A 71,301-nucleotide genomic window follows, 5' to 3' on the forward strand; every position below is an offset into this window, starting at 1 on the left:
AGATGACAACAACAACTCCCAGTCTCCTCCAGCCAACAAGGGAATTGCAATTTTTTTTTAAAAAAAGGAACCTTTCCAGACATTGTGACTTATAGAATAATGCCACTGAAAAATATCATTTACTAAATGAGCTAGAATTTGTCAGATAAGATATTAACAAATCACCAATGCCTATAAAATCAACAGTAATGCCAAAAGCTGGCCATTTTCTTTCTGTTTTTTAAATAAGGGAATGCTGTTTGAATGCATGACACAACTCAGATTTTGCTTCTTTCCCTTCCTGCAAGGGAAAGCAGAAACGTCCTTAAATATCTGAGCATTTCTGTTTAGACGACGAATCCTTCAGCAACCAACCAGGTTTTAAGGCACGAAAGGCCTCGGGTCATGCAAACAACCTGTCACTCCATAGGTGTCTGTTATGTTCAATTAGTGTTTAACAAGTCCCAGTAGACACCTGCCTTCCAGGTGTGTCAAAACCTTGAATGCACCCAATTGATCGCCTGATTCTGAAAGCAGCCAAGCCCAGGTCCCCAGAAGGATAAAAGCTTCAGGTCCAGGTGCTCTCCTGCCAGAGCCCGTTCTGTTGGCTTCCTCCTCTCTGGTCTTTCCTCCCAGAGCCCATCCACCGACATGAACCGGCAGTCCTACAGCATCAGGGGTGTGGGTGGAGGAGGTGGCGGTTTTGGCAGTGGCAAAGGCTTCAGCACTGCCTCGGCCATTCTCCCGAGCAGCCAAAGATCTGGGTTCAGTTCACTTTCTGTTGCCCGCGCCGCTGGCGGTGGACTCGGCAGCAGTGGCTTTGGAAGGATCAGTTTGGGTGCGGGAGGTGGTGGAGGTGGCTTTGGCAGCAAGAGTCTTTACGGTCTTGGGGGCAATAAACGAATTTCTGCCACCCGAGCTGGTAACCTACGCAGTGCGCTAGGTGGTGGTGGTGGTGGTGGAGGTGGCGGTGGAGGAGGAGGATTTGGCTTCAGTAGTGCATCCATTGGTGGATTTGGTTTTGGTGGAGGAGCTGGAGGTGGTGGCTTAGGTTTGGGCAGTGGTGGTGCTGGATATGGCTTCCCTGGGGGATTTGGGCCAGCCCGAAGTTCCCTAGGCTATGGTGGCAATGTTCCTGGGGTGGGCACCATTCAAGAAGTGACTGTTAACCAAAGCCTGTTGGCACCACTCAACTTGGAAATCGACCCTGCCCTCCAAGAGGTGCGGAAAGAAGAGAAAGAGCAAATTAAGACCCTCAACAATAAATTTGCCTCTTTCATTGACAAGGTAAGATTTTACTGAATCATTATAAGAGAACACGGGAGGAGAAACCGACATTGTGCTTTATAAATGCATGAATGGATAAAGTCACAGTCAAAGAAAAATCTTTAGGTCCACTGCGACATGTACTGAAGATATCCTGAGACAAATGGAAGTTGATTGAATAGGAAAAACATTTTTAATAGTTACAGAATCTCTGCAAAGCATCTGCAGCTTCCTTTTGTTTCTTCTCACTGACTGGCTTTGTACGATGATTTTGTAAACCATTTGACTTTGGAGGGCTAATGTGTTAAAATCTCTGGATTGTGAAGCTGCCTCTATCGCCTCTTTTAGCCTTTATTATTTCTTATTCCTGCTCCTTTCTTCACAATATTTCTTCCAAAAGGTCTTTGCTGCTTACAGGAAGGACAACAGCTTGGTACATGGTACTTGTTCAGCCTTCTAGAATTCTCTCTTTCAATCTCTGGCATCTCCAGCTAGAAGATCATAGAAAATAAATCTCATTTAAATCATAGAATCATGGAATAATTGAGTTGGAAGGCCATCAAATCCAGCCTCCTGCTCAATGCAGGAATCCAAATCAAAGCAGATCTGACAGATGGCTGTCCTGTTTGTTCTTGAATGCCTCCTGTCTTCAAGCACTCTCCACATCCCAAGATAACCAGTCAGTACCGACAATCTGTAATGATATAAGGACCTGTACCAGCTTCTGTTCATGAAGTGGGCAACTGATAATTTGAGAGCTGTGAATCTAAACCACTGTACATCAGCTGCCCTTGTTCTTACAACGGTCTGATTTAGCCACAGGAACACCCTCTTTGGCTTGATCCAGTTTGGATTACTTTAACTTACTCTACATCAGGACACCTTTGAAGATTATTTGGAGCTTCATCTGGTCCAGAATGTTGTAGCCAACTTGATCGGGGCCAGTTCTTGAGAGTGAATAGAAGTTCTCTACTAAAACATTTTCTAACCTAACCTTGAAACAATTCAAAGCACGGATTATGACCTACAAAACCTTCTGCAGCTTGAGTCTAGACTAGTGGTTCCCATCCTTGAGTAACCCAGGTGTTCTTGGACTACACTTCCCAGAAGCCTTGACCACCAGCTATGCTGCCTAGGTTTCTGGGAGATGCAGTCCAAGAGCACCTGAGCTACCCAAGATTGGGAATGACTGGTCTAGATTATCTGAAAGATGTTCTTCTACCATTCAAGCCTCTCTAGGCTTTGAGATTCATGGGAGTGGCACTTTCTCAATCCCACAAGGTTCAGAAGCACATTTGGTGAAGACACCAGAAAGCAGCTGATCACTAACTGCTCCCAAACTATGGAACTCTCAGTTGAGGGAGGCTGATGCTGGCCAGCCACCTGTTATCCTGCCATCAATGCACAGCGACCTTCCTGTGAAAGCAGGCGGATTGACAATTACACTACACTTTTCTAGAGTTTTTTTTTCGTGGCAACTTCTGTCTTTTTTGTGGGAATCTTTTAATTCATACTTTTTAATTTGATCATCACTTAGCTGAATTCTAGTATTTATAATGTATTGTTTTTCATTGTATTGTCTACATTGTAGACCAGGCTTGTCCAACCTGCGGCCCGTGGGCCGCATGCGGCCCAGGTCGGCTCGTAATGCGGCCCAGTGCAATTTTTTATTTTAAAAGAAATTCCAAAGTTTCAAGTTACACTGCTGGTGCTTGTGGCCAGAATGCGGCCGGGGCACATCACAACTGTGGGGGGCAGAGACAGAAGGAAGGAAGGAGTGGGAGGGGAGGGGAAAGGGGGGATGTGTGACTGCATTGCACCGTCCCCGTCAATAGGTGGACCCCCTCCCGGCCCCATAAAGCCGCTGGAGTCGAAGCTGGCAGCCTCTGATGTCTGAGATCGCAGCTGCTGGTAAGCGCGCTTGGAGCGGGGCTGTGGAGGACTGCTAGGGCTGCCCCACCATGCGGCCCAAACCAAATTTATGTGTGGCTCAAACCAAATTTTCATCTTCTAATGTGGCCCAGGGAAGGTGAAAGGTTGGACACCCCTGCTGTAGACAATAGCCATGGGTATTAAGCTGGGAGGAAGGCAGGGTCTCTCTGAATCAATTAATCAAACGAATAAGCAAATCTTTGTAAGATTTTTCTGGAACCTGACATGAACTGCAATTTTGTAGGCGTGGTGAAAGAATCACACTGTCAGTTTAGGTCTGGGCAAGCTTTGGGTTTCTGAGCATGACTTTATTTTTTACTAGCTGAGGCAGCAAACCTTTGGTACCCCAAATGTTTTGGAGCATGACTTCCCCCCCACACACACACACACAATCTTTTATCATTGTCAGTACAGCCTGGTGATCCTGAGAATTATAGTCCAAAACTTCTGGAACGGAAAAGGTTCGCCCCACCTGCATCAAAGCTGAAAATAATTTGAAGGCAGGGGAGTAGGGGAGTTAATGATTTTATGCCCCCTGTGATTTACCATGAGCTATTAAAATTTATATATAATTTACTATATGTCTGGATTCCAAAATGAAAATCTCTTAAGTGGTCAGTAGCTGGCTGGAGAGCTCAGTGGTTTAGGTCTCTGGCTGTGGAGCAGAGGTGGGGAGTTTGATTCCCCCGCTGGGCCTCCAGGGAGTAGAGCCAGTCTGTATGGCCTTAGGCAAGCTCTGCAATCCTAGGGCACCCCCAGAACAAGGGATCGGCAAATCACTTCCAAGGACTCTACATGGAAAACCCAGAAAAGGGTCACCCTAAGTCAGAATTGGCTTGATAGCCCATGATGATGATGATGATTAAGTGGCCGGTGCTAGTATGTTAAAACCTGGACAATGGAAGCCAATATAGTGGAAGAATGCTGACAATAAGTTGGAAGTAATCAACATAAGTTTAACCATGACAGAGATATTTACTGTTTTGTGTGTGTGTGTGTTTTACTAACTCTCACTGAAGTATTCACACAAACATTAAAAATTTTAATTCACTATCCATGGCTACTCTGCACAGTCTCTAGTTAAAATTTGCAGAAGAGTATTGATTGTTGCAAGAGCAGCGAAAAGTTTTGTCACCTGTTACAGCCTAAGAAGTTTTAGTTTGTGCATCTAATGAAGTAGGCTCATGTCCACCTAAATTGAAACTGTAGCTAAAGAACACCTGCTCTCAGGGCTGGGGAAAAATCTCTGTGCTTTGCAGATCTTCTTTTGGCCTACAGTTGCCATCAGTCTTAGCCACTGTAGCAAACTGTGAGGGATTATGGGTTGATGTTCAAAAACATCCTGAAGCTACAGTTGCCCACTCCTGGTGTATATAACACAGTGTTGGATGGATAGATGTCTAGCCTGTGTCAGTGACAGGCATTTCCATGTGTTCCTGCATTCAGGTCCGTTTCTTGGAACAACAAAACAAGGTTCTGGAGACCAAATGGACCCTCTTGCAAGATCAAGGCTTGAAATCTGGTGCAAACAAAAGCACCCTTGATCCTCTCTTTGAGGCCTATATCAACAACCTAAGGAAGCAGCTGAGTGGCTTGATCAATGAGAAAGGGCGACTAGATGGAGAGCTGAAAAGCATGCAGGATCTGGTTGAAGACTTTAAGACCAAGTAAGTGAATGTATCACTGGAAGGATCCAGAATACTATCTGGGTCACACTAGATCAGTGTTTCCCAGCCTTCAGTTATCCAGGTGTTCTTGGACTGCAATTCCAAGGAGCCTTCACCACTTGCTGTGCTGGCCAGGATTTCTAGGAGTTACAGTCCAAGAACACTTGGGTTACCCAAGGATTGGAAACACTTTGGACGATACGTTTAGCATGCACTGAGAAGTGGGCCTCTCACAACTGAGGAAAATGCTCATTCATCATAGCATGTGCTTTTCCTTACCTCTGTATCATGTGTTTTATGTACTTTGATCGTATGGGTCCTTGGAAGGCAAATGTAGGCTTAATTGCAAGTTGTGATTGCCAAGACATGCATTTTTGAGGAAACTCCATTGCACCCTCCTACCCCAGAATAAAGAAGCAAGACACAGGTGCTGGAATTAATTAGGGCCACACTTTATTGAACAGGTAACGTTAACTCTTGTTGCTTCCCAACGGGGGGGGGGGGGGGCTGTGGTAGTGTGGAATCTGGTATGAGGAGGACAAATGCAGCTATATACTGTGCTCCCTAGCCCAGCCTCTGGGATGATAGATAGCTGGAGGGATTCATGTCTTGCCTCATCGGGGGGGGGGGGGGGGGGAAGGGGCATAGAAGCTCCGTTCTGTTGATGCTGCACATACCAGCGGAGCAACCATAATCACAGTAAAATATGTTAATGGTAGAGAATACACATTTCTCCTTCATTTCTAGTTTCAGCCTGTGTTATCTCAGGATAAAGGTTAGTAAAGAAAGTAATAGAATGAGTGTGTTAATGCTGATTTTAAAATGTTCCAGCTGGTATAATTGGGACATCTGTTTACCAATGTGGGCGATTGAATGGGCTCATATATTCTATTTGTCAAATACCTGTACACAGTGGAACCCTATATATACAACTATTGTGGCAAAAAAGATGTGAGGGGTTTTTTTGCATCTTTTTTTGCTTACATTGCACAGTTTTTCATACATTGAGGACACCTAGACAACATTTGATTAACTCTCAGTAGAAATTAAATAATTCCTGTTTTTCTATTTGTTGCTGGAGTGATATCTAACTTACAGGAAAAAATAAATAGAATGTTTCTGCTGGTTGGGAGTGCAGAGTTGTTCAAAACAAGTTGTGTTACCAAGACATTTCTTGAGTATCTCTGAGCTATGAAATTAAAATCTTTTCCCAGTCCTGCCCCGCCTGCATGGACGCGATGAGAAACAATAAACCTGAATGCCACATTGACATAATACCCAAGTATGCTGGTAAAATACTTTAAAGACACAATTATTATTAATTTAATATAATACTGGGGAGCAGTGGAAATTGGTTTCTGACTCAATTCTGAATCATTCAACCACTCATTTTTGCTGTGGTGAAATTAAAAAAATAATTGCTTTTCTAGCAATTTTTGACATGTTGAACCAGTTTTGTGAATCCTACAAGAAATGTTCAGGCTGCATCCTTTAAATGTGAGTCAATGGTGACTCACAATCTGGACATGTTGCATCAAAACCTGGTTCAAATGAACTTATTCTCTTAATGACTGTACAGTCAAAAATGATTAGGAAGATTTTAATGCAAAACATCCCTCTGATAATAAAATTAAAAAGTAAACATGGGACTTTGTAAATGACCATCTTTTATCTAAATGGAAATAATTAATGGTATCCATTTTATAAGGCATTTCATCTGCTAAAACAAAGTGCTAGTCCAGTTTGTAGGCCAAGGCCATGCAAATTATTTTACAGGCTGAGGTAAAGGGGAAGATAGCAACGCCTCCCCGGTCCATGTACAGAATTTGATTTAACAGACACTAAATTTTCCTTCAGCTTTGGCAATGCAACAGTCTTCTGTCACACATCTGAGGGTAGCAAGCAGGTTTATGGGATGCAGGAAGATCTGTCTGGCACACATATCTCAGTCCTCAGCAGAAGGGACCACAGCATTTATGTGGTCCCTTCTGCTGAGGACTGAGATATGTGTGCTGAGGACTGAGATATGTGCAGCCAGGAGGCTGCCATTGCTACCTCCTACCATCTGAGGCAGCCACCCCCCCCCCATTCTACCTAATGGTAGGGCCATCCGTAGTGTTTATTTCCTACCATGACAACCTCTCCACTGTGCAGTTCCAATGCAATGGTTTGCAATGAGAACCAGTCAAGTGGTTGTCTAGGTGACACTGCAAAACAGTTCTTGGGAGGAGGTGAGAGAAATCAAAATGGGGAAATCCCAGGATAGTCTCGTTGAGTCACCGGCTTGCCACATAGCCTCCTATTAAAAGGCAGGCTGCCACTTTCAACGGTCCTTCCATGAGCTTTCTCAGATTGTAGCCAGATAGAGTGCATCTACCCACACCTACTGCCACCTTGCTTACATTGCTAAGATTGTCTCTATCTGGGCAGCCATTTTGCTGCACTTTGAGCAGCAGTCCCCTTAAACTTCAGAAGTATTCAAACAGGGGCTGCCAAAAGAGTGATCTGAGCCATGGAGAAATTTAATTTAAAAGCAAATTATATTATATATATACAACCAAGAGTTCAGTTTTCAGCAATACCTTTGTATCTATTACCTGGAACCTTGAATTGGGAAGAGATATAAAGGCCATTGAAAAGACTACTACACCTCATCCCACCAACCATCTGTTTCCCCACAGACAGGCCTAGATTTTTGTTAGAAAAAATGAAAGCTAAACATTTAGGGGGAAAGCTTATAGTAGTTCTAAAAAATCCAAGTCCCCATCACTCCCTTCTCATATGCCACAGCGGCACTGCCTTCCTCTACCTCCCTTGTTGCAACATGGTCTCTCTTTGCAACAACCTCTAGTTTTTTTGGTTGTCCTCCCCACCTTTGAGAGGAGGAAAGGGAGAACCATGACGTTGCCCCCCTCCATGAGTACTGTGAGCCAAGCTAGGCCTCAGAGAAACAGTGAATCCTGCTTCGAAGGATTTTAATGTCTGGTAGACCCAACAACTACACTTTGCCCTCCTACCCCAGAATAATGAGGCGAGACGCAAGGATGGTATGAAAACAGGGCCACACTTTATTATCCATATCCTTTTCAATTCTCAGGCCCTTCCAATAAGCAAATGGGGCCTGTGGCAGTGCGGAATGATCTGGAAGGAAAGGTCTCACAGGACCCCTTCTTGACAATAGGCGAGTGTCCAGCACCGAGGTAGCACAGCCCCTATGACCACACGTCCCCGGCCAGTCATGGTTTGACCACCCCTGGGCCTCTAGCCTCCTATCTCTTGGTGGCTTTTAGTCCAGAGGTGTCCCCAGCACATTGTCCCCCCCCCAGACCATAATCTCAGGGGTGAATGGAGATCTATTGTCTGGAACCCTGGCCCTTTCCTTATTCCATCCCTCAATCATTTTCTTAATACGATAATCTCCTGTGAAGTAAGGGTATCCTTGGACTTTAGCATAATATGCCAAAGCCAACATCTTACTTTGTATTGAGCTAGGCAATAAGCTCTTCCTATGCAGGTAGATTGCAAATTGCTGCAAATGTTCTACTGGGGCTGGCCATGTAGGCTCTAGACCCATACTAGACCTGAAGTCTCAAAACTGAGTACTCATAGCTGTATACCTCTTACGAGTCCTGGGAGCCAATGCCAGCCCTACTGCATGCTCAGCCTCTTATTCAATCCAATATTTCCCTCCCCAAGTTCTCCTCCTCACTCATACACTCTGTGATTTTATTTTATTTCTTTATTTCTTTATTTATTCATAAATTTATTTACATACATTTCTTTTATTTTAATTAATTAACATTATTATTTTTAATCCTTATTATTCCTATAATCTAATTCCTATAAACTGGTACTAAATGGGGGGGGGGAGGTAACCCTTGGCTTACCATGCAGTGTTCTAATCCTACTGCACCAGGTTGACTCCTTCCTTTGCTGCTGCTTCTTTTTTTATATAAGAATTCCCAATCAGACCAGTCCTTATGTGCTTATAATGGTCTATGAAGACATTTTGTGTGTCCCCATATATTTTAGGATAGTTAGTGGTCGTGGTGGCAACATGGGATATCAATATCTCCAATACCACTTTCTTCCAAGGAGAAGACCCTATGCCATTCAGTCTTTACAGTGTCCAGTCTACATTGGTGTACAGTAATTTGGCACATGATAAACCAACAGCCATTCAAGATTTCATCCTGGATGTTGACACCTATCTGACTGTAGCATGAGGACCTGGTTGAGTGGGTCTTGTCCACTCATCTACATATTCATTAGCTGGATGGATCAGTGGTTTAGATATCTGGCTGTGGAGCCAAAGGTTGGGAGGTTGATTCCCCATTGTGCCTCCTGGGAAAAGAGCCAGCCTGTGTGACCTTGAGCAAACTGCAAAGTCCCAGGGAGGTCACAGAAGAAGGGAATGATAAAACACTTGTGAGTATTCTCTATCTAGGAAACTCTGGAAAGGATCAATACAAATGAAAAGTGACTTGACAGCATGTCAAAAGCAAATTGTTGTTTGTTTTTTTTGTTGCCGGAAGAAATATCAACAACCTCAGATATGCAGATGATACCACTCTGATGGCAGAAAGTGAGAAGGAATTAAAGGGTAAAAGAGGAGAGCACAAAAAATGGTCGGAAGCTCAACATAAAAAAAAAAAAAAAACTAAGATCATGGTCACTGGTCCCATCACCTCCTGGCAAATAGAAGGGGAAGATATGGAGGCAGTGACAGATTTTACTTTTTTGGGTTTCATGATCACTGCAGATGGAGACAGCAGCCACGAAATTAAAAGACACCTGCTTCTTGGGAGGAAAGCGATGACAAACATAGACAGCATCTTAAAAAGCAGAGACATCAGCTTGCAGACAAAGGTCCGCATAGTCAAAGCTATGGTTTGTCCAGTAGCAATGTATGGAAGTGAGAGCTGGACCATAAAGAAGGCTGACTGCTGAAGAATTGATGCTTTTGAATTGTGGTGCTGGAGGAGGCTCTTGAGAGTCCCCTGGACTGCAAAGAGATCAAACCTATCCGTTCTGAAGGAAATCAACCCCGAGTGCTCACTGGAAGGACAGATCCTGAAGCTGAGGCTCCAATACTTTGGCCATCTGATGAGAAGAGAAGACTCCCTGGAAATGTACCCTGATGTTGGGAAAGAGTGAAGGCAAGAGGAGAAGGGGACGACAGAGGACGACAAGATGGTTGGACAGTGTCATCAAAGCTACCAACATGAGTTTGACCCAACTCTGGGAGGCAGTGGAAGACAAGAGGGCCTGGCGTGCTCTGGTCCATTGGGGTCATGAAGAGTCAGACATGACTGAACAACTAAACAACAAAGCAGTAGTAGTAGTATGTTCATTATAGTGTTGGTTTCTGCTAACTGAAAACCACTCTGAGGCTAAGCAGGACTGGAAATCAAGATATAGGTGCTTGGATTATCTACGATTGCCCATGGTACCTCAAACTCTACTAGCTGAGGCATGTATAGCAACTTACAATATTAAATGAAAGGGTTAGTCTTAAACATTTCTCATTAATCACGTAATACAATGAAGCAAATACAGTACAGTAGTTGAAATTGAGCAACTAGTTGCCAGGAACGTATATGCAAAGTGAATAATAGTGTGTTAAAACGAATAACATCTGTTATCTTGGACCGCACCACAGTGAGGCAACAAGATCTATCAATAGGAGGTGGAATTAATGTGACAGTTTCCCTCCAGGACAAATTGTCTGACGTGACTTGATTTTATTGACTTCTTCAGGAGCTTGTGTCTTACCCCACTTGTTTTGAGTCATCTGGAGGAGAAATTTGCTTTGTAGGCAAGTTACTGCTTTTTGTGACCTTGCTGCAGCTAATTTATTATTTAACTTATTTTTAATCTGTCTTTCTCCTTAAAAAGGACCCAAGGTGGCTTAAAACAATTAAAAGATAGTATTTAAGCTAGCAGCACAGAGTACACAAATACTAAAAAGGATCAAACAAATACCATATTTAAAAAACGTAACATCAAAATATATTCAATGCAGTAAGATAAGAAGGCCTCTGAGTGTATCCCCTTGAGTCACTGGGGGAGCTGGGAGACCAGGCCACAACCTGTTCTTTGAAATCTAATGTGGTCCCTCAGCTTTCTGTGCTGTTCCAACCCAAATCAGCAAAACTGACAGGAATGTGTGTGTTTACTCAAAAATCTTACTTATTCAAATTTTATTTCTTTTGGATTGCCTAGCCTTACTATTATTAACTTTATTATTATTAAAGAAAATTGGCATGCACTGGTTATAAACAAAAATAAAGAACAATATAGCACCAAAAGAAAAGGCATTCATAAATAACAAAGCTGCAGAAAAAGCATAAAACGGCATGTGCCAGCAAGTCAATTCTGACTTATGATGAGCCATTTCAGGGTTTCCCAGGTAGAGAATACTCAGAAGTGGCTTGAAACTTAACAAATTTAACTGCCTGAAAAACTGCCTGAGAGTGTTCCCGAGCTGGGTATTACCCCAAATGGATTCTTAAAACATGAAAGAGAGGGCAGTGATGGACCATTGAAAAGAGAGCAATGGAGGTCCCAATGACAATGCTACGAATATTTGAAGAATATGGGGATATATTTCTGCCCAGCTACAGGATGAGTGACGTTCAACGCAGCAGGAATGAAGACTGCAATCAGCATTATTGTACCTGCACACCAGGAACACATGATAATGGAAAAATGTTTGATGGGTGTAGATGTGAATTAGGCCTCAAGGTATACTAAAAATATAAGAGTTAAAACTGAAATGAGATGAAAAGTCATTAATGTTTGATTCTTGTTCCAACAGATATGAAGAAGAGATCAACCGACGTACATCAGCTGAGAATGAGTTTGTTATGCTTAAAAAGGTGAGTTGGCAGGTTCCCAACATTGCAAGCCTAGTGTGTTGTGGTGCTGGAGGAGACTCTTGAGAATCCCCTGGACTGCAAAGGGAACAAATCTATCCATTTTGAAGGAAATCAACCCTGAGTGCTCACTGGAAGGATGGATTCTGAAGCTGAGGCTCCAATACTTTGGCCATCTCATGAGAAGACTCCCTGGAAAAGATCCTGATGTTGGGAAAATGTGAGGGCAACAGAAGAAGGGGACGACAGAGGATGAGATGGTTGGACAATGTCATTGAAGCGACTAATATGAATTTGACCCAACTCCGGGAGGCAGTGAAAGACAGGAGGGCCTGGCGTGCTCTGGTCCATGGGGTCATGAAGAGTCGGACATGACTTAACGACTAAACAACAACTACAATATGTTAATTAGGATTGACCCAAGATTGTCTTCTGAAAGATTCTGGGAGATTTTTGAGATCCATATGGATGTCGACTAACTTACTGAGACTTCTTGTGGTGTGTTTCATGCTCCAACAAAGAATGTATCCAGCTGGAGGTCTCCTCACACTCACCTCATGCAAAGATGGCTTGAGACCAGGGTGTGGTCCCTGAAATGTTTGAGTGAAATTACTACAGACCATCCCTTTCTTCTCCTTAGCAATTTTTTTGCAGTTGGGGGGGGGAAGGCAAGTGAAGGTTATCACTAATGGATATTGTGAGGGTAATGATGGAAAAAGTTACATTTATCATGGAAAAATATAAACAAGTTAGTGTTATTAAGGGAGGACAGTGGTATCTGACCCTGCCCTCATTTAGTAAATGAGACAACACAATCATGTGGTAAACTTTTTGTCTGAATTTGCTCTGTAATAACAACCTGCACTCAAAACCTGTGTCCGTTTTGAAGCGCACATTTGCAGTCATATCATTCAGGGAGGTGGAGAGCGTAGTCCTTTCTTCTCCAGTGCCTTCAGACCACATGTGTATAGATTCTTCTGAGTGACCAAGTGGTTAGCAACTAGAACTCAGTTGGTGAAATCTCCCATTTGTTAACCTAAGAGGCATGGAGGAACTGGTGTCAGTAGCAATTGAACTCATTCTCAAGCTATTTTCTTGGGTAATTCTTGAAGCAGTGGTCCACTCGCTTCCTACTTACTGCTCTCGGAAACCTATCTGTGACTAGAGACATCAAGGGTTAAAATGGGCCAGTCACATAGACCTGTCTTTTTTGCTTCCATATATTAGTGCCTGTTCTTCTTTTGCTAATTAAATTGCTCTTTTAAAATTAAAGATGCCCCCAAACAACAACAAATTATGTTAAAAACATTCGTGTTTGTCTTGAATATGTTGCTTGCCTCATGGTGGTCTTCAATGAGTTTCAGAGCAATAGCTTTCACCCAATCAAATCTGTAGGTATCTGTTTCTTTCTTTTGTTTTAGGATGTGGATGCAGCCTACATGAACAAGGTGGAGCTGGAAGCCAAAGTTGATTCCCTGATGGATGAGCTCAACTTCCTGAGGGCTCTCTATGAAGCGGTATTCAGTCTTCTTAACAGTTCGGAGGAAATTAAACACAGTTTCAATCCTGGGCAGGCTTAGAACACAAACCAAGATCTGGAATGCTATGGCAGAATAATTACAGGATTCCAGTTGAGAGCTAAGACACTTGAATTATGGCTTCCATCTTTTTAATCTTATCCCACATTGCAGTATATTTTTGAAGGCCAAATGTTTTCAGGCCTGCCATTCTCATCCCGACATTGCAGGATCTAACCTTTTTTTACTGAGACCAATTCTTAGAAGACCTATAGCAAAGAAACTAGATAGGCACTAGTTCATTTCTCTTTTCCCCCATTGAGACTTGATGTGTAAGTTTGGGGATCATCAGCTTTGGAACGGGATGCTTCACAACATCACCCTAGCAAGACTTAAATGCTAAGTTTTCACCTGACATTTCAAACTCAAAAACAATTGAAGAAAAACCCCAACCCTACTGGTTCTGTGCTAATTCTGAATTTTTAATATGTCAGAATACTCATCCTATGTCATACAGCTCTCTATGAAGCTAAACATTTTACAAACCTTGGCATGGTTATAGACCCTAAAAGTCTGGTCCTGCCCTCACACCACATCCACATCCCCAAACTGAGGGTAAATCTGAAATATTATTCTATCTGGGCTTGTTTTTGTTTGTGTTTGCATCTGTCTCAGGAATTGGCTCAGCTGCAGGCACAAATGTCTGACACGGCTGTCATCCTCTCCATGGATAATAACCGAGACTTGGATCTGAACAGTCTTGTCTCTGAGGTGAAGGCGCAGTATGAGGACATTGCCAACAGGAGCCGAGCTGAAGCCGAGACATGGTACCAAACGAAGGTGAGTCATTTGTTCCACCAGCCACGGTGGCGTGGAAAATAAGAACATAAATCCTTTTTCTTTTCTTTTCTTACCCTTCTGGAGTGGGAGGTACTGTATGCAGTCTCATCATTAGAGGAAAAAAAAGAGGTAATGGGGGGAGAGCCAAGTTCAGAAAAAAATTGACAAATAACATTTTAATACAAAACAGCCTCTCTGAAAGATGCCCCCCAAGCTTTCAGGAGCAACTTGTGCAGGGCTTCAAGGGCTGAGGTGGAAAGGGAGCATCCTTTCCACGAAACACCACATGTAACCTTGTGGATCCTGTCAAAACCTCAGATTTAAGTCTTCTTTAAAATACAAGTCATTGGATTCAACTTTTGAAAGTTTGCCATTTCTTTGTATGTGAGATGGTGGGAAGTAAAAGAGGGACAGCAAGAGAATGAAAGATTTCTTCTCTAAAAACATCCATTACACTTCTCTTAAACAAGGGCTACACTAGATGGGAAGGAAAAATGATTCATGCCTGTGGAGGATTCCCTCCCAGTGCAAATAGCAGCTTCGCTATAGAGCTTTTTATGCAGGAGCTACAGTCAGGGTGGAAAGAGTTGAACTCATTGTCCTCACCAACTGTGATTCTAGTAATGATGACTACAGAGGTACACATGCCAGAGAATTATATAAATACATATGTGTTAAATGCAAAGACCCATTGAACTTTTGAAGATCACAATCTAGCAGAGGCTCCTGGCAAAATGAATCCTTCATCTGTCCTCTCCCTGTTTATTTTTGTAGTTTGAGGAACTCCAAGCTACTGCAGGGAAGCATGGCGACGACTTGCGTAATACTAAAGGAGAGATATCAGAGCTCAATCGGATGATTCAGAGGATACGGTCAGAGATAGAAAATGCCAGGAACCAGGTAAGAAAATCTATTGCTGACACTGTGTTATTTCTTAACATAGTGCAACCACACCTTAATTTAAAGAGTATCCATTAGTTAGGGTTCATCTGGGAAAAAACACCTGCATTTGCCACCAGTGACATGCCTTGATTGATGGGCAGTGGGTGATGAGGACTTGTCGTTCCTGCTTTTGGTTGGCAATCTCAGTTTGGTGTACAATCTTAAATGATAGGGCAGTCCAACAAGCAGTACCAGGAACCTGCAAAAACGGTGTAGGAATGTTTCCCACAGTCTTTGGGGATGAACAAGAATTTAGCAGCCAGCAAACAAGGTGATGGGCAAAAAGGTACCCAGGAAGCAGGAGATTGGCAAACCATTGGATTAGATCAAATGTGTGTGTGGGGGGGGGGGGACAGGGGAAAGGGGAGAAGAAAGAAAAGAAAACAAGCTGTAGGCCAAAATGCGAAATCCTATGCATGCAGGTGTAGAAAATCCCATCGAGCTCAATGCCTCCTAAATATATCTAGTAAAAAAGTAAATAAACACACGGTAGAGACAACAACAGTAATAATGACAGTAGAAATATGAATGACTGATGGAAGGAAGCATGGGATCTAATTGCACTCTCTCTCCTATAGTGTGCCAACCTGCAAACTGCCATTGCGGATTCAGAAGAACGGGGTGAGTTGGCTCTCAAAGATGCCCGGGCCAAGCTCCTGGAGTTGGAGGAGGCTCTACAAAAAGCCAAGGAAGAAATGACCCGCCTCTTACGGGAATACCAGGAGCTGATGAACGTCAAACTGGCCCTGGATATTGAGATTGCCACCTATAGGAAGCTACTGGAAGGAGAAGAGAGCCGGTGAGCATCATAGAGCCAAGCAAGCCATGATTATAAGTTTGACACTCACAAAACCTGGGTGTTAAGGGTGACAAGACACAGGCCACATGTGGTCCACCTGCCCATTTTTGTGGCTCCACAGACATCACGTTTGCTGCCATGCCACTGAATTTCATCTGAAGTTTCATTTGGAAACTCAAATGCATCTGAATTTTCAGTGGTGTGTGGGCAGCCAAATAGGCCACTATCTACCTTAAAGCAAGATGTGAACGGAGCTTTAAAATGTTTTGAAAGTGAATTGCTCCTTTTGGATCATCAACCTTCAGAGCAGGAATTGGCCCCTGGTGGGCTGGGAAGCTTCCCACCACAGGAGGCTGCCCACCACTGCCTATCTGAAGGCTTCATACCATCTGGAGGACGTAAAGCCTATGACTCCACAACTAGACCAACAAATGCCCCCTCAGTAAAACTACATAATCTGATGTTAAATTGATTAGCAAGGAATTGAATGCCTTTTTCAAGAATGACATCTATAGTCATAAGCATATTTGGTCATGCTTACATCCTGTTGAATCTGGTCGTGTATGGCCTTCTGCAACTAAGGGTGCGGCTATATTGGAATCAGTCTGATCATTCAGCTTTGCAGCAATTTGATTTGCAGCTTGTATTACATTTGAAATTGCAATCAGTGCTCAAACAGGGGCTGTGAATCAATTTGAGAGTATATCATTCATACTGCATGTGATGTGAGTTACATTCCAGCCCATAGTCCCTCTTCTTTCCTTCCATCTTCTGGTCCCGCCTCTGCTGATCCTTTTATGGCTTGCTGTGAAGCCGCTTTCTCATGTAAAGGTTCAGACTACATTTCTCAGAAACTTTTCTATAAAAAAATAACATGGAAAGGTACTTCACAGCTAAAGAGTAGAAAACATCAAAAGTCTGAACAGTCATTTTGCAAAATACATCACAATTCACATTCCAGAATGAGTCCATAACAAGGATCAGTGCTTCCCCCTTCCCATGTGTACTTTCAAACTACACATGTAGGAATTATCTCAGATCTGGCCAGATGTGGTTTTACTACTGGCAAGATTAACTGGTCCACTTTCAGCCCTGTCAATTAAGTAATTAATAGCACTAAGCTTTTGCTCCACAACCAAAGGGCCTTCCCACATGATCTGAAGTTTACTATGTTTGATAGGATTGACACTGAATATCCCATCTTATAATCATGGCACCCAAGCTCTGGCTCTGTAACCTGTTGCCTAAACAACTGAGCTATTTGACCATATATTCACACTCTCAGTGCAATCCAGATTTGAACTAGAACTCCCATCCTCCTCAACTCATACAGCCAATGATGTACCACATTCACATTGATCAATAGACTTCTTGACACTTGACTTTAAATTCTTTTTTTCAACAGGCTCTATGGAGAGGGAGTCAACCCTGTGAGCATCTGTAAGTAACTTATCAGTTTTTTTACAGGGCAAACTTACGTATATGTGATTTCTCTGAAGTAAGTGCTGCTGAGTTCAGTGGGGCTTTACTCCCAGGAAAGACAGTATAAGATTGCTTTTATTATTATTATTATTATTATTATTATTATTATTATTATTATTATTATTATTATTATTATTATTATTATTATTATTATTATTATTATTATTATTATTATTATTATTATTATTATTATTATTGTTGTTGTTGTTGTTGTTGTTGTTGTTGTTGTTGTTGTTGTTGTTGTTGTTGTTGTTGTTGTTGTTTTCAGCAATCTGATTAACAACAGAGTATAAGATGTGACTATGTGAGGCAGAACCATTTAGTCATGACCAAATTTGGTGCTAGAATGCACAATAGCTGAAATCCAGTAGTAAGGCACAACTAGAGTAGACCCATTTGAATCAATAGATGTTCTAGAGGAGCTAGCACAACAAATCTCCTCTGATTCAATGGACCGACTCTAGTTGCAATGTACTACTGGATTTCAACCCATATGTCTTAGGAAGAGGTGAAGTAACTTGATCAGACCTTATAAATGTTACTTTTTTAGGATTACAACTTCTGCAATCCCTCCAGCCAACATGGGCATGCTGGCTGGGGATTCTGGGAATTGAAGTCCAAGGAGGGGACTTTTCCAGACTCAGGGGTGGATGAGCTAAGATGCAAGGCTGTAAGCATCAACACTCTGTTGTAAGGAACAGGGCCCATGGCGCATTCGCCCCACCTGTCTCTCTGTCTCTTTCTTTCTGGCAATACGAGGGCACTGGCTTTATTTAAGAAGGTTGCACCAGGATTGCTTGCATTGCAGTTGACAAGTATAAGGGATTCCTAGTAATATGACTTTGTATGCTCTCCCTCACGCATGCACATGCACACACATGGACACACCACTAGGAGAGTGAGGTGAGCCTGCACTTCAAAACCAGAAGGAAACGGGATCGGGAAGGGGCAGTGTCATTCAGCCAATACTCCTTTGGACAACTTAGAGCAAAGATGGAATCCAAATTAGGCACCTAAACAAATTTGCATGGCATCCTTAGTACATTCCAGGGGAGAGTTTCCGGCACAACCAGTTGAGAACAATAGCACATAGCTGGGATTTTTCTAAGGAAAGGCAGGTGCCTTTTTTCCAAGGAGATTCCCACACCCGCCATGGGAAGGCAGCTGTGCTATGTGAGAAGTGGGGGAACTCTGACAGAAGAGAGTCATTCTTCCCCAGACTGCCTGAGACTGGATGGGGTGGTTTTGAAGGGGGCAGCAAGGTTTTCTTCTGTTGGTATTCTCCTTGTTGTTCACGAGATTCCACCTCCTTTCCCAACACTTCAAAATGGAAGGCCAAAGGCTATGGCTTCCGTCTGAATTTCTACCACCATCCACCAGACTCTCACGCAGAGAGTGAGCTGTTGCTTTCAGCAACCAACAAGCCCTCCTCTTCCTTTTTTGATAGGAGTGGGTGATCTCCAAAAGTCCGAGTAGGGGGCAAAAACTATCCTCTGGACCTCTGAAGGCCACACATAGTCCTGCAAGCCATACCTCCAGTTTTTTCCCTGCAAGAACAGGGTGGAGTTTGCTGGAATAGTCCTCTCACAGCCTCTAGAGGCCTAATAAAAATTAAATAAAATCAGGGAAGTGTAAGGGGTGAGAGGTGTTGAGACCACCTGAGAACCTGGCATGATTGCCTCAGTACTGCTAGAAGACACCTGTAGACACATAGAAAAATAATTTTGGGAATACTGGACGGGGGCCCGTGGGTATTAAAGCATTCCAGGGGTGTTGGAGACCCACTCCTGTATGCTGCCCACCCCTGTTTTAAGTAGAGTTGAGCTTTTAATTTTATTTTATTTTATTGCCTTCCACCTTCCTGCTCTGATGACTCTCAGAAGTTTCTGACAAATTAGTCTCCAGCTTTAATACAATTGATAGTTCCACTAGAGTAGACCTGTTGAATCAGTTGCAGAATGCTAAGTCAAAATTTCTGTAAACCCCTTTGCTTCTCTAGTCGGGACCCTCACTTAGATTTAGGCTCATTCGTCTACCCTCACAAGTCACACAAAAGCCCCATGTAGGATCTGTCATTCAAACCAGCTTCCTGCCCTTTTTTTTTTTTGCCCATCCCTTGAAGTCCAGGTGATGTAGCTCAATACAAGAGATCTGTGAGCTAAAATAGCCGCATTGAACTAAACCTGTTCTGAGTGTTTTCTCTGTCTTGGTCTGCTATGGAGCGATGATTATATTACAGGGCACCTAATTAACTCCTTGTTCTTTCTTTACAGCTGTGGTCACCTCCGGTGGTGGTGGTGGAGGTGGTGGTGGAGGAGGACTTGGTGGTCTTGGTCTTGGAGGAGGAGGAGGAGGAGGAGGAGGAGGACTTGGCCTTGGTCTTGGAGGAGGACTTGGCGGTCTCGGCTTCGGTCTTGGAGGAGGAGGAGGTGGTGGTGGTGGTTTTGGCCTTGGAAGTGGGCTGAGCCTTGGAGGAGGAGGTGGCCTTGGATCTGGACTTAGTTTTGGTTATGGTGGTGGCGGTGGAGGTAGTGGGTTAAGTTTTGGAGGAGGAAGTTTCAGTTCTGGCAGTGGAAAAGGCACTGGGGCAGGTGCTAGCTCCGGTGTGAAAATTATCTCCAAAACCTCCACCACCACCACCCAAAAGAGCATCAGAAGCTAAAGCCTAAAGAATCCCCAACAACGATATATATAAAAGGAAAAAGAAATGCACATATACTTCTGCTGGTACCACTGCAAATCTTGTCTGTCACTATTCCCTCCAAAAAGGAATATTCTAGATATGGATTTAGTCAGATTTTTTTTCTCCTGAAGCTTCATTTTGAACTAAAATGACAAGAAAGACCCCCAAATTCTATATAAAACATTAGATGTATGTACTTGGACTACCATCCGATGTCTAGAATTTTTTTTTTACTGTAACTGAAATGTGTGCTATCCCTAAGAAAGCAAATTAAAGTGTGTGTGTGCGTGATGTTTTGCACCAATGATCATGTAAAGTGTGATAATGTCTCAAAAGAATAGAGGGCTGGATTTAAGCCTGGTCAAGGAGCATGCAAACCAGAAACTAGAATTACATTTTGAAACAATAAAACTAAACTTATTCAACATATACGAATGTCTTCTTTCTCTTTTTATCTCCTTTTCTTTTTGTAGGGGATGGGGGTGGGAAATTAACAACGAGCTCTGTAAGTTATTTTGTCTCTTCTGGGATATACCCAACATGAAGTGGCTGTGATGCCTGTTATATATGTAGAGGCTTCAGTGGACCTCCCAAGAAAAAAAGGCTTGCATATCAGTTTTTCCCAATCCAGCAATTCCTTGGAAATGCTTCCATCAGTCCAGGGACTTCTGTTGCTCCTCTCCATATCAGAGGCTTCCCTTTCTCATCCTTCTAGTACGGTGGTTCCCAACCTTGGGTAACCCAGATGTTTTTGGGATGCAACTTCCAGAAGTCCCTGGCCAGGACAGCTTGTGGTGAAGGCTTCTGAGAGTTTTACTCCAGGAACATCTGGAGACCCAAGGTTAGGAACCCCTGTTGTTATGGAAGGGAACAGCCCAGGAGCAAACTTGGAAATCAGCATGCATTTGTGTACACAGAGACCCCTAGATTGTGTTACAGATGATGGAATGACCCCCACCCCCACCCTCCAGAGCCCTGCACAACTTGACAGGAATTCCTGGCAAGAGTTTCCTGTGTATCCTTAGAATAACATGCAGCCGATTTCAACCGAATCAACCAATTGGCTCATTCATTCTAAGGATGGGGAATATGCAGCCTGAAAGATTCAGCATTACTGTTGGCTAAGCTGACCAGGACTGATGAGGATTGTAGTCCAGCAACCTTTTGTGAGTCCACACATTCACCAGCCCTGAGTGGCAGAGGCCCTCCCTTTGCAGTCTTTGCCTGGAGATGCCCTGGCCTTGTTCAAGGCAAAACTCAGGCCCCGTTATTGAGGTATGAGATGTCCCAGATGTTTCAAGAAAGCATGCATTGAAGCTGGTTATCTGGGAATTCCATGCTTCAGGCTCATCTCAGCTTTTGCCTTGACATCTCCCAAAGGTATCAAAGCACAGCAGGGCAGGGGAAGGGGAGCCTACCATTTGCCAGTCTCCCTGAAGAAGTCGCGCCACTTCCAAGATTGCAGCACCCCCTTGCTACAGCACAGGCTTGCCCGTGCATTTGGAACATCTTTCTAAGCAAGGCTAATCAGCAATCCAATATCTCTGCCCTTCTTTTCAATGAGCCTGAGGTGTGAATGACTAACACAATTGGCAGGGCTCAGCGACAGGAATGCCTGCAAGTGGAACAAATTGTGCAAACACCACACTTTTGCTGAGTGCCGTGAGAAAAGAAATGGGTTCTTTGGATTCAGGTTCCATCAAGCCCTCTCAACGGAGTGAGAAAGCACAATAACCACCCATGTCTTGCAACTATTTCCAACAGTGAGACAAGGCTGATGCCCTTCAGTTATTCAGTCCGGATACCATCTCTGGGCTTGGTTTCACAGGTCTGATTCTACAAACTCCGAAAGGGTGCCTCTTGTGCCAGTCCAAGTATTCTAGCGGCAGACCTGCCTCCTGCGCACATCACTGCAATGAAATCAAGGATGTTGGCTGGAAGGGGAGAACGTGGCTGACGTTGCAAGTTAGCAGCTCCCGACTCTTCCGCCGTAGGTAGCGCCGAGTGTGTGTGGCTTGTGGGAAATCCTCAAAGGTTTCTTTGCAGACGTCGGCCAGGCTGAGTCCCATTTAGCTGATTCCCAAGAGCAGGAAAGGTGCTTCAAGTGCTTTTGTGGCCGCAAACTACAACCCAACCTACCTGAGTTATGGGGAAAGGTTGCATTCAAGATCAAGGGGCTCAAGCCGAGTCCATCTCTGGCCGGTAACAGGAATAACTTGCATCTCAAAGGGATTGTTTTTGCCTTAAAAACACACAGTTATCTTCTTGAGCTTTATCTGGGGAAGAAATCCAAAGTCACTTTGCAAAAGGGTGCATATGAAATTATTCTCACTGTTGCCTGTTTGCATTTAATGACACCTTCATTGCAATTTCCCAACTCTAGCTCAGAAGTTATTGCACTGTTTCAAAACAAGTGATTTAAGAATTATTATGGGAGAGACAGGCAGGCAGACAGGCACATATACACCCATATCCTTCACCATACAGGAGAGAGGAAGCTGAAATATATATATATATATATATATATTCAGATCATACTCACTAAGCCATCACTGATCTTTTAGTATCACAATTTAACAAGTAAGGAATAAATGTTGTGTGTTTTTGGTGTTGTTTAAAAAAAAAAAAAGATTATACTGAATGTATAACATTAATCCAGGAGCTAAGAATGGGCTGGGCATTTCAAAGGGAATATTTCTGTTCAAATTATTCTGACCAATAGCAGCAACTGTTCTGTCTAAAAGTTGCCATTTCTTAGAGGTAAATTAAATTAAAAGAGATCATAGTATGGCCATAAAGAAGGAGATGCTGGGAAAGTCTTGGTGTTGGCAGTCCCATTTTTTTTATTTATTTTTTTGAAAAGCCAGGGTAGAACTAACCAAAGGAATGTGTGAAGATGGGATGGTAGAATCAGTTCCTGTGGACTGACTTGGTATTTCCTCCAAATAGCTGGAGAGAGCTTTCAGTTGTACACTTGGAGAACATCTTGGAGTTCCTTTAGGCTAACCCTTTGCTCGGTGCAGGAATCTTGCAACAATAGCATCAGACACACAGCTATGCAACCTTCGCTGAGATACTTGCAGCGCAGGAAAGCCCACCATGCCATGAGGACTTCATCTGATTCCTAATTTAATTCCTCCCCCCCCCCCCGCTCCAGAGTACAAATAATGTTAGAACGTGTGTCTTGTTTTTTTTTCTGCTTCCAGCATATCTTTTGCAATGTCAGTCAGGAGCCGCGTTTCCAACACTGTCTCTAAAAAATGCTTTGAGATCATAGATAAAGACAGCGAGCAATGGGCAAAAATGGCTCTGGTCTGCACCAAATCATAGGGAGCAGCTAGGAGTGTTGATCCTAGATTGTGTGTACGATGGAGTAAGCTCCACGCTGGGGAAGTACCTCCAAAGTGGGGGGGGGGGGGAGAGAAGTAATAGAAGATGGGATCAAAGGACTGGAGCACAGGTAGCCCTTGGCCATTTTGGCATGAGGTGCCTCCTCTTTTGGTCCATGAGCTGCCTTGGCTGTCTCCGGAGGATGGAAAGCATTGTTCAGTCCTGTGCTTATAGCCATGCAATTCACGGAGATGTCTGTGTCAGTCTAAGCTCAATAGTAGAGCATATGCACTGGGGGAACATTAATAATTCAGTCCTTGGAGGCTTTAGGTCTTGGCAACAGGGTGGAGGAAGACCCCAGGGGGTTAAGGGAGGGATGTCTTTTGACACAGGTGGACCAAGCTGGGGCTCAGTGTTCAGCAGCTTCACATGTTTGATCCTTCAGGCACATTCCATAAAAACAAAAACAAAAAAAGGCTTTGAAAAAGGAGGATCAGTTAGCACAGACATCATTACTTTATGGGGGGGGGGATCCAGAGGCCTGGGACATTTTAAAGACTACCAAATTTACTATAGTACATGTTTTTGTGAACTGCAGCTCTTTCATGAGTTGCATAGAGCATCGTCCATAAGTATCCATCTCAGCACAGCCTGCTTAACGTCCCACTGGGTTCCCCATGCCTATCTCACCAGCAATAATCCGCAAGAGTCCTGGTAGATGCATGAAATGTACATGGTTACATTTTGTGTAGATCAAGCGTTAAGACAGGATATCTTCTCATCCCTCTGGGAAATAGATCCAGTTGGAAGCTCTGTGTATACATCTGCAGAACTGTGGTTGTGCATAGATTCTAGTTTCTTTCTTTTTTCTTTCTTTCTTCCTTAATTTTCCCTAAGGAGATACCCATCTAAAAAGAATAGCTTGCATTCATCTGAGGCTGCAGACTAAGTCTCCTCTTACCCCATCCACTTTCCCAGTTTCACTGTCGCATGAAGTGGGTGTGTCTGTGGAGACAAGTTGCTGCAAGGCATCTCCAGCAGAGGCGATTGCCTTGCATCCTTTGCCAGGTTGTTTCCAAAACAAATAAAAGGGGAGGCTTCCCGCCTCTCTATATCAGAGGGGTTTCTGCCTTCTTCACTCTCTGCTCTTTCTCTGCTGCTCCGCTTTCAGTCAAAGTCTTCCCTCACATTCATTTTCTCTCTGAACAAACCCACAATGAGCCGTATATCCTATCGAGCATCCAGTGGAGGAGGGAGCAGAGGCTTCACCTCCGGCTCTGCAATTGTCGGTGGTGGCGGTGGCGGTGGTGGGCGATCCAGTTTCAGCTCCTACTCTGTGGCTCGTGTTGGAGGAGGAAGGGCTGGAGCTGGTGGCTATGGACTCGGTGGATTTGGTAGCCGGAGTCTGTACAACGTAGGCGGAAGCAAACGGATCTCCTACAGTACCGTTGGAGGTGGTTTCCGACCTGGTTTTATTGGTGGTGGAGGAGGATTTGGTGGAGGAGCAGGCTATGGGTTTGGCGTCGGTCTTGGTGGAGGTGCTGGTGGCATGGGTTTTGGTGGTGGGCCCGGGTTTGGAGGACCTGGTGCTGGCTTTATAGTAGGTGGCCCAGGTTTTGGTGGAAGAGGTGGCCCTGGGTTTCCAGTTTGCCCACCTGGTGGCATCCAAGAGGTGACCATCAACCAGCACCTCCTGCAACCCCTTCACCTTGAGATTGACCCAGAGATTCAAAGAGTGCGCATTCAAGAAAGGGAACAGATCAAGACGCTCAACAACAAATTTGCCTCCTTTATTGACAAGGTAAGTGCATGGATTAACATCTTCTTGGTCACTGATACTGTTGAAACAGTAAGCCTGTGGTAAATCACCACTAATTCACCATTTAATGTCCAGGCATAAAGTTTGTAGTGAGGCTGGATGAGTGACAAGATGTGTTTCCAGATCATGGACCAATCAGAGGCTCTGCCATCTATGGAGAATTTGGTCCACATCCATATCTGTACAGAGAAGTGCCTCTTGGGCTGGCTGCATCGCCATTAGTTATGACGGCCATTGCAAGCGTTAATATACTATACTGCCCTTGGTTGTTTTCCTTGAACTCCTTCCGCTTCTCCAAAAATTGAGCAGTGTGGAAGGACATAACTTCAGGCCAGTTCAAAAATGTCTCAAAATATATTTCAAAAACTGATGGCACAGATATATTGATAAAGGTAGCCGGGAGTTTTGACTTTATTTATGCACTGCAGATGACACTGGAAAATTATGACTGCTCCTGAAATATATTTTTAGTGGAAGCAATCTGTTGGTTAGAGAAGAGGAAGAAATTTTTTTAAAAAAACCTAAGCAATAGTGACCTGCAAGCTAAATGCTGCAGTCCATATTTGTTCATTTATTTGTTTGTTTGTTTTATAGTCTGCTTTCCTCCCAATAAGACAGACTATGTTACTCCAATACTCATTCTTGGAGAGGAGCATGCTGCCAATGTATGGCTGGGTCACTATTTTGGAAGTCTCTAGACTAATTTCCTCGCAATGTGCATTACACACTGAAAAGCCAGGGTGATATCACCAAGGCTAAAGTTCCTTGGGTGTAAGCTAGAATCAAAACAATAATGATTAAAACAGAATCCCTCCAAACACAATATAAATAAGCGCACCAATAAACTCACACCTGTTAATCAACTCTTTTGCCCGTTATTTTCCTGAAGAACTGGTTCTTGTGAACCTGCGTAACCTCCACAGAATGATATGAGCACATGTTTAGCACAGGTCTGGCGGTAATGAAGCCTCTAAGCAGAAATTGTTAAGCTTCCCTGGCCTTTTTAACAATGAACTCCTGAATGTTTCTATCCTTTTCACTCCGTTTTCTTCTTCTCATTTTCTCCTTCCTTCATTCTTTACATCCCTTCTTGTTTCTTTTCTGCTTGATCTGTATCGAGGGTGGGGAGCCTGTCCAGAGGTTCTCATCTCTGAAATGTCAGGGATGGCAGGAGTTGTCTTCCAGTAGCATTGGAAGGGCCACAGCTTCCCCCGCCCAAGTGCTATGCCATATCACTCGGGGCACTGCCTGTGTGTAGGGCGCTTGACAGAGCAGAAGGTAGCTCCCTACCCCAAAGGCATCCGACCGCACAGTTATCTGGACAATTCATCCTCTTTCTCCCTGTGGGAGCTTACAGGTTCTTTGCCGCCTTGCCAACGCCTTGCCTGTGGTTTCTTGCAGGTCCGATTCCTGGAACAGCAAAACAAAGTCCTTGAAACCAAATGGGATCTCTTGCAACAGCAGGGGACAACTGTTCGGCAGAACAACATCGATCCCCTTTTTGAGGCCTATATTAATAACCTGAGGAAGCATTTGGATAATGTGACCAATGAGCGGGGAAGGCTGGATTCAGAGCTGAGAAACATGCAAGATATGGTGGAAGACTACAAGAACAAGTAAGACTCTTATCAGTTCTAGTAGGCATTGGGGACACTCACGGAACATGACAGGCATAGGAGGTCAACATTTCTTTCTGGGTGTGCGATCCTAGTCCTATGAATTTTTGTTCATTAGTCCCTTTAAGTCCAGAAGAGGATGGAGGGATGGGCAGATAGGGAGAATCTTTGCTTGGCTTCTGCTCTTCGTGCTACTCCTTCACAGAAACCCACAAGCTCTCCCCTGCCCTCCCACCATCTCCTCCATCTCTGCCCAGCCGTGTCCCCATTTCCAAGTCCACTTGCTGGAGGGCAAAATAAATTGGATAAATTGGCACAGGATCTGGCATGAAAGTGTTTAGAACAAACCTGCCAAATCCAAACAAATCCTTCCCATCTTTCAGAGATTGATGCCAGCCCCACCCTGCCTATTGGATTGGGTGGATTTGGCCCCAAGTCATGACGTTTCATTAAAAGGATGCCTCTCGGGTAACATGGTCCTTGTGCCAAATCAAATGAAAGGATCATAAATTAAATTAAATCATGCCCTGAATTAGCGTTACCCAATTTATGCACTGGCATGCATGCATTTCCTTACTGCAACTAGTGGCTTACGTCTAATTGTTAGCCCCAACTAGAGGACAGCTGCCGAGTCAACGGAACTCTTGTTAGTGCTGACTTATGACATGGCTGTTGATTCACTGATTTTCCTCCAGCCCCCGTGAGAATTGAGATTCATGGATTGTAGGAATTTAGATTCCTACCGTCCCTAGTCAAGTTCATTTCTCTGATAGGTACAAACATGTGATGCACTTTCCAGATGGAAGATCATTTTAGTCACACATCATAGTCTTAGGGGTAAAAAAAATATTCTTTTATTTTTAATGAATCAGATGAAGGTTGCAAAGGCATAGCTTTTCTATGTTGCTTAAGGAATGAATACCTACCACATCAGAAGAGTGCTTGCAAAACTGACCATTTTAATTCACCAAAGTAATCAAGTCAATCCATAGGTAATAAAGGTGTGGCAAACACCATGAGAATTTGTTGTGCTCTACACTCTTCTTAGTGTTGTGCTGGGCTTGAAAAGGCCTGGAAGAATTCCTCCTCCTTTTTTTGGGTTCTGGGAGCTGTAGTCCAAATGAGAGACACCTGAACTCTGGCTTTAACTTTCGTGCCTCCTTCTGTAAGAAAGCAAAGAGTTGTAGTTTCGTGAAAGCGCTGTTTTGATCCTCTTTTAGTCATTTCTCACCAGTTAACAGGGTTTGCTGTGGAAGTGGGAACAACTGCTAGTCCTGTTGAAATCTGTATTTTAGACCTGCCCTTAAAATGCATGTGTGATAAAAGCACAATCAGTCTTCAGACTTCCCTGAACATTTAAACATTGCTGTTAATTCAACCTGTATACTTCACAGGCTAGGAGGAGAAATCAATTTACAACTAGCAACTGAAGAATGAAGATGGATACTTTTCATCCATCAAGTACACAAGCGCTCCACTTATTGGAGAAACAACTTTTTTCCCCAGTCACTGACTGCTCTTGTGTAGCTGGACGTCTAATATATGAGAAATACAAAAGAAAGAATTCCTCCCAAATGCATATGAAACCCATAGTCTAGTGCATCTTACAACAGATGTTTGGAATCCTAACATCAATCCACACACTGTGCAGGTGCTGTTTTTGCAAAGGTTGATAAGTTGAAGAACAAATTGTGTTGCCCTCCCAATAAATGCTTCAGCAAAACTCAGTGTCCTGGACAATGTCCCTGAAAAGGGAATGGACATTGTTTCATACAGAAAGATTAGCTGATTTGATTCTCTGTGGTACTTTCTCATTTTGAAAGTATTGACGGCACCTTTTTACCCCTCTGTTGTCCTAATAGATATGAAGATGAAATCAACAAGCGGACGGGTGCAGAGAATGAATTTGTGGTGCTTAAGAAGGTAAATATATGTGTGTTTAAAGTATCAAAGACGACCACAGACTGCTAAGCAGTCATTTTGTTTCATCCAGTCCAAGTTCCTGAACCAGAGCTGTCAGGTCTGGTGGGTGGATGTTCTCCAGGACTTTGACATACTGTATGGCCAAAGGATTTTCAGCTTTAGGGATACCTGATGCTTGAATCTGGACAGTTTCTAGTTTGAAATAAATATATGAGATGTGTCCATTTAGACAGAATTAGTGCCTATGCAATCCAGCCAAACCTAAGCAGAAAGGAGGAACAAGAACCAATGCTTACAGTTTTGGATCCTTCATGAGGTTACAAAGAAACATTGCCTTGTTCTAAAATATATATGGCCCATCAGCTAAGTGAAATCTTATTTCCCCTTACAATGTGACTTTATTTCCATGTTTTCTACAGGATGTTGACAGTGCCTACATGAACAAGATTGAACTTGGCAGCAAAGCTGATTCTCTGAATGATGAACTTGAATTCATGAAAGCGCTTTATGAGATGGTAAATGTTTTCAATAATACACTCAAAAATTTCATTTCTCAAGCTGAAATGAGCTTTCTACACCATCAGATTACTCAAACACGTATCCTAGTAAAACTGTCTCTACTCTGCCTTGTGACAACATTTCTCTATGGTGTTTTTGCAAATTCTGATAACTGGAAATAATCTGGAAGAGAACTTGGGGTTTTTCATGCACTCAGTCAATGGTGAGTCTTCACTGGAGTCTACAGAGACATTTAGCCCTGATCACCCTTGATGCAGCAATAGCTTGGAACATAAAATAGAACTCCAGCTTCATAGCCAATTGTCTTACTTTTTGGCTTGCCTTTAAGTAGGTTGGATGCTGGTTGGATAGCTCAGTGGTTCAGCTGTCTGGTTGCAGAGTCAGAGGGTTGGGAGTTCAATTCCCCACTGGACCTCCTATGAATAGAGCCAGGCTGTGTAGCCTTTGGCAAGCTGCATAGTCCCAGGGCACCCCCAGAAGAAGGGAATGATAAATCACTACTGAGTATTGTGTACCTGAAAAACCCTGAAAAGGGTTGCCACAACTCAGAATGTACTTGACAGCACGTCATCATCAGTAAAGTAGGCTAAAAATATATGAGACGATGAAATTTTTAAAAAATGTTTTCCCTTAAAATCCAGAAATGGCACCTTTATGGATGCCTTCTATGGACTGCTGTTGCATTTAAAATTTAAGATTGCATTGAAAAGAATGGCTCTCAGCCACTGGGAGAATGTGCTACTGTTTCAGCATAACATTCTTGAAGGTAAATGTGGTAAAGTTTAGAGCATTTACAGTGGAAGTATATCTCAGCCAGTTCCCAAACTTGAATAGCAAAAAATCAATTCCAATTCAGCATTATTATCCCATTCATAACAGAAAAAGGTGGTCCAAAATGCAAAACATTAATGGAAAATAAACCTTTGGCTTTCTGGCAGTGCTGAAGGGGAAGGGAGAAGGGTGGGAAAGCTTGCAGACGATCAAATTCAATGTTGTGTTGAAACTTGTAATACTTGGTTCTTTAGATGTTCCACTGGGGAAAATTTCACATCATTCCAAGGAGAGGTTTTTTCTTCCGTGTGTATGTGTCTTTTCTTTTGTCCCCACCTATCTCTGGTAATATGTTTGAGAAGATGAATAGATTTTAAGGCAAGCACAGACTTACTGACATCAATTATCACGTCTTGTGCAATGTATATGCCATTTCCTCCAGCTATTATTACTGGATCAAGACAGATAAATTGGATTTGAATAACGCTTCTCCTTTGGGAAGATGTCTAGTCTGGACTTGATGCTAGCGAGCAAGGGAAAATCCACCCCTTTTCTTTGGCAGCCCTTCCAAGACATATTAATCACTTTGATTAGGAAACATTCTTAAGGAATGGCATCTGTTCAATTCTGCCTGAGACTCCAAGTTAAGTAGTAGCCATGGTGGCACTCGTTGTTGCAGGAGTTACAATAGTGCTAAGGAGAAAGTGGAGTCCATGGGAGTTGGACTGGAACTTCATGGGAGATTTAGATTCTAATCCACAACAAGCCATGAAACTACTGCAGTCATTTTTTCTGAGAGTGAACTCCCTGATGAGGCTGTTATGAAGATAAAGGGAAAGAGCAGAGAAATATCACGTATGTTGTTTTGAGGCCATTGAAAGCAAGCTGTTATACAAATGTAATTAAAAATATGAATATATTGTTCCCACCCCTCCTACTAGGAAAATAAGGGAAGCCACACACATCACAATTTCATAACAGGGTCATTGAAACAAATGTTCATTCTTTGCCCATTTACTTTCTTAAAAAGAGCCATTCCTATCTTTTAAAAGACGTCTCCAACAGGGGCCAATGTGAGGCTGATGCATGGTGCCAAAGCAAGGTGTGCAGTTAGGATGATGAATCGGTGAAGGGCTGAGAGCAGAGATTGCCAAGCTTATTAAAACTTTTTTAAAAAGAATAAGAATTTATTTCCTTGTACATAAGAACCTATGTTTCTTGTATGGCAGTGTATCTGGTGGATCATGTATTTCATTTTCTACCTGCATGTGAAAGATTTCTGTTGCAAAGGGGCAGGTTTTGTTGATGAAAAAGTGCCAACATCAGAAGGAAAGGAAAAATCTCTCTTCTGAAATCAAGCAAGCAAGCAAGCAAGCAAGCAAGCAAGCAAGCAAGCAAGCAAGCAAGCAAGCAAGCAAGCAAGCAAGCAAGCAAGCAAGCAAGCAATTGTTCATTGTGGATGTTGGCCAAGAGCAGACCCACCACTGGCTGCATTAAAGGCTTTATTTTTTTGCCTGAAGCAGAGTCATGGTGGCTGGTGAGTTTGATTTTAGCAGGGCTGCCAAATTCACTCCAGGTTCCAATCCAAACTTTGCCGGCGTTATCCAAGGCCTTGAATGCTACCTCCAAAATAGAGTTCAGCACCTTGGATAGCTCCCTTAAAGTTAATGCTAAACCCTGGAGGAGACTTAAAAGCACTCCTGCAAAATCAGATCCGCCAGCTTCCATTGATCAGAATCCCGGATGCTCACGGCAATGTTCTCTTTTGCTGGCACACACCCTAACTAAATGAAAACCTTTGGGTCATTACTTTAGTCAGTTTAAACTGCAGGCAATTAGTTGAAACCAAAGAGCAAACTGAACAAGGAGGGGAAGGGATGCACCTCAAAAACTACCTAATGCTGTAGGCTTTGCTGGACATCCCAATGTAGCAGGGAAACAAAATGTTCCCATCACCTGCACTAGCCACCAAGGCTTAATCTCTGGATGGCCATCCATGTGGCTTGTCCAGTGAAAAATCAAAAACCACCTTGATTTTGAAACCTAACTTTAGGTGATTTTAAAAGACAAATCCCCCAACCCAGCTCAGGGGTAACTTTTGAAACAACAGAGCCATGTACTAGATTGTTAAATACTTTGACACAGTCTCCTTCCACTAACATTCCTAAATTCAAATAAATCAGATCAGGAAATTTCATTCTGTGTGAATATTTGAAAGAGAATGTAAGCTGGAATGTTTGGAAGTAAATTTGGGCTATGAAGACTCACTGGAGCTTTTTATTTTTAAAATCCACATCCAGTTGGATTCACCCCTTGCAAAACAGTCATGTTCCCTTCATCCCACTCATTCTAAGTGAAACCATTTTATCTTCCTTGCAGGAACTAGCTCAGATGCAACAGCAAGTATCTGATACCTCTGTTGTGCTCTCGATGGACAATAACAGAAGTTTAGACTTGAACAGCATCATTGCTGAAGTCAAGGCCCAATATGAAGATATTGCCAATAGGAGCCGAAGCGAGGCAGAAGCATGGTATCAAAGCAAGGTGAGTAGACTTGAGATGATCCGTTGGTAAAAGGCCAAGAGTAGAATTTGCCAAATGTGGGGACCAGGTTTCCTACAAACAGCTTCCAAAAGCTCTGAGGCCCTGCGTCATGCTACCTAGGACTTCTGGAAGTGGGAGTCCAAAAGCATCAGGGCCCTCAAATTTGGGAACCATCAGCTTATGCGCTCAGAAGGATGGGACTGGGAAGACCATTTTATGTCCTTAGAAGGAAGGGTATCTTGCCTACATCACCTCAGGCAGATATGTTAACAATGACCCCACACATACATAAAACCAGAACTGGAAGAGGCCAGAGGTCTACTCCAATTAATGTAAAAATGCTTTGTTAACCACTTTTTAAGGTTTTAAAGTTTTTTTAAAGGAAGGATGGTATGTATTATTTTAAAAAAACATCACCACATAAGCAAGGGGAAGATCCCAGGTACTACCGTATTTTACCTTCAGTCACATTTGTCTTCTCACACAGATTTCTCTCTGGAACTGAGAGGTCTGGATCACTATATGACAGAAAGCACAGCTTTGTTTCTCTTCTTGGAGAAAGCAGAGATTTGCTCCATCTGTAAGAGGTCCTTGCAGAGACAGCTGTAATCTTAGGCAGACCAGGGTAATGAGTTATTGGAAAATAAAGCTTGGTGGATGGCTGAGCTTGCCCTAAGTGTGATGGAGGATCTTATCTTGTTCCCCAGATAATAGAAGCAACAACTACCTGTCTGGTCTGTTTCTGTAAATAAACAGAGAGTATGGGAGGTCCCCTTTAACTCAGGCAGCAAAAAGGCCAATGCCAGGTCTCTGTAATGCACAATCACCTCATTGTCTTACATATATTGATCAGAAAATTGTACTTTAAATATATATATATATATATTTTAAAAAATGTAACTTCCCTTCTTTTTCTCTGCTTCTGAACATTAGTACGAAGAGCTACAAGTCTCTGCCGGGCGTCATGGTGATGACCTCCGCAACACAAAGACAGAAATCACCGAGCTTAACCGGATGATCCAGAGGCTGCGCAGTGAAATAGACGCCTTGAAGAAACAGGTACAAATGGAACGTGCCTTGCAGTTTAGCACCGATGCCGTCTTTGTGACAGGCTGTGTTTTACTTAGCTCTATAATAACTGTGCCCACTGTTACTCATTTGTAGTGGGGCAGACTGCGTATCTCTCCCTAAAGTAACTAGATATTGTTTGTACGTGTAGAAAAGTAGTATGTTCAGGAGATGGAGATGCTGAATCCTTTCTCCCTGATGTGCTTTCTTTTTTTAGGATGGGTGTTTTTCTTCCATGAGAAAGTGACAAAATATGCATTCCCCCTCCCCCAGAATATATACGCCCTCCACCTTCCACTTCTTACATGTGCTACAACTAGGGTTATTATTTTGATCCTGAGGTCTGCATGTCAGAGCTGAGGAAACTTTGCCTGCCTGATGTCTGGGCTGCAATCCCCAGAAGTGCTAGTCAGGATAACTGATGGTGATGGATTGTGGGAGTTGTAGTCCAAAATATCTAAAGGGGGAAACATCTTCATCTCTGCTGTGCAAACTGCAGAGATCTAAGGCTTCTTGGAAAAGCAAGGAGAAATCCCAAACCCAATTGAAAGAAATTGAAGTGAATATATTTTGGTCACGTTTCTCTCAATCTAGTAGCTTGAAATGCCACCCTCCTTCCCCAGGTAAGCAGGTTTATGATTTCCAGTTTTTCTACCTGGCCCAGGACTGATAACATCACAAGTCTTGTTGCACAGGCTCCAGAAGACAGTTATGCAAAAAAAAAAAAAAACTCCACTACCTACCTGTGTTTCCCTTCCCACTTCTTCTAGGCAATGTAAATGAGAGCAAGGTTTCCCTCCTCCACTTTTCCCTAGGTATTGCATTGGTAGATGAAAGGCACGGAACGGTCCCTGCCCTAAGTATATCAACACACACAGAAACCTAGTTTCTGGGACTCTTCCCTCAGAATATTAAAATACTAATTTGCCTTAATATAAGGCATTGGGCCAAGGGACACAGCATGAAGAAAGAGCCATACCGCTACATAAATCACCCTTCCAGTCATGTTTGTTAAAATCTAGCTTTATATGGGTATGTTTTGGAAATATAATCAGGAATTATAATTTCTACCAGGACTGTAATTGTATCACAGATATCGTCATTCTCATGGCACAAAGTCTCCAGAGTGTCTTTGCTAAAGAGCTGAATACGGGGCATTTACTGTTTTTGCAAATGAGAACAGGAATTTCCCCCTCCACCATCCCCTGGTTACTACATGTGAAGGTCATGTAGAATGCGCCCCAGTTCTGCCCCATGTAGTTCTGCCCCAGAACTGATTGTGTGCTAAATTGTTATGGGATGACCCATAAATTGTGCTAAATTGTTCTGGGATGACCCATAACGGATTAGGGATTGGAAGGAACGGTCATCCTGAAGTTATCCAGGGAGGGTCCCATAGTACCAGGTTTCTGGAAGTCACCCTTAGAGCCAGAAAATGCTCCCTAGCCACTGTGGCCATGGGGAATTCTGAGTTAAGTAGTCCAAAACCAAGCAAACAAAAGGGGTCTCACATCTCTGGTCTCTGTAGCAACCATTTCCAAATGTGTTCCGTAAAACTGAAGACCTATCTAATTTGGTATATGTTGCATAGACTCAGTGATTAATATCACCAACTTTGGAAGGCAGGGAAAGAGTGACAGAAGGACTCAAAAATTCTCCAGAACACAAAAATTTTGTTTTAATCTTTGGGTAACATGGACAATTTGCTGGGATATGTGCAGCTAATCCCTTACCCACTTATGTATTCTTTCTCATGATTTATGGAGAAGAAAAAAATATGCCAGTCCTTTGGTCTTACTACTCTCTAGATGCTTCAGACTACAAACCTCATGAAGTTTAACCATTAGGCATGCAGGCCACCATATTTTTCCATGTATAAGACTATACTTTTGTCTAAAATCTTTAGACTAAAAATTGAGGGTCGTCTTATACATGGAAGTAAGCTGAGGAGAGAAAAAACGAGGTGGAGGGGAAAGCAGGCATCAAAGCGATCCTGCAGTGCCTTGATCCCTTTCCCCCTACACTTGCTAAGCCCCATTTAGATTTCTTAATTTTGGGTTAGAAAAGTGGAGGGTGTCTTATACATGGAGAAGTCTTATACACAGAAAAACATGGTATGTCTCCTAGGAGCTATCGTGTAAACCATCTGATGAGCCCCCACGTTGGGAGAAGCTGAATTACATGTAATGGTGTTGAACCAAATTATTTCTGGTACACGGAAAAGGGAAGATCAGATAGCACCAGTTGCCCCTAATAATACATTGATAACAATAACAATATTATTAATAATCTCTTTTTATTTGCAGTGTGCTAATCTTCAGGCAGCCATTGCAGAGGCCGAGGATCGTGGGGAGCTTGCCTTGAAGGATGCCAAACATAAACTGAGTGAACTGGAAGAAGCCCTGCAGAGAGCAAAGGCCGAACTGGCGCGACAACTCAAGGAGTACCAAGAACTGATGAACGTCAAGCTAGCCCTGGATATTGAGATTGCCACCTACAGGAAGCTCCTGGAAGGAGAGGAAATCAGGTGGGTTGGGAGAAGCAAAGCTCCTGCAAAATGGGGTAAACCATCGAATAAACTAAGCCCCCCCCTTTTGTCCCTGTACTATAGGATTTGTTAAAATTACTTTTAAATTCCACAGACACACAACACATGTGTACAAATGTAACATTCCTTCAGATGTTTCACTTCTAAATTTTAGCTCAAATTTCACTTTAGGCAAAACTCTGTTGCGAGTCACATTTTGAAAGATGTGTCTGTAGCACCAGGAGCCCCAACTTCATGCTTCTGTGATTTTTTTTATAAGCTTATCTTCTATATTGTTACGCCAGAGCATTCCTTCCGAGAGGAGTGATATTGGAATGGCATATTTCTTCAACACTGAAATGAAGCCTCGCCATCCAGAATCCTAAGGCATCAGTAAAATATTCCTCATTTTAAATTGCATGATCAAAATAACAGCAATATTTTAAAAATATTTAGGAGATTCTCTCAGCTTCACATCAATCTTTCTCTTCAGTTTTCTCTTCTACACTCCTTCGCTTTTCTTCTTCTGTTTCTTTCCTCCCCCTCTCTCATTTTCCCAAGACGTCTTTATTGCAACACGTACAGTCATGTATGTTTGTTCTTCCTACCTCCCTGGCCGATGAAAAATTCCAAGGGTTGCCCAGCGTTTTCCCCCCCAGATTTATCATCTCTTGACACTGGACACTGGGACACTTCATAATATCAGTGTATATTTACAAATATACAAGTTGAGCATGAATGTGTATGTTATGTGTTGTCAAGTCATTTCTGACTTATGGTAACTCTCATAAGTTTCTTGAGGTATATGAGGTGTACAAGGAGTAATTTACCATTGCCGCTCCTCCTCGATTGAGTTTCTGTGGCTCAGCAGGGATTTGAACCCATGTCTCCTGATTCCTAGCCCAACACTCTACACACTGCACCTCAGTGACACTGTGAGCATAGCCGGATGTATTTCTATCTGCACCATATACGTTGCCCCACAAAGAGCTTGGGAAATGGTCTGATTTTTTTTGAACTACAACACCAGTAATGGCTAGTGAATATGAGGTGATGTGGACCATAACCCCCCCCCCAAAAAAATCTTCCACACATGGGTAAGGGACGGTTATCTTCAGCACAACTATCTCTACTTCCCTCTTTTTTCAAATCATGGTTTCTCACTCTTGTTTTCTCAGTACATACATTGTCCTCAGTTGGGGTGGAAGAAAGACATGCAATGTATTATATTAATTGTTTTCTTCTTTTGTAATTGTAGGCTGGCAGAAGGTGTTGGAAATGTGAGCTACTGTAAGTACCGCCTCTATTTGTGGGGCTTTTCAAGGAGATTCTGAAGTGGATTATTCTTTCAAAATCACACCAGGAACTCACTTTTAAAAAAATGTTTTCCAGCTGTCGTCAGCAGTACCACTAGCTCTGGATTTGGTGGTGGAAGCGGACTCTCACTGGGAGGAGGACATGGCGTTGGCCTGGGAGGAGGATTCGGAGGAGGATCTGGAGGAGGATTCGGAGGAGGATCTGGAGGAGGATTCGCGCTCGGTGGTGGCGGAGGCGGCGGCAGCTACTCCCTCGGAGGTGGCAGCAGTTACAGTAGCGGCAGTGGGTTTGCTTCTGGGGTCAGTCTGGGAGGCGGTAGCGGTTACAGTACAGGAGGAGGCCGTGTCTCCTCAGGGGGCGGTGGAAGCTCCAGCGTGAAAATTGTATCAAAAACCACTTCAAGCAAGAAAACCGTCTATTAAAAATTGGTCCCAACCCGTGGACGGCCTGTTTGTATTGCCAACTGCCAAGTGTGGAAGCTCTTCAACCCATTTCTGTAAATAGCTCAGCAAAGCTCTTCCTTCCCTCTGACACTTTCACCTTTTCCATACCAAAAAACAAACAAACAAAAAAAGGTTTTGGGTCTAACGATCCAGGTGTCTCTGCCCTTTTCCAGCCCTGTACTGACTTGATCCACTGTTGAGCATTCTGTGGGGTGAAACAGGGTTTGTGAAGGTGGATCAGCTGTGGGGTGGGCTGTCGCTTGCTATGCAGTGGGAGAGAGGCAAGCGCATCAATTGAGACATACAGAAGACCAACCTCTCTGTCAAGCAACAGGCTCTCTCTGTACCCGAGTGCCTTTGAGTGTGTATGTGTAGGCATATACTGTACCACATATGCATGGTATATATGCAACACATATATGTATATTGCACACAACAATGTTTTGTTGGCATGGGTTGTCTGTGGAAGATTAGCACCAGGGCTGCAGCATCAGACTCCCTAAGAGCAAACCACACAGAATAGTCTAATTTCAACAAACTTGTCTGCACACACACTCCCACCTCTACAATTATTCCAAGAAATCCTTGTTGGAAGGCAAATGCTCCACTGGAACACTCTTTCAGTTAGATCATGTTCTAGTGGCTTAGCTGGCTGCTCAAGGAATTATTCAACTTTATCAATATCCTCATTTCACTCGGGAGAGGTTCAAACTTGCAGATGTGTTTCTAGAGATGTAATTTTTTTTAAAAAAAAGAAACCCACAGCCGCACCCCATCTAGCAGACTGTTAACTTTAAACACTTCCTTTGTTTCTTTGGATACCACTGTGATTCAAGGGCATACTTAAAAGTGAAGTTTTCTGCTAAATTAACAGCTTTCACTTCCAGGCTGAACAGACAGTTACAGAGCACAGGAAGGGGATTCCCAGGTTGGCAGGCTGCATGGATTTGGCTCACTCCAGACATGCTTTCTAAAGCTTTTCTCCTGTTTGAACGTGTCCATTGTAATTTCAAACAGAGATGTTCTAAAGCCGAAGAGCCGTAAAAGCACCTGCACTTGCCAAAGGAAAGCTGTTTCGAGACACTCGCGATAAGATCTGGTCCTGCCCTATGTTCCAACACGCCCCAGCCTCGTTTTCTGACCACAAAACACTTTTGATTCTGCTCTTTGAAGTAAAAATGTTGGGAAAGGTGATTGTTTCTGTTGCTGCTGCAGTTTTATGAACTGTTAACACTGAATTCCTTAATGCTTGATTCTCATGGCTATGGACCCATGCAAAGCTGCGTGACAAATAAAGAGCACCTGTCATTTTTAAATACGCTGGTCTATTTTGTTATCTTTTCCCTCTGGAAGCACCAACCCTGTGTGTATTGCCCAACGTCAGGAGCAGCAGTGGAAGACTCCCAGCCCTTATTTCTGACTCCCCCCCCCCATTCCCCTCAGTGTGACACACCTTCTTCTCTCTTGCATCCCCTAAACTAGCCTGTTCCCTGTTGGGTGTGGTAAAGCACATTATGACAGTGAAGGAGAAAACTGCAATGGTGGTGTTAGCGTCAGGGCATAGACTGGGGAGGGGAGGCATCTTGTGTTTGCCTCAGGCAGCAAAATAGATTGAGGTGGCCACAACCAGCCTTTTAAAGATGCTTCAGCACCAGAGATTTCAAAGCACCCCATCTGGAGCACCAGATCTCTTCAGATCATGTGACTGTCCCGCCCCCCCGTGCTTGTGCCTAGAACTACCAGAATCATCCTTACACTGAGTCAGATCACTTGCCAGCCTGACCCAGAATCGACTCCTTTAACTGCAATGATTATTTTTGGGGCCTCAGGGAGAGGCTCCCTCATCACCTGCTAGAAGGGGTCAGGAGGGGACCTTGGCCCTTCTGCCTGAAAAGCAAGGGCTTTTATTATGGAATATCAGCTTTCTGCCCAATATAGGGAAGTACAAGAAGAAGAGAAAGTAAAGGTAAAGGTTCCCCTTGACAATTGTCCAGTCGTGTCCAACTCTAAGGCACGGTGCTCATCCCCATTTCCAAGCCATAGAGCCAGAATTTGTCTGAAGACAGTTTCTGTGGTCACGTGGCCAGCGCGACTAGACATGGAACGCTGTTACCTTCCCACCATGGTAGTACCTATTTATCTACTTCCATTTACATGCTTTTGAACTGCTAGGTTGGCAGGAGCTGGGACAAGCAACAGGAGCTCACTCTGTTGTGTGGATTCGATCTTACAACTGCTGGTCTTCTAACAAGAAACAGAGCCACTGCTTAATCTGAGATAGGGTTCCTGCCTGTCATTGAGAGCCCAGTTTAGAGGTCCCCTTTCCACAGCTCTTTCAGACACACAAGGTTATGCTTTGGGAGAAGGCCTACTCGTAATTTGCAGAGGGCAGGGCGGACAGACACGAGCTTGTAACATGGATCGCATCGATTCATATATGTACCGTGATTGAATCTCATAAAAATAATTTTATTTAATTTTAGTTCTGTTCATTTAGTCCCCTTAATGTTTCCTTTGAGATTTCTATTTATATCTAAATGTAACATATGTGTATGTGTGTCTACGAGAGAGAGGGTTAAAGAATTTATATATATATAAATTCTGGGGCTCTTAGTGCTACCAACAGTCCTGGCATTCACTGTCCCTGGGATCAATGTCCCCGACACTTTTTCCTTCTCCCAGCAGCCCCCACCTAATTTGCCATGGTTCTGACTCCTGTGGGAGAACCCCCACTAATATGGAAGGCATCTTCCGTCTTATGTCCTTCCATACGCTGAAGGCAGTCACAGCCCGGAGACACGGCTGTGCTACTCCCTTCCCTTGCATAATTACACGGCTTCCCATTGTTCTCATTGTCTTGTGTCAAACTGTAGGAAATGATCTCATGTATGCACGCACCCCATATCAGTACCAGAGATAGATGGGATGGTGGAGTGCCTTGCTCCCCCTCCTCCTTTCCTGGGACTGAGTTCTGCTTCCCAGGACAGGCCGGAGTGGTCTCTGCATCACAGGCCACCTTCTAGCCAGTAGATTTCTTTGAGAAACCTGATCTCAATAGCGTGGGCTGCAAACTTTCCTTTACCCAGCCAAAGCTTGTGATGAGATATTTCATCAGTGCCAATCCATAGCAATTAGTCCTGCTCACAGATACATGTCAGCAATCTCACAACAATGCCCTCCATCACCTCTCCCTTTTATTGTGTTTTTTAACTTAATAAGACAATACTCTCTGAAGATGACGAAGGACAGGAATTTGACCCAGCCTAATGGTTAAGTTTAAAATTACTTGGTGGTTGGGGATCAGAGATTTAAATCCCAGATGTGATGTAAAGAAAAATATCTGTTGTCTTGTTCACATTCCCTGCTCTTTATTTTGAAATATAAAATCTGGAGGGGGGGAGGGCAATTCTACAAAAGCTGTGTCAGCCATTCTGAAAAATGCAAAGTCTGCCAGTTTACCAAGAAGATGGAGGAGGAGGAGGTTTGAGGAACATAAGGGTTTGAAAGAGGTGGGGCTTACTTGTTAATGCAAAATACAGTCTGCCCCAAAAGGAAACTGATCAAACGGCAAATTAACAAGAATATTTCGGTGCTGTTTTTAAAGGTTAACAGTCTTTTCCCAGCACCAAGTGATCAGTGCTCTGAACATCACTAACTCTGATTCAAGGTCAATTTTTCATGTTCAGCCTTAAGATGCCGAAGAAATAGGAGCGGCTCCTTTTGGCTACTTCCACTTTGAGCATGGAATGGTACTTAAGAGGCATGAAGGCTCACCTGAAATGAAGTTGCCATTTATTTTTAACAGGTGTTCATGCCGACTTGGGGATTTTGGGAACTTTGGGTAAAGCCTTTCGATGTTAAGGGCAAGTCCACATGCAAACGTACTCCTTTCTGATACAACAGATTCATAGACATTAAAATGATATGAATGGCAAAACAAATTATTGGTGCCTAAGTCGGGCTCCAATATATTATGCTCACAGGAACATTCAGAATTCCATCAGCCATCTTAAAAAAAGTAGGGATGCTCCCAACAGAAAATTTTAACTATGAAACTGGATCTTGTATCAGCATCAAATTTGGCACAGATCTATCAAGAAGTCTGCTGTTCCTATGTGCCAAATATGAGGACATTTGGGCAAAGGGTTTTCAGGTTATGAAAAGTAACAGTGTTTTAAGCCTGTGCAATCTGGAGTGCCAGCTATTTTAAAACAGATGAAACACACTGATAAAAGAAAATGTGCATATCTAAAAAAGTGAAATTTTGCTGCTTTTTTATTTCACAGGGTCAATATGGTCTTCAGAATATCCTCTTCTGCTCAATACCATTCATACTTGTTGAAAAACAATCCTGACAATTTCTTTGACTTTGGGTAAGAAGTGGTTAACTTATGGAAAAAAGAATCAGCTTCCAGGGTTTTCCCTTGTGGGGTGTCACTTTGTGAATGGTAGTGGTGCTGTGGGAATCCTGTTCAAAACCAAGACCATTAGCCCATGAAATATATCAGAGTTCCATGATTCTCCATATTATTTCACATATACATGAAAAACCTGAAAGAGGCTGTCCAGAATTTTTTGGTCTGGTACTACAAGTTTACCAATGAAACCCAACACCATCTGGTTTTAAGATCTTCCAGGAGGCCCTTCTCTCAGTCTCTCTGGCTTAGTGTGTGGATACCTATGTCATGATGTGTCATGACGTGACATTACGTTATATTGCGAAGTGACTTATGCTGGAACTGAATTATAGCAATCATGATGTTTCATGATATTTTATATGTTATGTCATATGACATGTCATGCTGTGCCATGTCATATCATGACACAGCTTAACATGTCATGACATCATTTTGTGTCATGACATAACATATTGTATCATGGCATAACCCAGCATATTGTGACATGTCATTATGTCCCATGACATAATCTAACATGTCATGACATGGCATGGTGTCTCATGACATAACCTAATATGTCATGACATCATGGCATGGCATTATATGTTATGGCATGTCATGACATTGTTTAACATATCATGGCATCATGGCTTGCCATGAAATAACCCAGCATGTCATGAGTGTGTCATGGTGTGTCATGACATAGCTTGACATGTCATGGTGTGTCATCATAGTGTATCATGATACATCATGACATAACATGTCATGGCATGCAATGACACAGCATGATATGTCATGTGACATAGCATCTCATGTAAGACCTAAAGATTCTTAAGGAAAAATAATGAGCTCTTCCACAGACTTCTAGGCCTTCCTCATGATTGCCTCTTTCAACAAAGCATATGGGGGTGGCACAGCTGTCGAAATTACAGCAATCTGCAAATTATGCCTTTGGGAGGTTTGGATGGAAAGGACTTTGGGGAAACTGTCAATCACAGAGTAGCAGCCACTTGTTCCCCCTCAGATTCCTTTTCCCCACCTTTTTTTTACCTCAGTCTGCCTTCTGTGTCAGTTGGAGTCTGTTAGCAATGCCAGGTTCTCTTCATTCTGTCAGAGTCTGTTAGTCAGTTGGTCCAAATAATAACCAGTCAGTTGGTCCAAATAATAAAGTTAACTATGTAATGGTTTTTGTGGGTTTTTCGGGCTCTTAACTATGTAAGATCTCATACTATGTAACAAGTAAATATGATTTGTTTATTATTCTGACATATAGTATATGAAGATTTTGTGAGTAAAAAAGAAACATTTTTCATTATTTCTCAACACCAAAGTCTCTGGCTGAATCTACTGAGACTATATTTTGTCAGTCAAAGTAAATCTTTCTAAAACTAACCAAACAATATTTGAAGGAGACTTGTAAACGAATCTGTTCTGTAGGTCCCTGTTCGGATTTTTCTCCACTATGTAGTCAGAGGTTTTAAGCCAGCAATTTCCACATACTGCTAAATATTCAACAATGTATAACATGGAGGCAAAGCATGTGGGGGTGGGGGATGTTTCATAATCAGCCATTAGTACGAATGCATATGACTGAATTTAAACTTATTTAAAAATATATATTTACAGAAGCAATATTCTTATGTTAATGTTATATAGAAGTGTTCTGGCTTTTTTTTTTTTACCTTAGGGAACTCTTTTAATGCATAGAAATTTGCATTATGCTTCTGGCACAATCCCTATCCACCCACAATCCGCAAGAAGAGGCATCTCTAGGATGTTTTTAAATGACATTTTTTAAAAAAGGACAGATAAGGACAGTCAGAAGTAACATGGGGGATTTTTTCTTTGGCTATCTATTGATCATTGGGAGTGATATAAAGGTGCTGTGAAGAGGGGGGGGGAGGAAGGATTCCTTTAATAACTAAATTAATCAGATCCACTAAACTCCACTAGGTGGCCTTGGGCAAGCCACTATTTTTGTGACTCATATGGAGCTGTCCTTATACATGTCGATTTTAGAAATAAGCCAAACTGAGTTCAGCGCGTTCCCAGGCAAGTGTGTGTAGGGTTGTTGTCTTGCTCCATCCTCCACAAAACAAGGATGAGGGTGAGGAAGAACCTCTAGAGAACTCAGCGCTTTGGGGATTCAATGCCCCACTGTGCTTCCTTGATCCACAGGATCCCCTCCAGCTCTGCAGTTGTAGGAGTATCATTATTATTAGCATAAAGATGATGCCCTACTTTAAATTATGGCATGGATTACAGAGAAAACCTTTCTGGACTACAAAAACATGCAGGGGGGGGGAACTTCCGCATTGCATCTCTTCTGCAATTTCTCTCACTTTCACAGGGAAGCCTCGTCCAGATGTTAATGCTTTGGGTTTTGAACAGATTTTGTAAGCAGGAGCACAAAGTCAGAACCCAGTGTGGTCTAGTAGAGAGAAGGATGGCCTCGGACTCAGGATCTGAATCCCCACACCCATGGAAACTCACAGAAGGGCTTGTGAGACCAGGAAAACCACTCTTTAAATATTCCATTTATCCTGACAACCCTCTTAGTGTCGCTATAAGGTGGTTCCAACTTGACAGCACATAATACGCACAACACAAAGCTAAAAGAAATGCAATATAACAAGTATACAGACACAAAAAACTCAACCAAGCACACACTACCTCTTCAGAACAAAGCTGCTTTCCAGAGGGTATTTTTGAGGCTGAAATCTGGACAAGCCTGCAAACATATCAAAAAATAAAAATTTGACTCTATTGCCTGTCACCTCCTTTTCCACTTTATGCCTTTCCCCCATATTGCTTGAAGGTTAATTTACTGCTTCTCACTCATCATATCCAAACGCTCTACAACAATGTCTATTGTTGTTGAACTTGCTTGCACTGAAATCAAGTCTGTGCGCATGCACACCCATGCCTAGGCTTATATGACCATACATGCATGTTGATTCAGAGGGAGCAAAAGCTACTCCCTCTGCTTATGGGGTTGAGGAGAGTAACTGACCCTGCTCATTTGCTCTATTTCACCGGTCACTGTGGAAGCATCAATACTGTGCTTATTGGGCCAGTCACGCCGCTATAGCAGCCAGAGGGAGAGAGTAAGTGAGAATTAGGTGCTCCTGAAGCCAACCCCTTAGGGGAAATGTTAGAAAATACTAAACAAAACCTATTCAAATAGACTTTATCACAACATAGAAATAAGTAGAACATGAGTTAGGCCTGAGCATGCTACAGGACTGCTCAGAATAACTGAGGCTAATCCCATGCACACTTGCTTGAGAGTAAGTTCAACTGAACTCCATAGTACATACCTGTAAGTAAACATATATGGGGTTGTGCTTTAGCCCCGATATGCATACATTCTTTACACAAATATATGTAAATGCACAGAGGCATCCTGGGAACAGTGTGACTTGGGAACAGAGCAAAGAAAAGGTGTATCAAGAAGGGAACTTTCCAAAACTAGTGGTAGTTGTTATCAACTCTAAGTAAATTGGAATCAGAACTAGAAATTATTATTAAGGGCGGGAACTACTGTTGTTTGAATGATAACCTGTCACAGTGATGTAGTTTGAAAATTTTGGAACAATGTTTATTTTAAAATGTTTTTATGCAATTTGTCTATAATAGGGGTCTCCAAACTATGGCCTGCAGGCCACATTTGGCCTGCTTTGCCCTTTTTTCTCCAGCCTGGCGAACACCACAGGTACAGGGCCACAGACTCAGGTCCGTTCCCTTCAGCCCGTGCATGTGCACGTATGCTTGTGCATGTGTTACTTTGGCCCTTGAAAATGTTTAAAATATATGGTGTGGCCCTCATGCTGAAAAGATTGGAGATCCCTGGTCTATAAGATTGTCTTTATTTTTTGTGTACTTGCCCCAGTGGAGTGTGTGAGTGAGGAGTCTGGGGCTACTACTGGGCGGAGCAATGAGCCCAGAGGCATTAATGGGGTAGAATAACACACCCATGGATCGTTCACATTAACTCTGAAATTCACTTGTGATTGGAAGTGGGAAAGAAGGAGAAGAATGCTGAGTTGATGGCAAATGAGAAGAGAATATTCTCTTCATCTTAGAAACAACCTTCCTCGGCTTTCCTGCTGTAGTTTTAATAAACAACTAATAGTCACCACATTCTATACTGTGTCCACAAAAATCATGAATTTCAGATCTAAGAAGAGCAGAGGTATGGAGAGAGAGAAAAAGGGAAGCTCAAGCTCCCTAAGTTGCTCTTTTAAGAAGAAATCAAAGAAATGATGCCTGTTGCCCTTTTAAAATCCCTCCCAATGGATCCCTTAGCACCCTAGGTGATTTTTCTGGCAGCTGGGGGTGAATAAAGGTAAATTAAAAATCAAACAGCACCCCACTCTGCAGACAATGACTGCCTGGCCAGAAGCCCTTTTATAATGTCTGCCCCATTTGGTCAATGACCTGGCTTCCTATTTGCAGGAAACCGGCTTTCCTGGAGAACAAGCAAATGTCTACATGGCATCACAGAACCAAGCAAGGACTGGGGCAGAGTTTCATTTTCAGTAAAACTAACAACCAGCAAAATAGATGGGAGCAATCTATATTTGTTTTTTATCATAGAGGCACGAGGCTTCAACAGTATGTTGGAATGGGTACATCTGTCAGGGTTGCTTTCTTCTGCATTGAAGTTTTTTGTGAATTCTAGTTTTGTGAATTCTTGTTACTTCTGAAACAGAGAGAGAACGGGGTGGGGGGGGGAGGAATTCATCTACACCTAAGAGATGGACAATTCATCTGAAGAGGAAAAACAGCCACCCAGAAATGAAGTATTTCTGCCATACATCAAAGGAGTCATGGATTGCATGGGGAAACTTTTGAAAAAACACAGCCTACAAACAGCATTCAGACCCACTACAAAAATACAACAAACGTTACGGTCAGCAAAGGACAAAAGGGACCCCTTCACCACTGCAGGATTATACTGGATACCTTGCAGTTGTGGCCAGGTATATATTGGAACCACAAAATGCAGCATCCACACCAGAATCAAAGAACATGAGAGATAGTGCAGACTAAAACAACCGGAAAAATCAGCAGTAGCTGAACATACCCTAAAACAAGCTGGACATGAAATTCTATTTCAAAATACTGAAGTACTGGACAACACCAGCAATCATTATGTTAGACTGCACAGGGAAGCCATTGAAATCCACAAACACCAACAGAGCTTCAACAAAAAAGAAGGAAGTCTAAAACTCAACAAAGCCTGGCTCCCAGCACTGAAAAACATAGCCTACAAAAAGGTCAATGAACTCTACACAGCCACAAGGACCGGTGATCACTGCACACAAAAGACTAGCTAACGAAACCCATCAATCACAGTGACAGATCATCCCTCCCCCTTATCACAACAATACACCTACAACAACAACAAAAAAACACTGATCACCATAATCATCCAATCTCCTGAAAAGGAAAAAGCTCAACTATTTCACAACTGCACCAGAGCACAGAGAGAATTCTGACTCCTGTCCTCTGAAGATGCTGGCCACAGAGACTGGCAAAACATTAGGAAGAAAAACCTTCGGAACACGGCAAAACAGTCTGGAACTTACTGACTGACTGACTGACTGCACCATAGTACACACACTCTCTGGGCTGTTTGCAACACACTAAAATGCATATAAATACAACAAATATGCAACAATCCACCCAGAAGCCACAATCCGCCCAGAAGCCACCCTCTGCCCAGAAGCCACTGGTAATGGTGTGGCTAAAAAATACTGTAAATAAACAATCAATACTTAAATAGATAAAACCTAACTTTCAATAAAATTAAACAGATTAAAACAAATTTGTACATTTCAGATGGTTAATAAAATGCATCACTGAATAATATGGTTTTTTCTGATTGGAGGGGGGGGGGTTCAAAGGGAAGAGGCCACGACCAAACAAGCACAGTTCCTCATGTTTGACTGTTTCGGCCTCCTTCTGTGTCACCAGTTTTGACATCACAGACTGCAAGGAGCAGGTGAGATGGGTAGTTGTGTAAAAGAACAGTTGTCAGCTGTTCCGACAAATATCAAGGTCCTAAACCATTAAGGATTTCATAGGTCATGACCAGCAGTTTGGATTGGGCATGGAAACTGATAGGGAGCCAATAAAGGCATGCCAACTGGAGATACAGTATGTGACTGTGGCATTTTGGACTTGCTGAGTTTTCTGTAGTAACATCAAGGACAGCCCTACGTAAAAAGCATAACAGTAGTCTATTTTAGAGATTACCTGCACATGAACCACTGTTTTTAGGCATTATAGGTGAGAACAAAAAAATATTAAAAAATTAAAAAGGACCTTAAAGACAAACTTCTGTTTTTTATATGTGAGCTTTTGTGAACAAGTCATCAGACACAAAAGAAGAGGATGTAACATAGCAAATATTTATACACAGCATCGAGGTATAGATATCAAAATACAGATATTGTGGTTGATTGGTAAGAAAGTCCGTGGATGTTAAACATTGTGATGACAATATCTTTGATATACAGGTCTTTGGTTGAAGATTGTGCTGTGAAGAATGTGAGAACTTCTGTCATAAATTAACAATGGTAAAATAGCAAAAGTAGACTAATATGAATGTTATTTAGATGAGCTATTTACAGTCATTTATGAACTCCCCCCAAGCTTTTCTTTGTAATCAGTTGCAATAATGTGCCAACTACCCTAGACCATGGATAACCACAAAAGCAGAGTAAGGGTTCTGTTTTGCCTTAGAAATTTCTAAGGAAAAAATATCTGGAAGATGCAGTAAATTACAGTATTTGTCATGTTTATATCTAAGCCTTTGGCTTAGATTAAGTCCTTTGGTATGTGTGTCTAGCACATGTAAATATTTTATCTCAGCTGTTTCTCTCTGGATTCTTGTCCAGTAGTTTCTTTTTCCTAGGATGACCACTTTCACATCATCTGTGGAATGCCCTGGTAAATTAGAATGATGTGAAATGGGTTTTTGTGTGCTGCCATTCCTAATGTCTGATTTATGTCCATTGATTCATTTGCCTAGAGATTGTCCCATTTGTCCTATGTAGACTGCAGAGGGGCATTGTTGGCAAACCACCACCACCACCACCCGGCATGAATAACATTGGTAGAGGAACAGGTTAAAGTGCCTTTGATATTGTGTGTGACTTGTTAGGCACTTCTTCTCCAGGTAGGGGCCGCTGGGTAATCAAGCTGATGAAAGATACTCTGGACCACCATAGATACTTGTACCTCCAGAAAGAGAGAGAGAGAGAGAGAGAGAGAGAGAGAGAGAGAACTGGGCTTTGGTTTCCACCACCACCACGTTTGCGAATGTCGGTAAGACACAAAATTCTCACCCATCCCTAATGATTTAAGTGCTGAGAAAGATCTGGAAAGCTCCTAAGGTTCACAAAGGAACCACGCTTTTGACAGCCTCAGGGGAGCCAGACGGTTTAATCTTTCATGTAAAGATTGAGTCTATTAGGGCCACTCCTTTAACAAGTTCAAAGGAACATTTGATTTGTTGTTCAAGATGTGATAATGAACTGAGATTAAAACTTTACAGGCGCTGCACAGGCCAGCTGCCGGTACAGTCAAGTGGTTGTTTATTGTGAGATGCTAGGACACAACCGCAGATCAGAACACATGGCATACTAGTCAGGAGAAAGGATGAGCACTCTCTTGCAGAGAGAGAGAGAAAATGTCTTCCTGGAGCACTTGACAGCTCAGAGCAGGCACACCTTCACTTCAAAGAGTCTTGAGTATACAAGGGACAGGCCCTCTGGGTTCAAAGGAGCTTTTCACAACCCAGGTCCTGCCTGGGAAAGCAAAGAGAGGTCAGAGGCCAATTTCCAAAAGAACAGGAAAAGTGTTGGGACATCTGAAGAGGCCTACTGGGCTTCTCAGGACAAAGCAATGTTTGTCAGAGAGGGTAACTTATTGGACAAAAGAAGGGGATTTACTGTATGTTTGCAGTAAATAAACGAGTGACACAGGCAGGACAGGTAATCCCTGCTCGTGGAAAATGTTCCAAAATGGGAGAGTGCAGGAGATTAAGGACCTGCATCACAGACAGGAAGGTGTGACTGGCTGCCCGAGACCAGTCGCCTGACTTACGGCTCCAACAAGATATTGGCCAGTGATGCAAGCGGTTTTCTCCTTTGACAAGTGGCCTTCATGTTCAAGGAACTAGGAGTCAAGGGAATATAAACTGAGTTCATATGTACCACAGATGATCTTGCCTTAGGGCCAAAGACAACATGATGTAGGAGCTCAGGGACTGGTGACTTTTTGACAAAAAAGGACGCCCAAGGGGGGGAACACTTACTGATTTCCCACATCATATTTAGTTTGGCTTCAATAGCGGGCTGATCAAGGCATGGATAACCTTTAACAGCCCACCCTATTCTGTCACCCACAGAAGAGGGCACCATTAGAGCATCACAAACTAAACTCAAAATCTGATAGGGTTGCATTCATAGATGCATTCATATTTGCTGGAAAAGGACAAAAAGCTTCATGAAAACACTCCATCTCTGGGGATGGGGATGTCTCAATGAAATAATAATAATTGCATGGTGTCATATAATTCTCACATGATGGCCCTTTCCTTGGTTTTCTAGGTATACAGAAGTAGTTTACTATTCCCTTCTTCTGGGGGTGCTCTGGGACTACCAGGCAGCTTGCCCAAGGCTACACAGGCTGGCTCTTGATCTACAAGACACAGCGAGGAACTGAACTCTCAACCACTGGCTCCACAGACAGCTTCCTCAATTCACTGAGTTATCCAGCCACCAAGTATGAATTTATACTTGTAAGCATTCCAAGTTTGGTAACTAATTCATGTAATAAATGTAAATGGGGTCATTTTCTGAGTGCACATACAGGTAGACTGCACCCATTCGAAGCAGCATACACATCCTTCACTTCAATACAGTGAAACGAAACTTCACGGAATGGAGAACCTTTTGCAACTGAGACCCTGTACACTCGGAAGCCATGACATTTAACCCATTCCCTTCTTGTATCTGCCCATTTGTGAATCACTTTGCATTTCAACCCACAGAAGCGATGAACTGCCTAACGTTTGGAAAGCGAAAAGGCATATTCCCAGACGACTCCAACCTTCTCACCCGTCATTGGGACACACACACACACACACACACACACACACACACACACACACACACACACACACACACACACACACACACACACACACACACACACACACACACACTTATTCCAGCCTGTGAACACTCAGCACTCCAAATGGCTTTCCTTTCTTTCACCCTTAATCAGTGATCTTGTCTTTATTCTAGTCTGAAGTGTGTGTTTTTTCTGTGTGTGTTTTTTTTTAAATTCAGCAAATTCCATCTTCAGCACTTCATGAAAGTCAACCATGGTGTGGCTGCTATGAATCAGAAAGGAATTGTAAGGGAAGGCACATCACAAAGGGCAAAACTACATTCCAGGAGATGTACTTACAAGTTTGCCAGTGACTGGTGATGACAGCAGGGCTACCACCCTTGATTGTTTTAGCAACAGTTAGTTTCTTAATACTGTACTTAAGCACTTTATTTTGAAAGACTGATCAGAGAAATATATCCCCACATAGCCTACAAAAGTCTTGCCAATCTTCTATGCTTATCATATGAATTTGGATGCCCGGAAAACTATTTTTAGAGAAACAATTCCTGCAGTTTATTTACCAGTCAGTGTATTCCTTTTAATAGCTTCTAAAGCTATAGAAACTCTTTCCTAATTGTTAGATGAGGTGGCTTCTAGTAATGAGCCTAAGCAGTTGTTAATCGAACCAATAGCTCTAGCAAATGATAAATTCATAGGCTCCCTTTGTGCACCTCGTATTCAAACCAGCTCTGCCCATTTCCCAGGATATTCTGTTCCATTCATCCTGCCACATGGATTTGTTGCCCCTTCCAACAGCCACTTACCTATTTTGTGCACCCGCTGATCTTGCCTAGTCCGATTTGGACTGTTCTGAGTTCTCTTCCTGCCACTCACTTATGGATTCTTCCTCTAAAGTTTACTGGCGGACATGCTAGAGTAAACCTTGGGACTCCTTCTCCTGTGTGAGTGGTGCTTTTTCGAGCTAGGTGAGGAGCCACCTATCAAAGAATGGGCTCCCTTTTCCTGGTGATTGAAAAGCAAGGATGATGATTCAGACTTTATCCTCTACTTTGTCTGGAAAAAAGATTTAGATCAGGGTTTTTTGCCCATTTCTCTTCCCCTAGTAGTGCATGGCAAATTCTCACCTTTTCTTTCTGGTTTGAGGTATCCTCTGTTTGCCATTGAAAGAAGCAATCTATTGATAGTCATTGCCCTATAAGTTTGTGTAAGAAACCAGGATCAAACTAGAACGTGAAAGTCAATCTTGGCACGAGTATAGCTGCTGCACAGAATTACAAGAATCAGGTATTTATTCTGTAGTGGTTTGTCATGGAGGATGGGAGTTGTCTCCGTTTACATAGACCCTAGGCTTGTTTTTCAGTCAAATCAATTAAAACAGCAATATCTGTTGGAAGTGTAAAAAATACAGGAACTTATTATCATATGTGGTGATCATGCAAAAAAGTCAAAAAATATTGGACACAGGTGTGGGAAATAGTGAAAGGAATTACTCAGCAGAAATTAGATATAAAACCTGAAATGGCATTACTGAATATTATGCCAGGAATTAATGATAAAAAAAATGAAATATCGTCTAATGTACATATTCACAGCAGCCAGATTACTCTGGGCCCAAAAATGGAAAAGCGAAGAAACCCCAACAATAGAAGAGTTGTTAAAGAAGCTATGGGACATCGCAGAACTGGACACACTATCAGAAGCACTACGGGAACAATCAAGAGACTATACAAAACAAAGCTGGAAACTAATATACTCTTGGGCCCAGAGGAGGACAGGAGTGTATGGCAAATCTGACTATATATGTATATGTATTCAGTGCACACTGGGAACACAGCTGGAGGGAATGGTGGGTCAACAAAGCTGGAGTCTCTGACTCCAAAGGGGGGAGGGCTAGTTTAGTAGGTTGGTATTTTGTGTGTGTGTGTTGATGTCTTAGTTGTATGTCTAGTAGTATATTAAAAAAAACTGGTCAAATCAATATTTGTCAGACACAGACTGGGTGAAAAATCTGTATCAACTTGCAAAACTTCTAGGAGTGTTTTGGCTAAAAACAAGGTGTGTGCTCTTCCAGCTCCCTAATTTTTTAAAAAAATAAAGTTGTATGTGCATGGAAGGGATACTGCTATTGTAGCAATTTACAAATGTTAAAGGAGGGTGGCAAAGAAGAGGGGTGAATCCACATGTGGCATGCATGTACTCTCTCCTGGTACAGAGCATTCGGATGCAATTTATGCTTCCATAGAGTATGCTTAGGTGGCCGAATAGCTCTGTGGTTTAGGCATCTGGCTATGGAGCCAGAGGGTGGGAGTTCGATTCTCCATGGTGCCCCCTCTGAATAGAGCCAGCCTGTGTGGCCTTGGGCAAGATGCACAGTCCCAGAAGTGCCCCCAGAAGAAGGGAATGGCAAACCACTTAGTATTCTCTACCTAGAAAATCCTGGAAGGATCACATGATGATGGTGGTGGTGATGGTGATGATTGGAGTTTCTTTGCAATGCACAGAGCCTCTCTACAAATAAATGCACCCATCACAATGACAGACATTTCTGTAGTGATTACAGATTTGACCGGATGGGCGGGATACAAATCAAATAAATAAAATAAATAAATTAATAGTAATGGGATTTAAAAGGGATGTGGTGGCAATGCAAGGGACATGGTGGCGCTGCAAAGGATGTGGTGGCGCTGCAAGGGACGTGGTGGCACTGCAGGCTAAACCGCAGAAGCCTGTGCTGCAGGGTCAGAAGACCAAGCAGTCGTAAGATCGAATCCACGCGATGGACTGAGCGCCCGTCGCTTGTCCCAGCTCCCGCCAACTTAGCGGTTCGAAAGCATGCAAATGCAAGTAGATAAATAGGGACCACCTTGGTGGGAAGGTAACAGTGTTCCGTGTCTAAGTCGCACTGGCCATGTGACCACAGAAGATTGTCTTCGGACAAACGCTGGCTCTATGGCTTGGAAACGGGGATGAGCACCGCCCCCTAGAGTCGAACACGACTGGACAAAAATTGTCAAGGGGAACCTTTACCTTTACCTAATGCGATTTAAAGAAGGGGGGAATACTACTACCTAAGCCCAGTAAGGGATAATCAGCAGTCAAACTGGAGCATAAGGGGGACAGTTGTTGGGGTCTAGATAGTGCCGTAAGCAATTATTAATGGAGAGGAGAAAAAACAAATAACACAAGGGCCAACAAGGGGAACGAGGCCTGTACATCTACCCACCCTCGCCCCCATTTTGCTACCATCGCCCTACCTCTCCACAGCTCCTGATTGGGACAACCACCCATATTTCAGTCTTGAAACTTCCCATGATGAGAAATGTTTGGAAAGTGAGTGGAGAGCAGAGAAAGGGGAGCAGACTTGGTCTCTAGTCCCAGCATGCAAACATTTCAAGCCTATTTCAAAGGAATTATATATAGAAAGAAAAGAAAGTACTGTAACCACACCAAGAATGTGTGAACATATCATTTTTGTTATGGGTGGATGTGGGGGTATTATAACAGGAGTGCGAAAACTGAAACTCTAGATAGATCTAGGGAAATCCCAGTTAACCACAAAGACAAGCAAGTGCAGGATCAGTGTGGCTTCCATCAGGTCCAAGTGGTTTAACACCATCCTCACAGTCATCGAGTCTCCAGCAAGTCTGCCTCCACAACGCTGCAACATTTAATGTGTCCAGATGAGCCCAGCGGAAGCCATGTTGATGGACCCTGTTCCTCTCGGGAAATCAGATATTTGGGGTGAACATGTCTGTGTCCTAAATGCTAGAAGTGGGAAATTACTGTTTGTGCAGCTCCCGTCAAACCCCAGAGTCCAGAAGACCCTACAGAAAAGGACTCTTCATGTCTTCTTCTCACCCTCGTCCACCAGTTCAGTAACGCAGGATCTCCTGTTTCTGTTAATTGTTTCCTTTATGCAACTGGAGCTCCCCAATGCTGCTAGAAAACTAATCTGAATGACCCCTTAAAAGTCATACTGCTTACACTAGAGCAGTTGTGCAAGTGCTTTGACCAAATGGGGCCCTATGTCTATGCAGTTGGATCGTAATTTGGATCCGTGGACACCCATTGTGGCTGCCCTCTCCCCAATAAGGATACTTTAAAAGTATAGACAGAGGAACTGATCCATGTTAATAAACAAGAAGCAGGTCTTTGGTAAAGTTAATGGTTCTTAACTTCTTAACATTAACTGCTCGTGACAGCAGCCACGAAATTAAAAGGCGACCACTTCTTGGGAGGAAAGCAACGACAAACCTAGACAGCATCTTAAAAAGCAGAGACATCACCTTGCCGACAAAAGTACACATAGTCAAAGCTATGGTTTTTCCAGTAGCGATGTATGGAAGTGAGAGCTGGACCATAAAGAAGGCTCACCACTGAAGAATTGATGCTTTCGAATTGTGGTGCTGGAGGAGGCTCTTGAGAGTCCCCTGGACTGCAAGGAGATCAAACCTATCCGTCCTGAAGGAAATCAACCCCGAGTGCTCACTGGAAGGACAGATCCTGAAGCTGAGGCCCCAGTACTTTGGCCATCTCATGAGAAGAGAAGACTCCCTGGAAAAGACCCTGATGTTGGGAAAGTGTAAAGGCAGGAGGAGAAGGGGACGACAGAGGACGAGATGGTTGGACAGCATCATCGAAGCAACCAACATGAATTTGACCCAACTCGGGGAGGCAGTGGAAGACAGGAGGGCCTGGCGTGCTCTGGTCCATGGGGTCACGAAGAGTCGGACACGACTTTGACTAAACAAACAAACAAAAACAAAGTTAACATTCAGCATGAAATCACCCACAAGTCAATTGTATCACAGTCAGGACAGCTTGCAACAATTAGTGATCTTGGGAATATCCATCTATCTCCTGACTCCTGTAAGGATTGCATTTAAGGTTGGAGGAAGCTGGGTTGGGGGGGGGGGGGGACAGATGATGTCATGGTCCCTGTTGGTCAGAAAGTTCTGGGGTTTTAACCCTGCGAGTCCTGATCCCACTGTCTGTATAAGGGACCATCACCTTCTGCACAGAGAGCCTATGTTCTTACCCCTAAACTGTGATGGAACAGGAGTCATCCTTAGACACAAAACACAACACTATTTATACTGTGAAGCAGCCTTCCCCAACCTGGGGCCTTCAAAGGGTTTTTTTTTTTTCAATCTGCATGTCCCATCAGCCTAAGCTCACATGATCAAGGGTCGGGGCTGGTGCGGGTGTTTAGCCCAAACACCTGCAGAGGCCCAGAATGGGGAACAGAGTGAAGCTCAGTGAATATGACTAGGCTATGGCTTATCCTACACACAGCCTTGATCGCACCCCTGAGAGAGCTACAAGTAGAGACAGCAGCAGAAGGAAGGGCAACCAGGAATATAGATATATATGAGCTAACCCTCCTCGCCTTTGTTTCAGTTGGGGCTGGGGGGTGGGGAGGGTGAGGAAGGCAAAAGGGTTAGACTAAAGTCTTCACAGAATAGGAGACAAAGAGAACAAGAACACCCTCAGCATTACACCATCCCATTTTTGCAACTTGCAGACACTCAAGAGAGGTGAACAATGGGGCTTGCCTGGGGGTAGGTCTCTGGGAGTCTGCTTGTATAAACAGATTTTGGCATGAATCACCTCTTTTCCCTGAACAGGCTGGGAAAATGTAGAGCTACGCAGGTAAGCTTTTTTTTTTTTAATGTCCCTCCCCTCCCCACATAAAACATAAATTAGATAGATTCTGGATTATCTGTTCTTTCACAGGTTTTAGTTCCCAGAATGCTAAAGAAGACGACACTGCAGCTAAAAGGAAGCCAAACAATTGAGGGGGATGTGGTTTGCATTGCTTATACTGTACCTGGATACAGAAGGACCTCACTTGCTGTCGAAGGATGAGGGCTGCAACTTTAGCAGGAGAGATGGGTTACTGACTCCGTCCCGCTCACACTGTTTGATCAGGGAGCAGCAAAATGAACATATTTGCAAAAAGTGTAATGGAGTGGCACGGTCTTAAAACCCAAGAGGATTTCATGTTAATTGCAAGTTTGCCTCAGCGGGAAACATCCACTCGTGTGAGAGGAGGGAGTTCCCGTCGTGAGGCAAATAGCAGCTTTGGAGGTGGGGGTGATTTCATTCCAGCCATGACAGAGAGGAAAAGGTTAAACTCTTCATCTTTATTCCCCCTCCTGCTCCTCTGCTCCTTTCAGGGCTGCTCTTTGATTTGCTTTCATATGAAAGTTAGTAACATGAAGGGCCCATGAATAAGCATCATGCCATAAGTGTCCTGCCTGGCTTGACCTCTTGCACTTCCACACAGAGGAGGATGACCCCTGACCCAGAGGAGGGAAGGCCTCTTGTGCCTCCTACAATGGATGGCCGCAATGGGCAGGTGAATTTCTAGGAACCTTCTTCTCCAGAGAAGTCACTGTCTCATGCTCTGCCTAAAAGCATGATCGCCTTATGGAAGAAAAACACCCCAATGAAAAGGAATGAATGGCTAGAAGCTGTATGTGTGTGTGAACCTTTGGCACTCTAGAGCAGTGGTTCTTAACCTTTGTTACTCGGATGTTTTTGAACTGCAACTCCCAGAAACCCCAGTCAGCACAGCAGGTGGTGAAGGCTTCTGGGAATTGCAATCCAAAACTCCTGAGTAACCCAAGGTTAAGAACCAGTGCTCTAGAGCAGTGGTTCCCAGTGGTTCCCAGTGGGGAACCCATGTGTTCTAGGACTACAATTCCTAGAAGTCTTTGCCACTAGCTGTAGCTGGGCATGGTTTCTGGGAGTTGCAGGCCAACATATCTAGGTTACCCAAGACTCATAACCACTGTTCTAGATGTTTTGGATTTTAGTTACCAGGATCCCCAGCCTGTATTGACAAAAAAAAAAAAAAAAAGGATTCTGGGAGTTGTAGTCCAAAACAGCTGAGGTGGCAAAGGTTTGCCACCCCTGGGCTAGAGGTACAGTGGTGCCTCACTTAACGACGATAATCAGTTCCAGGAAAATCGCCGTTAAGCGAAAACATCATAAAGCAAAATAAAAACCCCCGTTGAAACGCATTGAAACCCGTTCAATACATTCCAGTGGGGTAAAAACTCACCATCCAGCGAAGATCCTCCATACGGCAGCCATTTTCGCTGCCTGTATAGTGAGGAATCCATCCCTAAACACAGCGGGGAGCCATTTTAATTACCCGGCAGCCATTTTGAAACCACCAATCAGCTGTTAGAAAACCATTGTTTTGCGAAGAAAGCGAAATTCCCCCATTTAGACCATCGTTTTGCGATCGCAATTGCGATCGCAAAAAGATAGTCGTAAAGCGGATTTGTCGTAATGCAGGCCAATCGTAAAGCGAGGCACCACTGTACTATTCAAGGGGGATGAATTGTCCCCCCTTACCTTTGGTGAGAGGGTTGCTATTCAAGGTTGAAGGGTGAAGTCTGCATAGTGAAAGGCCTAATTTTGGTGGGTGAATCTGTTCTTTGTGCAGACACCGTGGACAGTCCCACAGTAGATGAACCAGCCACATGACTCAGCCTGAGGCAGGTTGATACACCGTCTTCTCTTCTTTACACATGAGCCTGGCTAGTCTCACTGCTTCTGGGCATGAAGAGGTGGCAACCCTGCCTAGATGAGAGGCTGCTTGGCAGCAAAAATGGGTGGGTGCTGCACATGCACACAGAACGTCCTTCCAAAAGAACTGAAGTCGAATTGGAAGAAAATCTTCTTCTTAGGGAAATTACAGCGTGTACCGTATGGACTAAGCATTCCTCTCAAATGACAGAGGTATATGTGTTCTGTGTCGTCAAGTCAGAACAGACTTATAGTGACCCTAATAGAGCTTTCAAAGTAGGTGAGATATTTAAGGAGTAGATTTACTGGTTCCACTCCCCCAGTGAGTTTCCATGACTGAGCAGGGATTTGAACCCCGTTCTCTAGAGTCCTACTCCATCATCACTCAATCCACTGCAACACACAGGGAATTGAATGACATAAATCCATTCAATTAATTCCATCACCCGTACCCTTATGTGCACTGTACTAAAGATAGCAGGTGTGGATAGAGGGTTGGACGAGGACTCAAGAGACTTGTGTTTGAATCTGGGTTTGGCCATGGAAACTCTCCATAGGGTAGCAATGGTAAAACCATGCCCAAATATCTGACATACCTCAAAAGCCTTATTGCAGTTGCCACAACTGGATATATGACTCAGCAGCATATCAGACACATTAAACACATACAATGAAGAAAGCAAGCACTAGTCTCATTATGTGCTGCCCTCCCATAATGAAACTCGTGTGGGTGCAGCACAACCTTCTTGTTCAGAATTGTCAGCTTCTGGTAGGAGAAGAATAAGAATAATCAGAGATGCTAAACAGCTGCAGTATTCTTATCCTGAGCAGATGCACACCGACTGAAGCTGTGAACTTGCATTGGTAGCCATATTCTGTTTTGTGATTAGTCTCTGAAAGGTAAATATGGACTTTCTTTGCAAGTCTGATCACCGAAGCATGCATCATTTCTGAGAAAATTCCCAATTCTGTTGTCAGTCAGAAAACAGGTCAATCAGAGGGCATACACATGTCCCTTGACGTCTAGTTTAACCCTACAATCTCTTAGCCTCCGAAAAACCCAGACGTGGCATTGCAGATGGGGAACTGAGCAAGAGAAGACTGGGGGAGGAGAGCTGCAGCCCTCCCCATCATGATCCCTTTGGGCAAAAGATCTCACAATTGTCTGTTTTCCCACTACTGAAGGTACCAATCTTTGCCTGATTTCATCTGTGGTAGATTATGCAAATATTAAAACTGCTGGATAGCACAGTGGTTTGGGTCTCTGGCTGCGGAGCAAGAGGTTGGGAGCTCGATTCCCCATGGAGGATCCATGATCCATAGGGTCCCTTCCAGCTCTGCAGTTTTAAGATGATGATGATGATGAAGAAGAAGAAGAAGTTGAAGAAATCTATCCCTACCATTTACTTCTCTCAATCCAGGCAAGCTGGTGTGAAATAGGCCACCTTCCACATGGTCTGGCATCCCTGGTTTCTTGGCAAGCTCTATCAATGGCTTCCCAATTTCTTGTTCCCCAGCTCAGGTACAAATTGAGCTCATTAATACTGTCTGTCTGTCTCTCTCTCTCTCTCCAACTGCCTACAGCCATGGGCAAGGAAGGCAATCATCGTCCCCAAGTGATACAGTTCAGACTGTTGCACTTCCATTGAGTCCTCTGCCTGTGGGTGTGGGTGCCAGGGCAGAGTGATGTCACCATTCAGAAAAGCCTCAGGCATGCCCAGCCCCATTAATCAGAAAAGATGATCCATAGTATTTGTAGCCAATCCCACTTCCTCAAAAATATAAATAAAAGACGAGCCCTTAAGTGCCGGAGATCACAAGTACACCAGCTCCCCTGTAATCTCCTGTCTGTGCTTGCTCTCTCTTTCTCCTTCCGCCTGTACTTCCCTCCTGTCATTCGACTCCAGCTGAAATGGCTCACCAAACCACCGTGAAGGTCCAGAGGAAAGGCTTCAGCAATGCCTCTGCCATCCTTCCTACCTCATCTCGCAGTAGCTTCAGTACACGCAGCACTACTGTAACCCGAGGCGGAAGCTGTGGTGTCGGTGGTGGTGCCAGTTTTGGCAGAGTTGGTGGTGGTAGTGGTGGCGGCGGCTTTGGCAGCCGAAGCCTCTACAATCTGTGTGGCTCTAAGAGGATCTCCACTGTGGGTGGTGCTGCTGGTGGGGGCAGCGGTTATGGGTTTAGTGGGGGCAGCGGCTATGGGCTTGGTGGTGGCGTGGGCGGCGGCTACGGGCTAGTTGGAGCTGGATTTGGCGGTGGCATGGGCTTCGGCGGTGGCCCTGGCTTCCCTGTTTGCCCACCGGGTGGGATCCAAGAAGTGACCATCAATCAGCACCTGCTGACCCCTCTCAACCTGGAGATTGATCCCAACATACAGAGAGTCCGTCAGGAAGAGAGGGAGCAGATTAAGACACTCAACAACAAGTTTGCCTCTTTCATCGATAAGGTAAGGACCAAGAGTGTTCCTATATTCCATCTCTTTTTGTGCTTTTAGATCTCTACTGTCTCCTCTTGTGACTGTGCCACTCTTGAAACAAGACATGTGCCAGGCAGGTATGCCGTCAGGGCTGGGCCACCTTCATATCGGCCCTCCCCTCCTGTGATTTCAAGAGCCTTATGGCATGCAGACATTTTTTGCAAGAGATGTTTTTCCTGGCGTTTAGACAATGGGCTTGGAAAAGCTTCTAAAGCTGTGATCACGTTTGGCTTAACACAGACACCTGAGGTGAATTTGCAGGCCCCTGCTCGGAGGAATACCTCAGCATTCAATAGTTTCCAGAAGGCTGCAACTCCTCCTCTGGAAGTTAGTCCTGTTCAGTCCAGGGGACTTACGTCTCAATAGACCCCGTGTAAGGTCGGCGAAGGTTCCTGCGCAACCCTTAACGGACTAATAACTGTGCGTCAAAGTGTGGTTAGTGGCACAACTTTTTTTAAAAGGCAAGTCTGGTCCAGAAATGCACAGCCCGGACGAGGGGTGCAGTTCTTGCTCAGAAAGCCATGACTTGGATGGATCAAAGAGGGTTGGAGGGAAAGGTGACTCACGATGAGTAGTAATGATGGATAGAGGAGAGCCAGGTAGGGGAAGGAAAGTGCAGCAAGATGAGGCTTGAACAGTTCAGGCTTCATTGGTTCACTTCTTCATTCCGATTTGTAATATATAGCTCATCCCTGAAATACTGGCACAGGGGCCATAGTGGTTTAAAAAAAACTTTTATCTATGTGAGCTACAGTATATCTCCAAGTGGGTTAGTCCTGGCAAACACACAAAGCCCATGTAAAAGTTAAGTGCAAGTCAACTGAAACAGCTAAAAACAATACCAAAATAATTTTGAGTTCTTCAATGGCCTTACCCCGATGATAACAACCAGGATAGGTAGACATACAGGCAGACAGAACAGGGAGGCAGAGGGTGCAGGGGTTAGAAAATTGGGCTATGGAGACATAAGTCCAAATCCCCTCTCAGCCATGTATTTTCAGATTGGCCTGCCTCACTGGGTTGCTGTAAATGTTAAATGGAGAGGAAGAATCATGTACCACACAAGGACAGATGTGCTGTAAATGCAGCAAAGGTTTTTTGTTTGTTTGTTTAAAGAAAAGGCAGTTAAGTCGGTCAGTAGTCCTTTAAAAATCTCAAATTTACGTGAATTTTCAAGAAGCAAAAACTTCATAGGAGTGTTGCAGCCAGAAACATGCAAGTCAAGCTGTTTGTGGTCCCTGTCATTTTTTCATGCTTGATTTATTATTCTGTTCCATCCAATTTCCACATCAAGCTTTTTTAAGAAAGAAAGAAGGAAAACAAACATTTAAAACCAGTGTTCTAGTGGAAAAAGCTCTCTCAAAATACACATTGGATTTTTGTATCTTGATATTATTTTAAAACCCAGTTTTGATACTTTATCTAGTGAAGAATTACTTTCCATCATTTAGCTAATTTCATCAAGAGCTGTGTCCTAATCCATTAAGTATAAATTAGGCCAGTTTCTGCTGGAAATTCCAAACACTGCATCCCTGAAAGGTTCACAGTTGCAGCTTAACTTGGGAGAAGCTTTCCATACTCCTTTCTTGTATGAATATTTGCCACAGAAATGGCCTCTCGTCTATCAAGAGATAGATGGCCTGGTCTATCAGAGACAGATGGTCTATTAAGATGGTTTCCTTTGGAGTGGGGCCCACCATTTGAGAAGCACTGTGTTAGAACCCTCAGTGGGCTTCACTTCGTTTTTGTGTGTGTGTGTGTCTGTGTTTTAAGTGCATTGTGATATTCTGGGTCTTTGTGTTTCCAGGTGCGTTTCCTTGAACAACAAAATAAAGTCTTGGAAACGAAATGGACCCTGCTTCAGGAACAGGGCCAAAAAACCATTAGAAACAACACTGAACCCCTTTTTGAGACTTACATCAACAGTCTGAGGCAAACACTGAACAACCTGGAGAACGACAAGGGCAGACTTCTCTCTGAACTGAACAACATGGAGAACCTGGTTGACGACTTCAAGACCAAGTACACCTCTCCCTTTTCTCAAACTCTTATTGTTTCTTCTTTCTCATGCATTCCTCTTTCCCTTTCTTATGCTGCTACAAAAGCCACAGCTAAGACAAACAAGGCCCTTTTAAAAGGGAACCTTGTGTGGAGGTTGATCTGTACGGTGATCTGTTTGTGTGTTCTTTCTGACATCTGGATCTGCCAACTGGCAGATTTCAGAATCCCCAATTAGCCTCCAAAATCGTTTCCTATCTTCCAACCTGTCCCCTTCTTCTGTTGGTTTTATGAAAGAGACAAAAAAGATAAGGGTTATGTGAGTTCCCTTGCACTTTGGGATAGATCATGATTTGGTCTGCAGTGATCCGAGGCCCACCCAATTCAATTTGTGCCCTGGATCTGGATTGCTTTCTAAATTCAGATCTCCAGCCTTCCGACTGACTTGCATAGGAAAAGGGAAATGGCTATGGTTTCTTTCTTTTGGCAATGAGATACATAAAATTCGGCAATATGATAGACCCTACAAAGCGGAATAAATGTTCCAAATTTCAGATAGCTTGCTTTTGGACTTGTGTACTGGTAATCTTTAAGTGATCCAAGTGAAATTCTCAGATGGCATGTTATGGTTATTACCGAACAGATCAGCTCCTTTCTTTCATTCCCAACCAATTGTTCACATAATTCTTCCCACCTCTGCCCCTTTCCTGGTTATACCAGACATTCAAATCACAGAATCAGTCCAAATAGCCTTTGATTGGCCATGAAACCAAATCTGCTCATGGTGTTTTGATCTAGACCCAGGCAAAGCAGCCCAGATCAGGTTGATTATGTTCAGGATTCCACACTGGACCAAAGCTCATGCTCAGCCCTACCAAAGATGACTCACATTGTCCAGAATACTCTAGAGCTTAAAGCAGCCACAATGCGGAGTCAATAGAATAGCAAACCGATATCAAATATCAATTTCTTTGAGAATTGCTTGTTTCAGCTGTCGCTTTTGACTCTACTTACCAAGAGTGGAGAACAGGAGTGGTTAGCATCTGAGGCAACTGCAAGATGGTGTTCCTGATAAAGTCCTTCAGATCCTCCAAGACATCCCTTGGGTGCTGGAGTGTTTTTGCCCCAGATCTCCAGAGTAAGCAGAGGCACACCATAAGGAAAGCAAACTGGAGCACAGTTCTCAAGGCATACCATCCTTTGGACTCTGGATCTTGCTGGTTGTCCTGTGCAGGAGGGGTTGTGTACATCTTCCCTGTCACTTTCACTGCAGAGGATGAATCTCCTAAACCCTTCTTTAAAAACCTCAGCTCTCACTTCGCCATTTGGCTGGACATTCACTGTTTTTCTCTTTCCCGACAGGTATGAAGATGAGATTAACAGGCGAACAGCAGCAGAGAATGATTTTGTAACACTGAAGAAGGTGAGGATCTGTGTACAAGCACATGATTCTGTAAGGAGGGGGGGAAATGTAGCAGTCCTTTACTGTGAGAGGTATTGTTCGTTTGTAACTGTGTTAGAGAGTGAATCACAAAAGATGCAGCCAGATTTCAAAATACTTCTTCATATATATTTTTAACATTTTTAAAACTGAATTCACCATATTAAAAGAGCCATGTGAGTGCTTTTTTAAAATGTTTTTTATTAAAACATTTTAATTTTTTTTTTACAAAATGGCAATGTTGCTTATCATTCATGGTGTCACTGACGTTAACCAGTACATCCCTGTGACATTCCCACAACTATATTCCTCATAGCACTCAGTAATAGGTAATGAATGTACATCCTGTGCTTTTATAACTTCTGACCATTTAGCAACTAGATTTTAGAATTTGATTCAACAATATCTTTTTTTAAGGATGTGGATACTGCCTACATGAACAAAGTCGAGCTACAAGCCAAAGCAGATTCTCTAACTGATGAAATCAACTTCCTCAGAGTTCTGTATGAAGCGGTAAGGGTCACTGTTTTTTTCCTTTGAAGGGAAGCCATCTGCACAGATTGCCAAAGACACCAACGTTTCACCTGGATACTATAATTCTGCAGAATAGGTGCAGAATTACTGGTTGGCTGTGGCCCATCTCCCATCTACGGATATCAACAGGGCTACATGAACCAGAATTCTGAAGTAAATTCTGTAGATTCTGGTTGACCAAAAAATGTGAAGGGAAAAAAACCCAAAAGGAACCTTAAAGGAAACACACACACACACACACACACACACACACACACACACACACACACACACACACACACACACACACACACACACACACACACAGAGAGAGAGAGAGAGAGAGAGAGAGAGAGAGAGAGAGAGAGAGAGAGATGCCAAATAAACGTAACAAGATTAGCAGCATTTCTCATGAACAGAATATGTCTTTGCGACATTCATCTCTATGAAGCACCAACTTTTTGTGCCCTCACAAAGGTTCCAGGCTTTGTTTCCCTCACTGCCACCAGTGGATTACCTCAGTCCACACTATATAAGATGTTTGTCCAAACACTTGTCTGGTAAATGCAACTTTTTTATTGAAGTGTAGCAAAATTAATAATAATCACAGATGTTCTTCAGTTGTTCATTGTACACAATCAAATTATTCACAGGTCTCTCTATACATGCTTTCTTCTTGCCATCTAATTAATTTCCACCTTCTCCATCTATTTATCTTAACCAGTCTCTAACTCTATCTCTACCTCTTCTGACTCTGACTCTAACTCACTCTGGACTGACTCTTCCCCTCAGGCGCTGCCTTTTAACCTCTCTCTCGGCTCCGCCTCTCCACCACATTAGCATAGACATGAATAATACGTGACTTATTTTGCATAACAAGGGGTGAGAGCTACACTCTTCCTATCCTTATACTGCCCCTTGAATTTCACCTTCAGTGCAACTAAGCAGGCTTTCACATCTTCCCTGCTCAAGATTCACTGGAAAAGTACTAAACTGGACAGAATTAAGCAGTCTTCCGTTCAGAAAAACTGGCAGAGCAGGGAGATGAGATGAAGGTCTCATTTCTATGGGAAACTAACAAATATCTGTGATGAAGAGGAAGTCTTGACAGGGAACCTCAGCATGGCAAAACCAATGATATAACGTAGCCAGGGCTGAGAAGGTCAAACCTCTGGGATTTTTTGAATAATAAGATTGATATCCAATGTATTTTTTTTCTGAAAAAAAAAAAAAACAATTACAGGAACTCTCACAGATGCAGACCCAAATCTCCGACACTTCGGTGGTTCTGTCTATGGACAACAACCGCAACCTGGACCTGGACAGCATCATTGCTGAAGTCAAAGCCCAGTATGAAGACATTGCCAACAGGAGCAGGGAGGAGGCTGAGTCATGGTACCAAACCAAGGTAAAGTATTCTATATTAAAGCAGTGGTTCCCGACCTTCGGTCCCCTGTGTTTTTGGACTGCAACTCCCAGGAATCCTGGCCAGCACAGCTAGAAGTGAAGTCTTCTGGGAGTTGTAGTTCAGGAACATCTGGGGACCCAAGGTTGGGAACCACCGTATTAAGGAGAAGTGGCTAAAGTGCCTACATTAATGTTGCATTGGTTCAGAGCAAAAGCCCAATTATCCCACCCTCCACTTTAAGGTGGCTCAACAATATTCCAGAGTAAATTCCAATTTATTTCCTTCAAGCAATTCTTTCCGTACATCTCAGATTTTTCTCCCTTTAATTAAAAAAACAAAACAAAGCAGAAATTCATCCACAGAAGCAGTGCCACCTTCCAGCTGTAGGCAATGGAGAGGGAAGAAGATCTGGTGTTGGTAGCAAACCAAGAAAGGAGGCTCCTAGTGGGCCATGGGCAACCTAATTTTAATATGCAATGCCAGTGTATACTATGTATTATACAGTGCAAATTAAAGCAGATGACTAATAGGATGCACCTCCAGCTGGTCCGTTTGCTTTTTATGGACTTTAGTATGAAGAACTCCAGCTCACGGCTGGCAGACATGGAGATGACCTCCGCAACACCAAGCAAGAGATTGCAGAGATCAACCGACAAATCAACAGACTGCGAGCTGAGATTGACAGCGGGAAAAAGCAGGTGAGATACTGGACTCCCTCACGAGTCTCTGAATAATGCAATATCTAGCCTTTGTTTCAGCCCAAAGGGTTACCAATTTCACACTTGGGAATTCCATCCTATCTTGTACCTTATGATGGTCCTTGACTGAAGTGGATTTAACATTTCATGCTCGCCTATTTCTCCATTTGCTTAAACCCTATTCTCCGCACCCCCAGCTTCATTAGATGCCATTAGAAATTACAAGCAACATGTTTATGAATGTTAGCATCTCAGTCACATTGTCCCAATGACATTATTTATTTATTTAACTTAGATGCCGCCCACACTACCCAAAGGTCTCTGGGTCTTATCAGCATCCCTTACTCAATGAGAGTTCTGTTTACCCGTGGCTCTGGACCCACAAAAGCAAGCAGGCAAAGAAGGAAAACTGCCCTGTGGCATCTCCCCATACCTCTGACCTAATCCAGCCTTTTCCTCCCCACCCGTAGATTGCCCGCCTGCAGGCATCTATTGCTGAAGCAGAAGAACGTGGGGAGCTGGCTCTCAAAGATGCCAGGCAGAAGCTGGCTGAGCTTGAGGACGCCCTCCAGAGAGCCAAGCAAGATATGGCCCGCCAGCTGAAGGACTACCAGGAGCTGATGAACCTGAAGCTAGCCTTAGATATTGAGATTGCCACCTACAGGAAGCTCCTAGAGGGAGAGGAATGCAGGTGAGATACAACCTCAGCATCTACATACGAAGTCCCATCCTTATACCTGCCACATGGATGAATACTTAATATCTTTCGCTCTATCCAAAGTTAAATTTCCCATTTCTTATCTTTCCTTATTCCGGCTGAGATAATTAAGGGGTACTAATTATCCTCAAGGGATATTAAATATTGTATCTGTCTTTCACATGGAGCTTAAGGGAGAGAAGGATTCTCCTCTTCTACTCATGAAACATTGGGAAGGAGAACAGTGACCCATGTGGTGCCTGTCACAGGAAGTGGTGCTGATGTGCCATGGTGCCTATCAAGACTCCCAGGAACTCAGTCTTCGAGGCTCTCAGGACACCTAACTACTGCATTAAGCATCACAGGCTCTACTGGCTTGGAAAAAGGTCACTTCCAGATCATAGTGCAAGTCTTGCCTTCTTCTCCCAGCATATGTGTCAGGGTCTTTCTTCAAGGTCATCCTCAGCCTCACTAGTCAAGCAGCTCTTCTGGGGACATCGATGGCCCCCTCCTTTTGGTACCCCATGGTAACCAGTTTTAGATCTCCTAGAACTAAGGATTCATGGGTGACTTATCAGAGAAAAGGTTCCAGAAGGAAAGCTCTACTGCAACCAGATGCAAGCATCTGGCGCATCTCCCCAGTGTTGTGGTATTGCCATTCACAAATTATCAAGGCGGAGGGTGGGGAGGTCTGCTGTTGGGAGTTAAGGGGGAGAGGTAGTGGAGGTGGCCTACATTCCAATTACGAGCAGTTGAGTCTGGTGTGATTTCATTATGTGCCATCAAGTCATTTCCCACCCTATGAATCAATGACCTTAAAAAGATCTTGTCATTCCTAGTCCTGCTCAGTTTTTGGAAATTAGAAGTTGTGACTTCCTTTGCTGAGTCAACCCATATCATGTTGGGTCTTGCTTTGGAAAGTACAGGGAGAATTTTACTGAAAAGCAGAGCCAAGTATAGGCACACTTCTATTTCATCGAAGGCAGTGGTTCCCCACCTTGGGTTCCCAGATGTTCTTGGACTACAACTCCCGGAAACTTTGTCCAGCAGAGCTAGTGGTGAAGGCTTTTAATCCAAGAACATTTAGGGATCCAAGGCTGGGAGCCACTGATAAGGGGAAGTGTAGAATTCCACTTCTTTCCAGTCAGCTCTAGATGATCAGATTGTGCTTAAATATTGACCAACTGTTTTGTTTCCTAACAGGCTGTCTAACGATGCAGCAAACGCTGTGAATATCTGTAAGTATTCTGAGGATCACAGGCTTTTCACTGGTGGGAGGAAGGATTCTCAGTTCTGTTTGGCTAAAGGTCCACACGCACTTTGCTTCCATGTGTTCTCCAGTCATGTCTCCTGTATATCCACTTGTATTGCAGTCACTCCTTTTGCCTACCATAATACTTCAGGGGTCCATTCATTTATTTTAGCTGGCTCACTAGCACATTTCTGAAGTCTTGAGCTTGTCCTGTTTGCTTTTCACAGCTGTTGTCTCTTCAACCGTCTCACGTGGAGCCACTCTTGGCAGTGGTCTGGGCTACAGAGGGGGGAGCAGCCTTGGCATTGGAGGAGGCAGTGGTTTCGGTGCAGGAGCAGGATACGGCCTTGGGAGTGGAATGGCCATGGGAGGAGGCAATTTCAGCGCCGGAAGTGGAAGAAGCATCGGAGGAGGAGTAAGCCTTGGAGGTAGCAGCTCCTCTAGTGTGAAAAGGGTTTCCTCAACTCAGAGAAGTTACAGAAGCTAAAAAAACCCAACACCATAAAGCCCTTTAAAAAGAAAATGTAACATGTGAACCATTTCTCATCTGGTCCTCTGTCTACACGGTACACACACGTTTCATACCCAACAGCTTTGGTAAGACATCCAGCTGGCTTGATCATACTTGGAAATATGCAAAGCCCTGTGTTTCAGAAGATCCACCTGGTGCTCAGCTGTCCCTTCAACTTGATCAGCTCTACAGATGGGTCATCTCATTCTACCTTTTTTTTTGCTTTCAAGTCTAGATTTTCAAATTTTGTATAAACTAGATCACCTCTTTGTGCCTTCAGGTGTTTGAGCCTCACTTCACTTTTGTATGTCCAATAAAAATGCATGTTGTAATTTATAAAGCCGTCTCTTTTCAAATGCAAGAGAAAATAAGGACATATAGATTACTAGGATGCAATTTGCAATATCCCCACATCTCCCTTCCATATGGACACTAAGTCACCCACTGCTATACTACTTTCTCCCTAACGCGTCCAGAGACCATTTGAATGGTAAAATAGCATATCAGTGCTAATTCCTTTTTGTGTGTTTTTGATTACTGGTCTCATAAATACAATCAGCCTGCCCATGTACCCTATTTTCCCATGTATAAGACTAATCTTTTGTCTAAAAATTTTAGACTACAAATTGAGGGTCGTCTTATACATGGAAATAAGCTGAGGAGATTACAAAAACAAGTGGAGGAGAAAGCAGGGATCAAATTGTTCCTGCAGGGCTTTGATCCCTGTTTTCCCCTCCACTTGCTAATCCTTAGAAAAAGGAAAGTAGGGATCAAAGTGCTGTAGGATCCCTTTGATCCCTGCTTTCCCCTCTGCTTGCTAAGTCCCATGGGGCTTAACAAAAGGGGGGAAAGAATCAAAGCAATCCTGTGGCAGTATAAGGGGGAAAGGGATCAAAACGATCATGCAGTGGCGGGATTACTTTGATGCCTTTCCCCCTCCTTTTGCTAAGCCCCGTGGGGCTTAGCACGAAGGGAGAAATGGATCAAAGGAATCCTGCTGCGCTTTGATTCCTTTTCCCCTACACTTGCTAAGCCCCACTTAGATTTCTTAATTTTGGGTTAGAAAAGTGGGGGGCGTCTTATACTACAGAGAAAATACAGTAGCTTTTCTATACATTTCATACATATATTGTTTCTACAGTACAGGAGAGTCCCTGCATTGAAGTGAGGTGGCTGATACAGAGTTATGATTGCATTGTTAACTTAACACTGCCCTGCTAGAGGGTATCGAAATTACAAAGTATCACACTTCTGACAAATTGATAAATTAGCAATTTTTGACAAATTTTGCAATTCATTTTCAATTTGTGTCCATTTCGCATGGCAACCCTACAAATGAGTGATCTCCAA

The 71,301-nt window shown here is 43.3% G+C and overlaps 3 protein-coding genes across 3 annotated transcripts in view; all 3 read left to right on the forward strand.

The window, feature by feature from the left end:
* The first annotated feature begins 582 nt into the window (after positions 1 to 582).
* LOC110090294 (keratin, type II cytoskeletal 5) lies at positions 583 to 17,297 on the forward strand. The gene is made up of 8 exons (XM_078384609.1): positions 583 to 1,266; positions 4,624 to 4,844; positions 11,665 to 11,725; positions 13,144 to 13,239; positions 13,915 to 14,079; positions 14,854 to 14,979; positions 15,600 to 15,820; positions 17,226 to 17,297. Exons 1-8 carry the CDS (start codon positions 631 to 633, stop codon positions 17,266 to 17,268), a joined length of 1,569 nt encoding a protein of 522 aa, XP_078240735.1. The 5' UTR covers positions 583 to 630; the 3' UTR covers positions 17,269 to 17,297.
* Positions 17,298 to 20,469: 3,172 nt separating this feature from the next.
* Positions 20,470 to 39,178, forward strand: LOC110090296 (keratin, type II cytoskeletal 6A). The gene is made up of 9 exons (XM_020813919.3): positions 20,470 to 25,116; positions 26,536 to 26,750; positions 28,613 to 28,673; positions 29,093 to 29,188; positions 32,343 to 32,507; positions 33,441 to 33,566; positions 35,882 to 36,102; positions 37,361 to 37,392; positions 37,495 to 39,178. Exons 1-9 carry the CDS (start codon positions 24,532 to 24,534, stop codon positions 37,839 to 37,841), a joined length of 1,848 nt encoding a protein of 615 aa, XP_020669578.3. The 5' UTR covers positions 20,470 to 24,531; the 3' UTR covers positions 37,842 to 39,178.
* A 16,527-nt stretch (positions 39,179 to 55,705) lies between these two features.
* Positions 55,706 to 71,301, forward strand: part of LOC140704656 (keratin, type II cytoskeletal 6A) — a 16,249-nt gene continuing 653 nt past the window's right edge. The window contains exons 1-10 of the mRNA XM_078384610.1: positions 55,706 to 57,238; positions 58,342 to 61,403; positions 63,241 to 63,455; positions 64,794 to 64,854; positions 65,290 to 65,385; positions 66,629 to 66,793; positions 67,366 to 67,491; positions 67,962 to 68,182; positions 69,392 to 69,426; positions 69,668 to 71,301. The exon at positions 69,668 to 71,301 is cut by the window's right edge and continues 653 nt beyond it. Of these exons, the coding sequence (XP_078240736.1) occupies positions 60,867 to 61,403; positions 63,241 to 63,455; positions 64,794 to 64,854; positions 65,290 to 65,385; positions 66,629 to 66,793; positions 67,366 to 67,491; positions 67,962 to 68,182; positions 69,392 to 69,426; positions 69,668 to 69,927 (1,716 nt within the window). The 5' untranslated portion in view covers positions 55,706 to 57,238; positions 58,342 to 60,866 and the 3' untranslated portion in view covers positions 69,928 to 71,301. The remainder of the gene's footprint in view (positions 57,239 to 58,341; positions 61,404 to 63,240; positions 63,456 to 64,793; positions 64,855 to 65,289; positions 65,386 to 66,628; positions 66,794 to 67,365; positions 67,492 to 67,961; positions 68,183 to 69,391; positions 69,427 to 69,667) is intronic.

This window comes from Pogona vitticeps, chromosome 2 (assembly GCF_051106095.1).
Source record: "Pogona vitticeps strain Pit_001003342236 chromosome 2, PviZW2.1, whole genome shotgun sequence".
NCBI classification, from domain to species: Eukaryota; Metazoa; Chordata; class Lepidosauria; order Squamata; family Agamidae; genus Pogona; species Pogona vitticeps.

Bases quoted from the DNA above. Each gene is read 5' to 3' on its own strand.
- LOC110090294 (XM_078384609.1), top strand. From the start codon at position 631: ATGAACCGGCAGTCCTACAGCATCAGGGGTGTGGGTGGAGGAGGTGGC. The intron at 11,726-13,143 runs GTGAGTTGGCAG...CTTTTGTTTTAG, and splicing joins AGTTTGTTATGCTTAAAAAG to GATGTGGATGCAGCCTACAT. The intron at 15,821-17,225 runs GTGAGCATCATA...TTTTTTCAACAG, and splicing joins CTGGAAGGAGAAGAGAGCCG to GCTCTATGGAGAGGGAGTCA.
- LOC110090296 (XM_020813919.3), top strand. From the start codon at position 24,532: ATGAGCCGTATATCCTATCGAGCATCCAGTGGAGGAGGGAGCAGAGGC. The intron at 25,117-26,535 runs GTAAGTGCATGG...GGTTTCTTGCAG, and splicing joins TTGCCTCCTTTATTGACAAG to GTCCGATTCCTGGAACAGCA. The intron at 32,508-33,440 runs GTGAGTAGACTT...TCTGAACATTAG, and splicing joins AAGCATGGTATCAAAGCAAG to TACGAAGAGCTACAAGTCTC.